This window comes from Eumetopias jubatus, unplaced genomic scaffold (genome assembly GCF_037043125.1).
Source record: "Eumetopias jubatus isolate StellerSeaLion01/CBP00866 unplaced genomic scaffold, mEumJub1_p1.0 scaffold_8, whole genome shotgun sequence".
Classification (NCBI taxonomy): domain Eukaryota; kingdom Metazoa; phylum Chordata; class Mammalia; order Carnivora; family Otariidae; genus Eumetopias; species Eumetopias jubatus.
This window is the reverse complement of record NW_028274814.1, coordinates 29,771,768-29,843,371: the sequence shown is the minus strand read 5'-3', so window position 1 is coordinate 29,843,371 and position 71,604 is coordinate 29,771,768. Positions and strand designations below refer to the sequence as shown.

The following is a 71,604-nucleotide window of genomic DNA, read 5'->3' as shown; positions in this document are numbered from 1 at the left end:
GGATTAAGTACAAAAGCTGCAATTTCTGTGAATCTCTGAGTGGTAGTGTATTAGTCAGAATCAGGCAGGTTAGGCTTCAGTGACAAACAGCCCTTACATATTAGTGTCTTGTAACAACACAAGTTTGTTTCTTATTCAAGCTACATTAATCAAAGTTTGCCTAAGACTCTGCTCTGGGATTTCACACTGCAATCCAGGCGGACAGAGAAACTTCTATCTAGAAACTTTCTGTGGAAAAGCATGTGCTATCTCTTAAAGGTTCATTCAGCACAGAAGTGGCACATGATGCATGTCACTTCTTTCTTTTTTTTTTTTTAAGTAGGTTCCATGCCCAGCATGGAGCCCAGTGTGGGGTTGAACTCACAACCCTGAGATCAACACCTGAGCTGAGATCAAGAGTTGGGCGCTTAACTGACTGAGCCACCCAGGCGCCCCACGTTTTTTTTTTTTTAATTCCAGTATAGTTAACAGACAGTGTTATATTAGTTTCAGGTGTACAATATAGTGATTCAACAATTCTATACATTATCAGTGCTCATCATGATAAGTATATTCTTTTTTTCAATTTTATTATGTTATGTTAATCACCATACATTACATCATTAGTTTTTGATGTAGTGTTCCATGATTCATTGTTTGCGTATAACACCCGGTGCTCCATGCAGAACATGCCCTCCTTAATACCCATCACCGGGCTAACCCATCCCCCACCCCCTCCCCTCTAAAACCCTCAGTTTGTTTCTCAGAGTCCATCGTCTCTCATGGTTCGTCTCCCCCTCCGATTTCCCCCCTTCATTCTTCCCCTCCTGCTATCTTCTTCTTTTTTTTTTCTTAACATCTATTGCATTATTTGTTTAGAGGTACAGATCTGTGATTCAACAGTCTTGCACAATTCACAGCGCTCACCATAGCACATACCCTCCCCAAGGTCTATCACCCAGCCACCCCATCCCTCCCACCCCATCCCCCTGATAAATATATTCTTAATCCCTGTCACCTATGGGATCCATCTATCTCTATCTCTATCTCTTTGTCTGTCTCTATCTTATCTACATCTACGTCTGTCTGTCTCTGTCTCTATATCCCTATCTCTATCTCTGTCCCTATATACCACACCTTCTTTCTTTTTTTTTTTAAGATTTTATTTATTTATTTGACAGAGAGAGACACAGCAAGAGAAGGAACACAAGCAGGGGGAGTGGGAGAGGGAGAAGCAGGCTCCCCACCAAGCAGGGAGCCCGATGCAGGGCTCGATCCCAGGACCCTGGGATCGTGAGCTGAGCCAAAGGTAGATGCTTAACGACTGAGCCACCCAGGTGCCCCTACACCACATCTTCTTTATCCATTCATCTATCAATGGACACTGGGCTGCTTCCGTAATTTGGCTATTGTAAAAAATGCTGCAATAAACATAGGGGTGCATAATCTTTTCTAATTAGTGTTTTCATATTTTGGGGGTAAATTCCCAGTAGTGGAATTACTGGATTGTGGGGTAATTCTATTTTTAATTTTTTGAGGAACCTCCATAGTTTTCCACAGTAGCTGTACCAGTTTGCATTCCCACCAACAGTGCATGAGGGTTCCTTTTTCTCCACATCCTCATCAATACTTGTTGTTTCTTGTAACTTTGATTTTAGTCATTCTGACAGGTGTAAGGTGATACCTCATTGTAGTTATGATTTGCATTTCCCTGATGATAAGTGTGTTGAGCATCTTTTCATGTGTCTGTTGGTTGTCTGTATGTCTTCCTTGGAGAAATGTCTGTTCATGTCTTCTGCCCATTTTTTAAATTGGATTATTTGGTTTTTTGATGTTGAGTTGTAAAAGTTTTGTATATATTTTGGATACTAACCCTTTATTGGTTATGTCATTTGCAAATATCTTCTCCCCTTCAGCAGTTTGTTTTTTAGTTTTATTGATTGTTTCATTTGCTGTGCAGAAGCTTTTTATTTTGGCATAGTCCCAATAGTTTATTTTTGCTTTTGTTTCCCTTGCCTCAGGAGACAGCTAGAAAATGTTGGTATGGCCAACATCAGAGAAATTACTGCCTGTGCTCTTTTCTAGGATTTTGATGGTTTCAGATCTCACATTTAGGTTCTTAATCCATTTTGAGTTTATTTTTGTGTATGATGTAAGAAAGTAGTCCAGTTTCACTCTTCTGCATGTAGCTGTCCAGTTTTCTCAGCACCATTTGTTAAAGAGACTGTCCTTTTCCGTTTGCGTATTTTTGCCTCCCTTGTTAAAGATTAACTGATCAGATAATCATGGGTTTATTTCTGGGCTTTCTATTCTCTTCCATTGACCTAATGTGTCTGTTTTTGTGCCAACATCATACTGTTTTGGATTGCTACAACTTTGTAGTATATCTTGAAATATATTGTGATACCTCCAATTTTGTTTTTCTTTTACAAGAGTGCTTTGATTATTTGGGGTCTTTTGTGGTTCCATACAAATTTTAGGATTGTTTGTTCTAGTTCCATGAAAAAATGCTCTTGGGAGTGCGTGGGTGGCTCAGTCGGTTAAGCATCCAACTCTTGATTTCAGCTCAGGTCATGATCTCGGGTCATGAGATCGAGCCCCGTGTTGGGCTCCATGCTGGGTGCATGGAGCCTTCTTAGGGATTCTCTTCTCTCCCTTTCCTTCTGCTCCTCCCCTGGCGGTCTCTCTCTCTCTCTGTCTCTAAAAAAAGAAAAAAAGAAAGAAAAATGCTCTTGGTATTTTGATAGAGATTGAATTAAATTAGCAGATTGCTTTGGTTAGGATAGACATTTTAACAGTACTTGTTCTTCCAATCCATAAGCATGGAATATCTTTTCATTTGTTTGTGTCATTTTCAATTTCTTTCATCAGTGTTTTATAGTTTTCAGAGTACAGGTCTTTCACCTCCTTGGTTAGGTTTATTCCTAGGTATCTTATTCTTTTTGGTGCATTGTAAATGAGACTGTTTTCTTAATTTCTCTTTCTGCTACTTTGTTATTAGTGTATAGGAATGCAACAGACTTTTTGTATTGATTTTATATCCTGTGCCCTTACTGAATTCATTTATCAGTGCTAGTAGTTTTTTGGTGGAGTCTTTAGGGTTTTCTATATATAATATCATGTCATATGCAAATAATGAAAGTTTTATTTCTTCTTTACCTATTTGGATGCCTTTTATTTCATTTTTTATTTTTTTGGTCTGATTGCTGTGGTTAAGACTTCCAGTATTATGAAAAATAAAAGTGTTAAGAGTGGACATCCTTGTTTTGTTCCTGACCTTAGGGGAAAAGTTTTCAGTTTTTCACCACTGAGTATATGATGTTAGTTGTGGGTTTTTTATATATGGCCTTTATTATGTTGAGGTATGTTCTCTCTAAACTGACTTTTTTGAGTGTTTTTTTCCTGACTGGATGTTTTACCTTGTCAAATGCTTTTTCTGTATCTATGGAGATGATCGTAGGTTTTTTATCCTTTTGTTGTTGTTGTTGATGTGATAAGTCACGTTGATGGCTTTGCAAATGTTGAACCACCCTTGCATCCCAGGAATAAATCCCACTTGATCATGGTGAATTATATATATATATATTTTTTTTTTTTTTGATGAATGACATTTTTAATGTATGGTTGGATTCAGTTTGCTAATATATGTCGAGGACTTTTACATCCCAAAAATATTGACCTGTATTTCTCTTTTTTCTGTAGTGTTTTTATCTGGTTTTGGTATCAGGGTAATGCTGGCCTCATAGAATGAATTTGGAAGCTTTCCTTCCTCTTCTATTTTTGGAATAGCTTGAGAATAGGTATTAACTCTTCTTTAACGTTTGGTAGAATTTACCTGTGAAGCCGTCTGGTCCTGGGCTTTTGTTTATTGGGGATATTTTTTTTAAGATTTTATTTATTTATTTGACAGAGAGAGAGAGACAGCAAGAGAGGGAACACAAGCAGGGGGACTGGGAGAGGGAGAAGCGGGCTTCCCACCAAGCAGGGAGCTGGATGCGGGGCTCGACCCCAGGACCCTGGGATCATGACAGGAGCCTAAGGCAGACACTTAATGACTGAGCCACACAGACACCCCTACTGGGGATTTTTTGATTACTGATTCAATTTCATCACCGATCATTGGTGTGTTCAAATTTTCTATTTCTTCCTGATTCAGTTTAGGGAGGTTATATGTTTTTAGGAATTTATCTATTTTCTTCTAGGTTGTCCAATTTGTTGACATATAACTTTTTATAATATTCTCTTATAATCCTTTGTATTTCTGTGGTGTCAGTTCTTATTTCTCTTCTTTCATTTCTGATTTTGTTTATTTGAGTTCTCGCTCTTCCTCCCTCCCCCCTCTTTTTTTTATGAGTCTGGCTAAAGGTTTACCAATTTTGTTGATATTTTCCAAAACCAGCTCTTCTAACCAATCTGTTCTGTTTTATTTTTAGTTTCTATTTCATTTATATATGCTCTAATCTTTATTATTTCCTTCTTTCTTCTGGTTTTTGTTTTTGTTTGTCCTTTAGGTGTAAGGTTAGTTTGTGTATTTGAGATTTTTCTTGCTTCTCGAGATGGGCCTGTGTTGCTATAAATTTCCCTCTTAGAACAGCTTTTGCTGCATCCCAAAGATTTTGGACCATTGTGCTTTCATTTTCATTTGTCTCTGTGTATTTTTTTATTTCCTTTTTGATTTCTTGGTCGACCCATTCATCGTTTAGTAGCATGTTATTTAACCTCCATGTATTTGTGTTCTTTCCAGATTTGTGTGTGTGTGTGTGCGCGCGCGTGCGCGCACACGCGCACATGTGCATGTGTGGTTGATTTCTAGTTTCTTAGCATTGTGGTCAGAAAAGGTGTATAGTATGACTTTAATCTTTTTTAATTTGTTGAGGCTTGTTTTGTGGCCTAACACATGATCTATCCTGGGCATTTGAAAAGAATGTGTATTCCACTCTTTTAGGATGGAGTGTTCTAAATATACCTGTTAGATCCATCTGGTTCAATGTGTCATTCAAAACCACTGTTTCCTTGTTAATTTTCTGTTTGGATGATCTGTCCATTGATGTAAGTAGAGTGTTAAAGTCCCCTAATATTACTGTATTAGTATCAATTACTTCCTTTATGTTTGTTATTAGCTGTTTTATGTATTCAGGTGCTCCCATGTTGGGTACATAAATATTTATAATTGTTATATCTTCTTATTGGACTGTTCCCTTTATAATTATATAATGTCCCTCTTTGTCTCTTGTTATAGTCTTTGTTTTGAAGTCCATTTTGTCTAATGTAAGTGTTGGTACCCCAGGATTCTTTTCACTTCTGTTTGCATGATAAATGCTTTTCCATCCCTTCACTTTCAATCTGCATGTGTTTTTAGGTCTGAAAAATAGTCTCTTGTAGGCGGCATATAGATGGGTCTTGCTTTTTTATCCACTCCATCACCCTATGTCTTTTGATTGGAGCATATAGTCCGTGTACATTCAAAGTTATATTGTTAGATATGTATTTATTACCATTTTGATATGCTTGTTTTAAGTTTGTTTTTGTAGTTCTTTGCTGTTCCTTTCTTCTCTTGCTCTTTTCTCTCATGGTTTGTTGGATTTCTGATATACTTGGATTCCTTTCTCTTTATTTTTTGCATATCTATTATTGGTTTTTGATTCATGATTACTGTTAGGTTTATATACTACATCTTATGCATATAGCAGTTTATAAACAGTTGGTTGCTTAAGTTTAAACCCATTCTAAAAGCACTAAATTTTTACTTCACCACCCTCCACAGTTTAGATATATGGTGTCATACTTTACATGCTTTTATTTTGTGAATCTTTTGACTGATTTTTGTAGATACACTTAATTTTACTGCTTTTGTGCAACCTACTTTTCTTACTCCTGCTATGGTCTTTCCTTAACACTCAAAGAATCCCCTTTAACATTTCTTGTGAGGTTGGTTTAGTGGTGATGTATTTCTTTAACTTTTGTTTGTCTGGGAAACTCTTTTATCTCCCTTCTATTCTGAATGGCAGTTTTAGTGAATGGAGTATTCTTAGTTTCAGTGGGTTTTTGTTTGTTTGTTTGTTTTCTTTTTTCTTTCAGCACTTTGAATATATCATGCCACTTTCTTCTGGTCTGCAAAGTTTCTGTTGAGAAATCTGATAGCCTTATGGGGTTTTCTTCGTATGTAACTGTTTTCTTTTCTCTTGCTGCTTTTAATATTCTCTATTTATCAACTACTTTTTGTCATTTTTAAATACTATGTGTCCTAGTGTGGACCTCATTGGGTGGATTTTGTTGTGGGCTCTCTGTGCTTCCTGGATTTGGATTTCTGTTTCCTTCCCCAGATTTGGGATTTTTTTTTTTAGCTGTTATTTCTTCAAATAAATTATCTGCCTTCTTTTCTCTCTCTTCTCTTTCTGGGATGCTTATAATGTGAATGTTTTTATACTTGATGGTGTTGCCGAGTTCCCTTAATCTATTTTCATTTATTATTATTTTTTCTTTCTCCTGTTCAGCTTTATGGCTTTCCATTACTTTTTCCTTCAGGTTGTTGATCCTTTCTTCTGCTTCCTCTAGGACTATTTATTCCCTCTAGTGTATTTTTAATTTTAGTTACTGTGTTTTTCATCTCTGATTGGTTCTTTTTTATCTCTTTGTTAAGGGTCTCCCTGAGGTCCTCCACTCTTTTCTCAAGTCTAGTGAGTATCTTTATGACCATTACTTTAAATTCTCTATCAAACATATTACTTATCTGTGTTTCATTTAGCTCTTTTGCTGTGATTTTTTCCTGTTCTTTCATTTAGGACATGTTTTCCTATCTCCTTATTCTGTATAACCCTTTGTGTCTGTTTCTGTTAGAAAGTCAGCTACATCTCCTGCTCTTGAAAGTAGTGGCCTTATGACGAAGAGGTCCTTTAATGTCCTGTAGGGCAATGTCCCTCGTTCCCCAGAACCTGGAACTTCAGGGGTGTCTCCTATGTGTGTTGTATGCGCCCTACTATTGTGGCTGAGCCACATTTGCCTTCAGTCCGGTTGTCTACAATGGCCTTCTTTTCTTTTTGTGGGCAGGGTTTGGTCCCTGTGTTGTTAGCGGGCCAGTCTGGGGCTACCTTGGACTTGAGTTTAGTCAGACCAGTCATTTGCCAGAGCTGCGGTGGCACAGAGCTGCCGGGCATTCCTCCTGTGTTGTCTCCTGAGACACTTTCCTTGGTGGGTGGGGCTTGTAGTCAGACCAGATGTCTTCCCCCAGCCCACTGCTGGGGCTGCAGTTGGATTGATGGGTGTGGGTGTCTTCCCCTCTCCCTGGGGCAGGGATCACTTTGGAGTGGTGCTGTCCTCTGTCAGGGATGCCTGCACACTGCCAGGCTCGTGGTGCCACTTCGGATGGACTCTTTCCAAGGGTGTGTTGGAGGGGGCAGATCCACCAAAAAACGTGGAGGGGGGGCACGTGGCACCAGCAGGGTCCTCACAGGTCTAGTACGCTATGGAAGGGCCCTGCAGCTGTGCAGGAAAATCCTGCCCAGGCTGGGATGGAGGGGGTGGGTCTGCAGAAGAATGTGGGGGTGGGGCATGCTTTTGGCAAGCCAAGTGGACAGTGTTTGCACTGTGCTGTTTCCCCAGGTGTCCCTGGTATCTAGGTTGTGGGGAGGCAGGGGATGGAAATGGCACCCTCCAGCTCTTTTGTTCTTGGAAAAGTCTCCCAAAGATTCCTGCCTTTCTAGCACTTGCTCTGAGATTAGTAAATAAATCTTCTCATATACCCCAGGCATTTTTCAAACTGATGCTTCTATGCTGTCTTAGCCGGGCTGTTGGTTGTGCTATCTCGTTAAGGGCCCCCCCCCAAACCCTGATAAATGCTTGCACTTCTCTCGTGTTCTTAGAAGTTGGATAAACTTGCACCTCACTAATCACAGCTTTTGGGACAACAGGTGTCTTACCTGGCCAGACGACACCCAAAAGCTTACGGTAGTATCTGGGTCTTGAATTTTCTGTGTGTTCGCTGCCCATCCTCTCCCTGACAGATGCTCCGGCAAAGCCCGCGGGGTGTCCTGCAGCAGGGGCAACTCTTACATGTTGACATGTCGTCCGTGTAACGGACCGTCTCACTGATGTGGGAAAAGAGAACAGGGGCGGGCCCCCATACTACCCTGTGCCACGTGGCGGGCTGTGCAGACAGCCTTGGGGGGTGGTGCCGGAGAGGTTTGCTAGTGTCCCTCCCACATGAAGGCAAAGCGATCTTAGCTACTAGAACCCTGTCAGAGCCTTTTCCACGAATCCCCTTGAAGACGAAGCACTTTTGCAGGAACGCTCTTTGCCAAAGCATCAGATAAAACAGTAACTGTCTGCAAATGACAAAAGACTTACAAATGGCCATGGTTATAGATCTGAGGAGAGTTCATTATGATGCAGTTGACCAGGGGGTTTGGTTATTATGACGATACCATTATACTAGGACATTCCAGAGTGTGGGCAATTTCATACACATATACCCCAAAGGAAGTTTAGCATTGCTTCTTATTTGACAATGCTTTCCATGAAATTTAACATTTAACAAAAGTTACAAAATTGTAAACAACTTAGCTTTTTTAACAGGGAAGACTTAGTTTCTTGAGTAATCAAAGAGCTGATAAAGACAAAACACAGAATCTTTGTTTTCCAGGCGGATTACATCAAAGGTAAAGAAAAGCCTTTGTTTACAATTTCTTATTAAGAGCAAACCAATCATCTAAGAAAACTTTCTCCCTTTAACACAAAGAAAAGTAAATTCTAATTTTGTACCAGTGTACTTCTGATAGTAAAACTGTTTTCTTTTTAGCTTACATAAGTCTATTTGAATCACAGTTCGACTACATATAAAATTCCTTTCTCAATATTTCTTTTCCACAGACTTTCTCCAACTTTCTGTATCTATTCAGCATTCATTCCCAATCTGTAGCTGTGACTCAGGTACCCACTTCCATGGCTAAAGCTTTTTACTGTTATTTGTGATCTTTTGGAGGCTGTGGACTGGATTCTGGGGAAGGGAGCTCCTACAGCAAAGCAGTATTTTGAATACCCTCCCCCTCCCCCCCTTTATTTTCTTCAGTCTCTGTGAGCAATGATTTGTTTATCTCTTGGGCTGTTTACATTTCAAAGACACGATAAGATTTACAACATCAAGGGAAAGAGAAAGAATGCAGATTTTCTCCCTAGGAGTTTTGGGATCATTGCAATTTAAAACGTTCTTTCCTATTACTGGTCAGAAGGCAGGGCACATTTTATCCATTTTCTCATCAGTTACCATAATATCCTTCTCTTCATTCTTATCACATTCTCAGGGATGCCATCTCTTAACTCCTACTCAGGCTTTGTCACAAATGCCCAGATCTTAATCCAAAGCATCTGGAGCCCTCCTAGCTTTTTACACAGGGTATGCTAAGACCTCTTTTTTTCTTTTTTTAAAGTAGGCGCCACACCCAGCGTGGAGCCCCATGCGGGGCTTGAACTCACAACCCTGAGATTAAGACCTGAGCTGAGATCAAGAGTCGATCGCTTAACCGACTGAGCCACCCGGGGGCGCCTAAGACCTCTAACTTACCGTCCTGCCCTCCCACCTTGTCTGCCAGCTCCGAAGCCTGAAGACTGGTGGACACCAGCACGTCTTCCCCTGATAGCTGCAGCTTGCTGACTCCAGCTTCAGCTTGGAGGAGGGCGTCGGTGGCCGGCAGAACCGCCCGAGGCAGAGGCCAGCGCACTGCGCGGCCTTGCTTCCCTTCCCTGTGGAGGAGAACCGTGTGCACTTCCTCAAACAAGCCCCGTCGAGCAGCTGGTGTTTTCAGGGCGTCCTGTACTCACGCAACAGGCCACAAGCATCTGACATGTGGGCCACCCCTGCCCACGCAGAGGTCACCGGCTAACCCAGGATTTCCCTGCGATGGCCTCATTCCCAGGGCCCATTTCTCCAGCTCCCTGGCTGGCTCACACGTTGCTGGTTTGCAGCCTCCTCCGGAGCTTCTCCAGGGAAATCTGAAACCAGCGGCTGTTGCAGGAGGGCAGGGAGGGACTGAAGAAAAAGGCAGGGCACTCTGGGGTTGGTAGGTGGCAGTTTTAATACGCAAGGGGGTTTACGTACAAGACTTGGCTGGGGGGGCGGTGGTGCAGCAAGGCGAGTGGACCCCCACACCCACCCACCCACTGCATCCTAAAGGTTTGGAAAGAAGCCTTAACTGGGTCAGTCATGTATACTGTGCAGATGTTCTCAACACCACATCCCTCTCAAGGCTGTGTCCTTGGAGGAGCCTCTGGCAGCGGGAAAGGCATGCAGAAACCACGTTCCAAGGACAGAGGAGGGGGTGAGGAGCCTCCAAGCGCTCGGGTCGGGCTCACAGGTCAACTGGCAATCACGTCTTCTTGATGACCTCGCCCAACCCCCACTCAACTCTTCCGCTCCAATCCCATTCCAGTCCTCGTGCTGCAGCTCAGGTACCGAGTCCCTGTTTTGCTTGGACAGCCTAGCACTTTGTCAGTGGAAGGCCCTCAAAAAAGCCTTTCTGCATCCTTAAAAACTCCCAGATGCCAGTGCTACAAATCTGTTTGTCCACATTTTTCTCTTCTGCTCCCATGACGGAGCTTTGATAACAGTATGACTGATGTGAAAATTTAGGCTCTCCCTTAATAGAATAATACTGGCTGGAAGCAAAGGCACAAAGAAAAGTGTGGCTGCTTCCCCTGCATCCATTCTCCCTTCTCTTGGTAATGACCTACTTTTCGTTTGGGTCTTACTCTTCTGTCCACTCCAAGCAGCCAATGAAGGAAGTTGGTGCTACTCTTGGTTCGAGGGGTGGGGTAGATGGTTCAGGCCTGAGGAAATAAGCATCGCCTTACATCCTGTGGCCACAGTGCAGACCATGAGGCCTCATTTGAACCACTGAGACCAGAGAAACCTGCGGTGGTGCCTCTGCTTGCACACCTCAGAGAGGGTAGATGGGGTGGGAGAGGCTGGAGTTGCATAATTCCCTTTCCCATGTGGGAGGATAGAGCAGGTCAGAGTTGGGGATTTCTGTTTTTTCTGGTTGCTTAGGTAAAACCCAAGGTAGTTAGGAAAACAGTTTCTCCTGAGGACAGGCCTTGGTAAGTCATTTCAAAAATGGTTCCTTTCTGCCTCCCCCTGTGAAAGCATGAGGTGCTTGTATGTTTAATGTTTTGAGGAACCACCAATCTGTTTTCCACAGTGTTTGCATCTGTTACATTTCTGCCAGCAATGTACAAGAATTCCTGTTTCTCCACATCCTTGCCCCCATTTGTTATTCTCCTTTTTGCTGAAGGTCATCTTCCTGGGTATGAAGAGGTATCTCATTGTGTTGTTGTTGTTGTTGTTGTTGTTGTTTTTAAGATTTTATTTATTTATTTGACAGAGAGAGACACAGCGAGAGAGGGAACACAAGCAGGGGGAGTGGGAGAGGGAGAAGCAGGCTTCCCTGCTGAGCAGGAGCCCGATGCGGGGCTCCATCCCAGGACCCCGGGATCATGACCTGAGCCGAAGGCAGACGCTCAACAACTGAGCCACCCAGGCGTCCCTCATTGTGGTTTTGATTTGCATTTCTGGAACCACCAATGATAACGTGTTTGTTAACTATTTGTCAGGACCTCTGTACATTATTAAAAAGTATTGAGGAGGGGCGCCTGGGCGGCTCAGTTTGTTGAGCATCCGGCTCTTGCTTTTCTTTCAGGTCATGGTCTCAGGGTCGTGGGATGGAGCTCTGGCATTGGGCTCCATGCTGGGCATGGAGCCTGCTTAGGATTCTCTTTCCCTCTCCCTCTGCCCCTTCCCACCCCCACCCCCACCCCTGTGCTCTATATCTCTAAGGAAAAAAAGAAAAAGAGTATTGAGAATCCCAAATTCATCTGTGTAGTTATAGCTAGTGATACCACATTTAGACACTAAAACCAAGAAATTTAAAAAATATTTATTAGTTCTCTTATAAACAACAGTAATAAACTCATTACATGTTAACATCAGAGCGATGACATCATCACATATCATGTCGTTCCTGAAAAACTCCACCATACACTTAGAATGAGCATGTAAAGGTAAATAACATCTTAATTATTATTTAAAACATTTGATCTCATAGGTCTTCCCCCCCCTCCAAAATGAGTCATGATAATTCAATTCAATTTTACTCAAGATAAGTAAGACTAAAAACAAAAAATTTTTTTTCTGGTCTGAGATTCCTCTCAACCCAGAAAACATGTACTTGGGGGTGTGGGGGACATGGACACTGGAATCTGGATTGTACTTGGTTAGTCAAAGAAAGGGCAGAAAATGGTTCTTTAATCTGGATATGGACCTATGATGCCTGCCCATTTTTAAAATAATACTCTTCTGGCCTTTCAGAAATGAAAACTGGCTGGTGTTAACCTTGCATTCATCTCCTTAATCACGTGATTTTTGAGAGTGGGTGGGCATGGAGACCTAGAACCCAGTGGTTCTCAAAGTGTGGTCTCCAGACCACCCTCAGCAGCATCACCTGGAACTTGTTACACGGGTAAATCCTTGGCTGGCCGGTACCTGCTGACTCAGAAACCCTGGAGATTCCCCACCCACCCCCCCGCCCCCCGTGGCCTAACCAGGCCTCCAGGTGATTCTGATTTGCTAACCATGTTGCTCACAGTTTGAGGGCTACAAAGGGGTGACCTTTTCCATGTTACCTGCTGTCAGTGTGAGCTCCCTCCCTGTGCCATACTTCCTTCTTCTTTCCTTCCATCCATAAACATTGAATGTATTGATCCCTTATGAGTGCTTTTATAACACTGATTCGGAAATGTAAGCATCCACACGTGATGTGTCTGTGAACATCACATCCGTGCGGACCAAATTCAGAGCCTCATGTATAGCAATCCCGCAGAAACTAACTCGTAAGGGGGCGTGTTAGTAATGTACAGGTAGAGCTTTTTACTAGGTGTACAGTTCATTACCTGGGACTTAGTTTATCCTTCTTTTCCCAGCATACCTCTAGTAAAAATCCTTTTAAACGCTGAAGCTCTGTGATCCCCAGAGGCTTGGCTGCCCTCTGTCGGTGTTACCCAAAGATTACTCTGCTATGGCTTCTGTTTAGAAGTTCAGATTGAAGGTTCAGTGAAAGGGGGCTAGTTTAGAGGACTGAGCTAAAGACAAAAAGATTCATAGTTCTTAGCAGGCGTTCATTAAGGAATGTGGCCAGCAGAATGGGCTAATCAACCGAATCAATCAGAAGCTGGGGAAGGATCTCAGGCAGTCACAGGATGGCGTCCAATTACATAGGGTAAGGAGTGTGTGTGTGTGTCTATTTACATTCCTGCTAGGGTTTTCCTTGTAAACTGGGAAGCTGGGATGCAATTAACACAAAGCCACTGTTCTTTATACCATATATGGTGTGGACAGAGTCCCATGCTATTCAAGCTTGAATGACCATGTCGACGTGAAAGTAAGACCTACAGTTCTGGCGGTTCTTTCCTGTTCTTCCAGTGACCTTGGAACTGCTGCTGAGAAGCAGGTCGAGTTCACTCATTGATACTACCGAGCTGGTTTTGTCATGAGGTTGCAGTTGCCCAGTGTGTCAGCATGTGACTTCAGAGTTTTCCAAAACCGAAGAGATCACGGGAGATGGCTCTTGGGTGAGTGTTCCACTTCTTTGATTTTGCTTGTGCTTTACGACTTCTGTGAGCTGTTCTTGGCTTCTTACCACCCCTGGTTTTCTAGATTGTTCTTCTACGCTTCCTCCTGTAGTGATACAGCTAAGTCAGTCATAGGTGGACTACTGCACAAGAAAAAAAATGTGATCCGCACCATAAACCGATGTGCATAGAGCCTTCAACATAAACCCCCATTGACCTGCTAACTTAAAATTCCACCCCTGGATCCTGTTACCTTCCCACAGGCTGAAGTCTGACCCCAAGGCCTCTCGGTGCCTCCAGAGGCCCAGACTGGCTGCCCCGTGGTTCCTACAGCAGGAAGATTCAATCATTGTGCGGTGAGTAGATTTTCCATTTCCTTGTCAGCTCCAGGGCTGGGTGGTTACAGGTGTGGAGCCTTCGTGGACCTCAGTGAATGGACTGCAGGATGGGTTCTGCTTTGGGGCTGATCCCCCAAGGGGTGTCCTGCTGTTTGCATTTATTTCATCCAGAGGCTAAGGAGTCCCCCGTCATCCTCGAAAATCTGGGGTCATCCCTGCTCCATCCATCTTCCTTAACCCTTACTGCCAATCAGCTGGAAAATCCTGCTAATTTGACCCCCTTTATGTATATCTTGATTCTTTTCCTCCTTTTTAATGTGTGCCCACTGACCTAGCTCATGCTCACCGTGTCTCTCCAAATATTCTGTCATAACTGCCACCATGATTCCTTGGTCCCTTAATCTAGCCTCTGTTGTAGCCAGATTGTCCGAAGGGCCAGTGCTACCATTTGTCCCTAGCTCAAGCTTCTGTGGCTCTCTGTTGCCCTCAGTATAGGGTCCGAGCCCCTCTGTCTGACCTGTGGGTCTGATGGTCACTGTCCATCCCTACAGCACTGCTGTCTCAGCTGCCCGAGCACCTCACAAGCTGATGTTCAGAACTGCCTGACTTCTCCTGGACATTGTCACGTCCCTTCACACCACCTTACCTCTCCCCTTGCTACCCACCCCCCTTCCCCACTTAGCAGCCATGTCCTGTCTTCTTTTATCTGGCCGGAGGCCCCATCAACTCCTGTTGGCGCCCCCACGTAGGATTAAGTGTCCTTTCTTTTTGCTCCTGTAACACCTCAGTCTTCGGCTTTAAAAAATTTGTATTTGAACTCTCTATTTTTAGCCTCTTCTCCTCCATGGGTCTGTAAGCTCCTTAGAGCAGGGACCATTTGCATTCATCTTTGGGTCCCTAGCAAGTGCTTGGCACATAGCAGATATTCTTGTGATAGTGTTTATTTTTTTTTAATTGAGATACGATTGACATGTAACATTGTGTAAGTTTGTGGTATACAACATGTTTATATATTTTTTAATATATTGTATTACTGTATTGCAACATGATTACCACCATAGTTGGTGAACGCCTCCATCGAGTCACATAATTATCATTTCTTTTTTGTGGGGAGAACATTTAAGATCTAGTCTCTTAGCGACTTTGAAGTATATAATACGGTTTTGTTGACTATAATTGCTCTGCTGTGTATTAGATCTCCAGAAATTATTCATTTTCTAATTGCGAGCTTGTGCCCTTTGCCCGACATCTGTATAAGAGATACTCTATAAATTTTTTTTGAATTATGTGGAGGACAGTAGGTGCAGAGAAGGGATAATAATAGTAACTGTGCTAAGTGATTTTCATGAATTGAAAGCTCCTAGTTTCTAGCCAGCACTGTACTTTAAGAACTTTCTGATGACACTAATGTTTTGTATCTGTGTTGTCCAATAAGGTAGCCGTATGTGGCTATTGAACACCTGACATGCGGCTAGTGTAGCTGATGAACTGAATTTTTATTTTATTTCATTTATTTAAGTTTAGACTAAAATATCCACCATGTGGCCAGTGGCTAGCTACCGTGCTGGACAGTATAGTCCTAGACCTTCCCCAGCCCTTACTGAGTCCACAGGAATATCTCATCACTTCCTGCCTTGCTCAGAGCTCCCGTGGGGCAGGGTTGTAAGAATGGTGTGCTGGTAAATGATTAACCAGCTCTCTGAAAAAGTTGGCCTATTTGCATGGTGTAAGTACTCCCACCACGCCCAGTTTCGAGCTACCAACGTGACATAGCTGAATACAGAATTGGGAAGAGGTATGCAGTAGCAGACCATCATATTGCAATTCCTCGATACAGATACAATAGATTTAAATAACCCTGAGAACAACAAAGTAGTAAAATAATTAGAAAGTGGCTACTTTTGAGTATTTATTAACTTTGTTTTTAATATAGCCTATGTAACTATGTTTACATACTAAATATTCGATAATGGCTGTGCTTAAAAACAGTTCACAAAATTCATGAAAATTCACTTGATCTTAGCCAAAAGTCCGAGAAGCGATAAAATTCATGAAAATTCAGCTTTTGGTTGTCAGGAGCCAGGGGAAGCCAACAGCTGTTGTTTATCACTGGCTCCTAGTTAATTGGTCCAAAAAAAAAAAACCCAAAAAACACAAATGTAGGATTTCTGTGTGGCCACAAGAGGGCACCATCAGATGAAATTAGATTCTAGGAAGGCTTTTTCTCCCTAGCTAGACCTGGTGGCAGAAAGCTCAGTTTGAGGAATGAATGTGGGTCCCCTGAAAGACCGTAATTCTGGGAGAGCTTCTGAGAACTCATCTAGTTTCAGGCTGTTCGTTATGTCACAGCGTAAATTCCAAATGTTTACCACTCCCAAATACCCTTGTCCCTTTGTGTCTGAAGGCTTTTAATCTTGAAGCTACCAAGTGAAAATTTCCTTGAAGGCTATTAGGTCTTGTCAGCGCAGGGAGGGGAGGCCCGACCACGTATTGAGTTCCCACAATGTACTGAGTACCTGACCCACTTCATCTCACATAATCCTAAAATAACGCCTCAGGAAGCAGCTCATATCGTAGAGAAGTTGGTAGACTGTCAGGTATTTACATGAGCAATTCCTAATACGATAACCCTAGGGGGCTTATCCTCTGCATCGCAATAACTGGCACATTTTAATCCACATGAGGGAAATCAGGAGTATCTGTGGGCCTGATGACCAATAGAACAATAAAAGACGTCTGACAGTTTTTCTCTGTCTGGGCTAATTATAGGATCTAAGAGCTCTGGGTTTTGGGGGATGAATCTGTGTGTTCTCAGGGTCTTCCTGGGGAGTTTACATCAAGGTGGGTTAGATGGCACATTTTTGGGATGTCCTGGATAGTCAGGACAGCGACATAGGAGGTCTGTAGTCTACTGTCTAAAGGGAGGGAGAAACTGGCCTGTGTGTGTGCGTGAAATGAATTCACTCTCTTGATCTGTTATGCTATCTGTCTAGTGCAGCGGTTCTCAAAGTTTGGTGCCTGGAACAGCAAGCATCAGTTATTACCTGGGAATTTGCTAGAAATGTAGATTTTTTTAGGCCCTACCCCAGACCTGCTGACTCAGCAACTCTGGAGGCAGGGCCGGGCAGACCCTGCTTTAACAAGCCCTCCAGGACCTTCTGATAACAAGCCCACTCAAGTTTGGGAATTACTGGCCTAGCACAGAGTTGTCAAAACTGGATGCATGTGAGGGGCACTTGGGTGGCTCGGTCGTTAGGCATCTGCCTTCGGCTCGGGTCGTGATCCCAGGGTCCTGGGATCGAGCCCCGCATCGGGCTCCCTGCTCTGCGGGAAGCCTGCTTCTCCCTCTCCCGCTCCCCCTGCTTGTGTTCCCTCTCTCGCTGTGTCTCTCTCTCTGTCAAATAAATAAAATCTTTAAAAAAAAAAAAAACTGGATGCATGTGTATTCGGTGCCTCTGAGGAGCTTTAAAGGAAATACCAATGTCTCGGTCACAAAAGTTCATATACTGTATGATTCCATTTATGTGAAATGTCCAGAACGGGCAAATCCAGAGATGGGAAGTGGATTTGTGGATTCCGGGGAATGGGGGCAATGGGGAATTGGGGAGTACAGGGTTTCCTTTCGGGGTGATGGAAATGTTCTGATGTGTGATGAGATGGTGGTATATACACAACATTGCCAAAAACCACTGGATTATGCACTTTAAAATGGTTAGAATGATGAATTTTATCTCAGCTGGAAAGACACATACTGATGTCCTAGGGATTCTGGTTGGAGAGAAAGCATTGGTATTAAAAAAAAAAAAAATCTCTCCTGGTTGTTCTAATCAGCAATTTGAAAATCTGAGTTAATGCAACTAAGGCCACATGGGGGTCACGTCCCAGTCAAGGGCGTTCTGGTCTGAGTGTCTGCAGTAGGTGTAATGGGGAGTGCAGGAGAGGAAAACTCAGGGGGACACTGCCCTTGATTTCCTTCCAGCCACGTGACGGGAGCAGAAAGGTCTTGGGCTCTAGATTCAGGTTGCAGTTTTGGCCTCTGCCATGCACTCCTGTTTGTGTTGCTTGATCAGGGCACCTGTAGCTGTTTCAAATGTTCAGAGAAGTTCAGGAATGTTCATTAGATATGCATCAAGCCTGGCATACAGTAGGCGCTCAACCAATGCTAGTGTCCTTTGCTTTCCCATTTCCCTGCGCTTGGGTTCTTGTTGGGCTCTTTGGGGATGTGTGGGTTGACCAGTTCTCTCTATGACTCCCCAAACCGCTGTGGGTTAGTAGGAGAATGGGGTGGGCGGGGGGTGAGGGGATCTCTGCCCGAGCTCTTCCCACACCAGGCTCCACCAGCTAGCTCCGGCCAGGCCTTTGTGACCCTGACCGCCCGGACTCACCATCTCCGCTGCCAGGTGAGCCCGCTCAGAAGGAGGACACTGATGAACAGGAGAATGCAGCCGGCCACTGTCAACAGAGAAGCAGTTCAGCGAAGGCACCCGCCGGGCTGGGCTGCAGATCAGGCTGAGAAAATCCCCACAGAGCAAGGGTTTCCCGAAGAGGGGGGCACTGGCGTTTCTGCCTTCCCCTCCCGGAACGCAGCTCCCACCCGACATGATTTCCTAGGAGGCTCAGGGACCGGGGCTGGAGCCCTGGGGAGGTGGGAAAGGGCTTGGCGCCTTTCCTCGAGGGGCTTGGCTCTTTCTGAGGGGCATGAAGTAACTGACAAGCGCGCTCTTCACCAAGGTTCAGAGGCCTCAGTTAAGGGGGCCACCAGGGAGGCCTGCGATGGGTGAAGGAAACGTCGAAATACAAGGAGAAAGGATAGACACATAAGCATCTCTTGAAAGTGTTCCTATTTCCCAGATCCTGCCTTCCTCTGGTGCAGGAGCCACCTCCCCGCCTGCCCCGCCAACCACCCGTCTTGCATGGGCTTCACAGTGCATTTTTCCTTTTCTTCCCCAAACTGTGTTGACACATAACTGACATGTAGCATTGCGGACATTTGCGGCATGCAAGGGATTGATTTGATGTGAGTGTACATCACAACACAATTAGCACCACAGCACTAGCTAACACCTCCAACCACCCCTCCTGTCTGCCATTTCCTTTTTGCGGTGAGAACACTTGAGATTTACTCCTTTAGCAAATTTCGAGTATACAATACCGTGTTGTTAACCAAAGTCACCATGCTGCCCGTTAGCTCCCCAGAACTGACTCATCTTCTAACTGGGAGTCTGCGTCCTCCACCAACATCTCCCGGTTTCCCCCCAACCCACAGCCCCCGCAACCACCACTCTGCTCTGTTTCTATGAGCTCGGTTTTTTCTCCCCCTCTCAAAGCCTGTTTTTCTCTCCTACCAGGAAACAACTGTGGGGTTTATGGGGTATTTTGTCATTTAGGATCCATTCAGGAGGAGCTTCTTGGGGCTGCTTTGAGACTTCACAGCCCGTTTACTATGGCTGATTACTGTGAGTTTGTATTGTTAATATCCGGATTAGTCTTTTACTCGTGTAACTATTATCCAGTATAAGGAGGGGGGCATTTTAAGCTAACCGACCAACCGACCGACCCACCAGACCACCAACCAACATATCCCACAGTCTCTGTCTGGGGTGCGTTTTGTCAACAGAAGGCGCGCCCCCTACCCACCTGCTATCTGATACTCGGTTGTGAATATGAACGACTCCATGGTGGTAGCCACTTCTGTGTGCTTGTGGAAATCTGTGCAGAAGAGAGAAGAGAAGATGCTCGGTTTGTGCTGATTATCTCACTAGCTGGAGAGCTTAGGACCTGTCGTGAGCTAGAGCCTCGGAGCCTGACAGAAGGCATGGGACAGACAAGCATTCCTTCTTCCGCCTTGAGATGCCATCCTCAGACTGGCTTCTCCTGTTTCCGACACCTGATTTTGACACGTTTGTTTGTTTTAAAGATTTATTCATTTATTTGAGAGAGACAGAGAGAGAGCAGGGGGGAAGGTGGAGGGAGAGAGAGAGAACCTTAGACTCCACACCCAGTGTGGAGCTGGACACGGGGCTCGTTCTCACGACCTGAGCCAAAACCAAGAGTCAGACGCCCAACTGACTGAGGCACCCCGGTGCCCTGCTTTTGATGTGTTGAGGGTTGGGAGGTTGGAGGGGAAGGTGCCATTGCTGACCCAGCTGCAGGAGGGGCTGCCCCAGGCAAACGGTCTTCCTTCTCTTGCCTGACCTTCAGGGCCAGGTTTTATCTTCCCAGAAATTCTAGTCTTACCTGTAGCACTTGTTGTTACCAAGGGCCAGGAAGTGTCTCTCCCAGGAGGAGCATGGGTGCTTGCTTGAGGCTCTTCTTCGTCCTCTGGAGGAGAGAGGAAGTGATGAGGGTGGGGAATGCGGGTCTCCTCAGCTGACCCCAGACACACTCAGTGGGGTGCCCATCTCCGTTCTCAGCACGCTACCTGGGGACCCCACACAGTGTGGCTCTACAGCAGGCTCTGGGGCAAGTGGGTAAATGGCTCCAGCAAAGCCAGGTCAGAGGGAATTTTGACCCTGATGCTGGCTCTGTGGAATCCCGAGCAACTTCTCATCCCCAAGCTTCCTATTCAGCCCTGGTTTCCATCTGTGGCTTGGAAACAGGTCATAATAATCCAGATACCACCGAAACATTAAATGAAGTAGAAATGCACAGAAGGACAGCTTCTCTCTGTGACAGGTTCCCCGTTCTTTGCAGGGGTTTCCAGTTACCCAGGACACTGCCCTGCCATCCTTTTACAAGGGAAGCAACACGCACGACAAGTGCCCAGGCCAGCCATGTGGCTCCCTGCAGGCATACTGCCAGGGAATGTCATCAGAAGGACACGAGTGCCAACTGACCCGTGGACCCAGGCACTCAGAGGCTCCTCACGCCCTTCCCTGTCCTGAGAATATGACTCCCGCTTTCCTTTCCCGCTCCCAGAGGCTTCTCCAAGGACACAGCCTTGAGCTAGTGACGTGGTGTCCAGAACACCTGCAGCGTATTTGTGACTGAACCCGGTTAAGGCCTCTTTATTAACGTGTAAGATCTGGTGGGGGAGCGCAGGGATCCATTCGTCTTGCTGCCAGCCCCACAGGAGCCCCGTGAGTAAGTTCCCTCTGCTTATTCAAACAGCCACCTGCCAACGGTGGCCTGCCTCCTTCTCTGGTCTCTCCCCGAGCTCCACTTACGGGGGTGGTTTCAGATTTCACCCAGGGAAACTCCCGGGAGAGGCGGTGAGGTAAGAAACCGGTAACACTTAGGTTTAAATGTGAGCGGCTTTTGGTTGTAAAAATAGTAATACGCTTTCAGAATGAAAACAGCAGACCTCCGCATAGGTGGGTTGTACGTTAGTCTGAATGAGTGTGCGAGCGCGCGCACCTGCCTGCTTGAATCAGCCCCTTCCCTGCACATTTGCACTTTTACCAAAGCTCAGGGGGGAGTTACATGAGAAGGAGCATGCTAACAGTGGAGCGCTGGACAAATAATGAGTGTGCATTTTACATCAGTATTTGGGCGGCCGGCTGGACTTGCCCTTTTGAATGAGAGGAGGTCTTGGTAGCTTAGAAGAAGAAGTCGAGTTTCAGGATCGGCTAGGACGGGGCAGCATCGTCTCCGGTGAGATAGCATCTGGGATGCTTGCAACACTCGAGAGATCTCCCCTCCTCTTCCACCTTCTACCATTTATCCTCACTCAGGGTATAGGGAACCTTAGGTGATAGAGACCTCAGTGTATCTGGTCTATTTTCTAGAATGAGAGAAAACAGAGGCCCAAGGAGACGAAGTGCTTTGCCCGCGGTCACATAGCTGGTGGGTCAGGAATTCCACTCCGCTCAGCCCGACGGAAAGAGCAGGGTGATAGAGCCCAACCAGGTGCCTCCATACCTGGAAACCAACCGTTATTCCTTTCACTTATGCACTTGACCTGGGGCTGTGTCCACTGGGTCTTCCCTGAGATGGTTTTGCAGACGCTCTCGGCAGAACCTCGCCGCAGGGCCCTGAATCCCTGCGCGCACTGGTAGCGAACCGTCTGCCCCACCACAAAGTGGTAGATTCTCTTTGAATCTTCATGTTCCCAGGAAGGAGGCTCCCTGCAGTGACCTGAAGAGGGAAAGGAAGTTCTGAAGGCATCCTGAGTGAACCCGAGTTCGACTTGCCTCTTCGTACACACTGGACCTTGGTTCTTCTCATTTTGTTCATTCATTCATTCATTTTTTTTTAAAGATTGTATTTATTTATTTGACAGAGAGAGAGAGAGAGAGAGTACAAGTAGGGGGAGGTGTAGGCAGAGGGAGAGGGAGACGCAGGCTTCTTGCCGAGCAGGGAGCCCGATGTGGGACCCGATCCCAGGACCCTGGGATCATGACCTGAGCCAAAGGCAGTCGCTTAACTGACTGAGCCACCCGGGCGCCCTCATTCATTCTTTCTTTTATTCAACCAATATGTACTGAGAACTTCTGTGTGTCAGGAACTTTGCCAGGCATTTGAGGGAAGGCACACAGACCCCATCACTCCTGTGGGAGTGGACGATGGCTTGAATGAGGAAGACATCTGAAGGCAGAATGTGCTGAGTGTTATTGCTGAGGAGCAGACATTTGCTGTGGGAACCCAGAGGAATGAGCAGTTACTTGTGGTGATGGCCAGGGTTCTCATAAGTGGACAGGAGTGGGAAGGGCAGTCTCAGCTGAGGGATAAAGGTAGGCTCAAGCCCACTGGGGCCAATGAAAGGTGAGGCCCACCCTGGGGCTCCATTGCTGAGTGAGGAGGCACATCCCCGGGTGGTGGCTGCTGGTCATCTTGGGGCTATGGCTGAAGGACTGGAGATAGAGCCGAAGCCAGAAGGAGGGAAGGGCTGAGAGAATCGCGGGGAAATGGAACCTGATCTCTGATCAAGCCATGCCTAAAGCTTGCTCTATGTGAGCCCTGCCAAGGCCTCTGAAAGCTTTCCATGCCCTCAAATCTTCCACTCGCCCAACTAAAACCCAAGCCTGGCTGGTCTTTAACCCCAGTGATCGTGTCCTGCTCTGATTTGCTCTCACGATTCCTACCCCACCCCAAATCTGGGTATACAGGCCCACATGCACCCTCTCTCCCCAGACATGTGCTCTGACCTTCCAGACCTTCCATAATCTCAATACCCAATACGACCTTTAAAAGTCTCTTACATATAACACCCCTGCCCCGGAGAGAAGCTGAGAGCCGTCCCGTCCCGAGTGATCTGCTCTCGTGTAGCACCTTGCAAATCATGGCTGAACTTGCGCTTTAGTCTCAGAATAAAATTTCTTTAACAGCCAATAAAATCCATAATGGTCTGAACCTGTTTAAGTTACATTTGCTTCTCTCAAATGAAAACATCCCATTAAGAGGATCTGTGGCCAGAACCAGTGGTTATCTCTTGAATAAGGACAACAAACATTGACCTCCTGAGAAACCTTGAAATAACCATTCAGGGTACTATGGAGAAAAGAGAGAAAAACAAACAATTAAATGTGTTTTGAAATGCCATTCAGCCCAAAGTTGGAGGTACAACATCAAAACATCATATTGCAACAGTGCGCCTGGATTTGTCTTTCTTTTTTTTTTTAATAATGGAAGCTGCAAAGAAGTTAAAATTAATTTAAAAGAAGTAATCAGTAGAAAGATCCCTAGTAAGACCTGAGGTCTTCCTCCTAAATGTGAGTTTAGCCAAGTCTTTTAACTTCTCCGTCTCTCATTTTCTTCAGTAAATCAAAGTAATAATCCTGCTCCCTGACTCACTAGGTTGTGGGGTTCAAAAGAAATCATATACAAGATGATAAAGTTTTTTTGGAAGGTAATACAATTAGCAGAGGACAATAGGGTCTTGTAGAGGTCAGTGGGTCCCCCAAAAGCTCAGGTTTTCTTAACGGGCTCTATGTCCTCGTGACATGAGGACCCAACTTCACCGTGATTCATTTTGGAGTTGTGCTCGCTCTCCCACATCTCCTTAGCTAGGAGGTTTGTCTGCAACTTCAGTGCTCACCAACATGGCACTGCATGTTTCACAACCCTGTTTATAAGGTAAACATTTTGAGGCAAATTGCTTTGCTGGCAGTTGATTATCTTATATTGAAGGGGAAAACACAGAGCATTTCCTCGAGGGCAGGAATGGCCGTCTACAGGGCTGAACACAGTGAGTCCCAGTATACATGCTTTTGAACTCAGGTCAGTTGCACTGGGTTGAATTGAATTGAGCCCAGTTCTACTTGGCCAGCTCCCAGAGTAAGCTGGAAGAGGAAGAGGAAGCCCAGAGCCCGTGGGGCTTGAAATGCTGAGTGGCGCTAGAGCCTGCAAACACGGCACAATCGTTCTTGTTTACCTGAAATCCTGACAAAGGAGGATCGTGGAACACACTTCCCTCCTCTGGGGGAGCACAGGGTATACCCGCGGGAGAAGGGTTGGCTCCCAGGAGTCAGTGAGACCGCGGTGCAGATCTGCCTCTTACCTAGAAGGTTACCTTGGTCCATGGGCGGCGTTTGGCTCTGCATTTCCTTCTGTTCTTTGGGTTTATGAGTAACTTGTCCTTCTGTGCTCCTGGAGGCTAGAGAATATAGATAGAAAGAAGCAAATAACTTCACAGAGGCTTAAAATGGAAAACACTCTTTGTGTATTCATTTATTCAAAGAGCACCTTTCCACTGCCTGTGACATGCCAGGCAGTATTGGGGTGCAGGGGTTACAAAGAAGAGCCACACACACACACATGCTGCCCTTGGGGTGCTCTCAGCAGGGCCTGGCAGTATTCCCGTGCGTGACGTCAGTGGCCCACAACGTGTTTCTGAAGGAACTGAAAGATTGGTGCATGTGTGTCGCCCCTAAAGGGGCTCCATTTCTGCCACCCACCTGCCAGCCTTGTGCACAAGCGTGGGCGCAGTGGCCGGCAGGAATGGTGTGACTGCCCTTGTTTCCCTAAAGCAGTCCACTTAAAAGGTAAAGGGATTCAGTCTTAAGGCAGGCACAAGAGAAGCCTCCTACCACACTCCTCTCTAATGTGAAGACTTTGGCAAAGGAGTTGAGTATGGGCACTGCCGTGAGGGGCTCGGAATTCTAGCTGAGGGTCCGGGGAGGGTCTGCTGGGAAAAGAGGCAACGGGGTGCTTCAGCAGAGGTCTCCAGCCCTTGCAGTCTGTGCCCGGTGTGGATGGCACAGAACTCACTGCGGCTCACAGACACCATCTCCAGGGCTGAGTAATAAAAGGACAAATGGGGGGGGGGCGGAGCAAGACGGCGGAGGAGTAGGAGACCTGGATTTCGTCTGGTCTCAGGAATTCAGCTGAATAGGGATCAAACCATTCTGAACACCTACGAACTCAACAGGAGATCGAAGATAAGAAGAGTAACAACACTCTGAACAGAAAAGCGACCACTTTCTGGAAGGTAGGACGTGCGGACAAGTGAACTCGAGGTGATATTCAGGATAGACGGCGGGGGAGGGGGCCTCTGTCGGCCGCTTCTGGCAAGTGCTAGAGCCGCGGAGCACAAAATCGGACCTTTTAGAAGCCGGCTCCGCGGAGGGACGTCGCTGCAGTGGCTAAGCAGGGGGTGGAACCCTCGCGGGACAGTGTGGTCTCAGGACCCTCGGGGTCACAGAAAGACCGGGGGTGCCTGAGTGCGCCAGAGCTCCCAGGTATCAGAGCGGGGAAGCCGGCTGCAGAGACGGAGCCGAGGCGCGGGCTCTCAGCTCGGGGTGGCCATAAACTGTGATCCGCGGCCCAGTCGGGCCACTGCTCCTCCAGCAGGGACCCAACAAGCGGCAGATCCGGGGAGACTCCCCTCCCTCCCCCGGGAGGAGCGGCGCGGGAGCGCACCGCAGGGATCTGCTGGGTTTGGAGACTCCACACGGGGCCGGGTGCCAGAGATAGAAACGCTCGGTCACAGGCCGGGTGAGCGCGGAGTGCGGCCGGAGACCGGGGACACGGGAGTGACTGCTTTTCTCTGGGGGCGCACTGAGGAGCGGGGCCCCGAGTTCTCAGCTCCTCCGGGCGGAGATTGGGAGGCCACCATTTTCACCCTGGTCCTCCAAAGCTGTACCGAGAGCTTGCAGGGAACAAAAGCTCCTGAGAGCAAACCCCAGCAGATTGCTTAGCCCGGACCGACAAGGGCGGGGCAATTCCGCCTCCGGCAAAGACATTTGGGAACCACGGCAACAGGCCCCTCCCCCAGAAGATCAGCACGAACAGCCAGCAAGCCAAGACCAAGTTTACCGATCAAGGAGAACGGGAGAACTCCAGCGCTAGGGGAATACTGCACATAGACTTCATGGCTTTTTTATCATAATTCATTAGTTTTTCAAAGTTAATTTTTTTAACTTTTTTTTATTTTTCTTTTTCCCTTTTTCAAACAACATCTTATCAATCCCTTTTTAAAAAAAACATTTTTTATTTTTCATTTCTAGAGTCATATTTTTATCCCTTCATAGTACTTACCCTTATTTTTGGCATATATATATAAGTTGTTCTCTCTTTAATATTTTGAGATACAATTTCTTCTAACAGATCAAAATATATCCTAAATCACTAGTGTATGGCTTTGTTCTAGTCTCCTGCCTGATCACATTCTCTCCCTTTTTTTTTCTTTTTTTTCTTTTTTCTTTTTCTTTTTAAATCTTCCTTCTTTTTAAAACCAACTTCTTATCTTATCAATTCCTTTTATAAAATCTTTTATAATTTTCATCTTTACAGTCATCTGCCATCCCTTCATTGTATCAACCCTTATTTTGTACATATATAAATCTTTCTTCCTTTAAAATTTTAGCAGGCAATTTCTTCTAACAGACCAAAATATGCCCAAAAGCTAGTGTGTGCCACTGATCTATGCACTAGCCTGATCATATTTGATCATATTCTGCTTTTTTTTTTGTTTTGTTCTGTTTTTGTTTGTTTTTATCTTTTTCTTTTTCCTTTTATTTTTTTTCTCTTCTTTCTTTCCCTTTCTTGTCCCCTGGTTTCAGGTCTTTTCTGATTTGCATTGAGTATATTTGCTGGAGACGTTGTTAACCTGTTAGCATTCTGTTCTCTCATTCATCTGTTCTCCTCTGGACAAAATGACAAGATGACAAAAATCACCTCAGCAAAAAGAACAAGAGGTAGTACCGTCTGCCAGGGACCTACTCAATACGGACATTAGTACGATGTCGGACCTAGAGTTCAGAATCATGACTTTAAAGATACTAGCTGGGCTTGAAAAAAGTGTGGAAGTTATTAGAGAAACACTTCCTGGAGAAATAAAAGAACTAAAATCTAACCAAGTCGAAATCAAAAAGGATATTAATGAGGTGCAATCAAAATGGGGGCACTAACTGCTAGGATAAATGAGGCAGAAGAAAGAATCAGCGATATAGAAGACTAAATGATGGAAAATAAAGAGGCTGAGAAATAGAGGGAGAAACAACTACAGGATCACGAGGGCAGAATTCGAGAGATGAGTGATACGATAAGACAAAACAACATTAGAATAATTGGGATCCCAGAAGAAGAAGAAAGAGAGAGAGGGGTAGAAGGTATATTGGAGCAAATAATAGCAAAGAACTTCCCTAATGTGGGGAAGAAAACAGGCATCAAAATCCAGGAGGCACAGAGAACCACTCTCAAAATAAAAATAGGTCAACACCCCGACATCTACTAGTAAAACTTACGAGTCTCAGAGACAAAGAGAAAATCCTGAAAGCAGCTCGGGAGAAGAGATATGTAACCTACAATGGTAGAAACATTAGATTGGCAACAGACCTATCCACAGAGACCTGGCAGGCCAGAAAGGACTGGCATGGTATCTTCAGAGCACTAAATGAGAAAAATATGCAGCCAAGAATACTATATCCAGCTAGGCTATCATTGAAAATAGAAAGAGAGATAAAAAGCTTCCAGGACAAACAAAAACTAAAGGAATTTGCAAACACAAAACCAGCCCTACAAGAAATATTGAAAGAGGTCCTCTAAGCAAAAAGAGAGCCTAAAAGCAGCATAGATCAGAAAGGAGCACAGGCAATATACAGTAACAGTCACCTTACAGGCAGTACAATGGCACTAAATTCATACCTTTCAATAGTTACCCTGAATGTAAATGGGCTGAATGCCCCAATCAAAAGACACAGGCTATCAGATTGGATTAAAAAACAAGACCCATTGTTATGCTGTCTGCAAGAGACTCATTTTAGACCCAAACACACCCCGAGATTGAAAGTGAGGGGGTGGAAAACCATTTACCATGCTAATGGACACCAAAAGAAAGCTGGGGTGGCAATTCTTATATCAGACAAATTAGATTTGAAAACAAAGACTGTAATAAGAGATGAAGAAGGACACTATATCCTACTTAAAGGGTCTATCCAACAAGAAGATCTAACAATTGTAAATATCTATGCCCCGAACATGGGAGCAGCCAATTATATCAGGCAATTAATAACAAAAGCGAAGAAACACATTGACAACAATACAATAATAGTGGGCGATTTTAACCCCCCCTCACTGAAATGGACAGATCATCTAAGCAAAAGATCAAAAAGGAAATAAAGACTTTAAATGAAACACTGGACCAAATGGACTTTACAGACATATTCAGAACATTCCATCCCAAAGCAACAGAATACACATTCTTCTCTAGTGCCCATGGAACATTCTCCAGAATTGATCACATCCTAGGTCACAAATCAGGTCTCAACCGGTACCAAAAGATTGGGATTATCCCCTGCATATTTTCAGACCACAATGCTTTGAAACTAGAACTCAATCACAAGAGGAAAGTTGGAAAGAACTCAAATACATGGAGGCTAAAGAGCATCCTACTAAAGAATGAATGGGTCAACCAGGAAATTAAAGAAGAATTAAAACAATTCATGGAAACCAATGAAAATGAAAACACAACTGTTCAAAATCTTTGGGATACAGCAAAGGCAGTCCTGAGAGGAAAGTATATAGCAATATAAGCCTTTCTCAAGAAACAAGAAAGGTCTCAAATACACAACCTAACCCTACACCTAAAGGAGCTGGAGAAAGAACAGCAAATAAAGCCTAAACCCAGCAGGAGAAGAGAAATAATAAAGATCAGAGCAGAAATCAATGAAATAGAAACCAAAAGAAGAGTAGAACAGATCCACGAAACTAGGAGCTGGTTCTTTGAAAGAATTAACAAGATTGATAAACCCCTGGCCAGACTCATCAAAACGAAAAGAGAAATGACCCAAATCAGCAAAATCATGAATGAAAGAGGAGAGATCACAACCAACACCAAAGAAATACAAACAATTATAAGAACATATTATGAGCAACTCTGTGCCAGCAAATTAGATAACCTGGAAGAAATGGGTGCATTCCTAGCGATGTATCAACTACCAAAATTGAACCAGGAAGAAATAGAAAACCTGAACAGACCTATAACCACTAAGGAAATTGAAGCAGTCATCAAAAATCTCCCAAGAAACAAGAGTCCAGGGCCAGATGGCTTCCCAGGGGAATTCTATCAGACATTTCAAGAAGAATTAATACCTATTCTCCTGAAACTGTTCCAAAACATAGAAATGGAAGGAAAACTTCCAAACTCATTTTATGAGGCCACCATTACCTTGATCCCAAAACCAGACAAAGACCCCATGAAAAAGGAGAATTACAGACCAATATCCTTGATGAACATGGATGCAAAAATTCTCACCAAAATACTAGCCAATAGGATCCAACAGTACATTAAAAGGATTATTCACCATGACCAAGTGGGATTTATCCCTGGGCTGCAAGGCTGGTTCAACATCCGCAAATCAATCAACGTGATACAATACATTAACAAAAGAAAGAACAAGAATCATATGATCGTCTCAATAGATGCAGAAAAAGCATTTGACAAAGTACAGCATCCTTTCTTGATCAAAACTCTTCAGAGTATAGGGATAGAGGGTACATACCTCAATATCATAAAAGCCATCTATGAAAAACCTACAGCGAATATCATTCTCAATGGGGAAAAGCTGAGAGCTTTTCCCCTGAGGTCAGGAACGCGGCAGGGATGTCCACTCTCACCACTGCTATTCAACCTAGTATTAGAAGTCCTAGCCACAGCAATCAGACAACAAAAAGAAATCAAAGGCGTCCAAATTGGCAAAGAGGAAGTCAATCTCTCACTCTTTGCAGATCATATGATACTGTATGTGGAAAACCCAAAGGACTCCACCCCAAAACTGCTAGAACTCATACAGGAATTCAGTCAAGTGGCAGGCTATAAAATCAATGCACAGAAATCAGTGGCATTCCTATACACCAACAAGACAGAAGAGAGACAAATCAAGGAGTCGATCCCATTTACAATTGCACCCAAAACCATAAGATACCTAGGAATAAATTTAACCAAAGAGGCAAAGGATCTGTACTCAGAAAACTATAAAATACTCATGAAAGAAATTGAAGAAGACACAAAGAAATGGAAAAACGTTCCATGCTCATGGATTGGAAGAACAAACATTGTGAAGATGTCAGTGCTACCTAGAGCAATCTACACATTCAATGCAATCCCCATCAAAATACCATCCACCTTTTTCAAAGAAATGGAACAAATAATCCTAAAATTTGTATGGAACCAGAAGAGACCCCGAATAGCCAGAGGAATCTTGACAAAGAAAAGCAAAGCTGGTGGCATCACAATTCCGGACTTCCAGCTCTATTACAAAGCTGTCATCATCAAGACAGGATGGTACTGGCACAAAAACAGACACATAGATCAACGGAACAGAATCGAGAGCCCAGAAATGGACCCTCAACTCTATGGTCAACTCATCTTTTTTTATTTTTTTATTTTTTTAAAGATTTTATTTATTTATTTGAGAGAGAGAGAATGAGAGATAGAGAGCATGAGAGGGAAGTGGGTCAGAGGGAGAAGCAGGCTCCCCGCTGAGCAGGGAGCCCGATGTGGGACTCAATCCCGGGACTCCAGGATCATGACCTGAGCCGAAGGCAGTCGCTTAACCAACTGAGCCACCCAGGCGCCCTGGTCAACTCATCTTTGACAACGCAGGAAAGAATGTCCAATGGAAAAAAGACAGTCTCTTCAACAAATGGTGTTGGGAAAATTGGACAGCCACATGCAGAAGAATGAAACCGGACCGTTTCCTTACACCACACACAAAAATAGACTCCAAATGGTTGAAAGACCTAAACGTGAGACAGGAGTCCATCAAAATCCTAAAGGAGAACACAGGCAGCAACCTCTTCGACCTCAGCCGCAGCAACTTCTTCCTAGAAACATCGCCACAGGCAAGGGAAGCCAGGGCAAAAATGAACTACTGGGATTTCATCAAGATAAAAAGCTTTTGCACAGCAAAAGAAACAGTCCACAAAACCAAAAGACAACTGACAGAATGGGAGAAGATATTTGCAAATGACATATCAGATAAAGGGCTAGTATCCAAAATCTATAAAGAACTTATCAAACTCACCACCCAAAGAACAAATAATCCAATCAAGAAATGGGCGGAAGACATAAACAGACATTTTTCCAAAGAAGACATCCAAATGGCCAACAGACACATGAAAAAGTGCTCAACATCGCTCGGCATCAGGGAAATCCAAATCAAAACCTCCATGAGATACCACCTCACACCCGTCAGAATGGCTAAAATGAACAAGTCAGGAAACGACAGATGTTGGCGGGGATGCGGAGAAAGGGGAACCCTCCTACACTGTTGGTGGGAATGCAGGCTGGTGCAACCACTCTGGAAAACAGTATGGAGGTTCCTCAAACAGTTGAAAATAGAGCTACCATCTGATCCAGCAATTGCACTACTGGGTATTTACCCCAAAGATACAAATGTAGGGATCCGAAGGGGTACGTGCACCCCAATGTTTAGAGCAGCAATGTCCACAATAGCCAAACTGTGGAAAGAGCCAAGATGTCCAACGAGAGATGAATGGATAAAGAAGAGGTGGTATATATACACAATGGAATATTATGCAGCCGTCAAAAGGAATGAGATCTTGCCATGTGCAACGACGTGGATGGAACTGGAGGGTGTTATGCTGAGTGAAATAAGTCAATCAGAGAAAGACATGTATCATAGGACCTCACTGATATGAGGAATTCTTAATCTCAGGAAACAAACTGAGGGTTGCTGGAGTGGTGGGGGTGGGAAGGATGGGGTGGCTGGGTGATAGACACTGGGGAGGGTATGTGCTACGGTGAGCGCTGTGAATTGTACAAGACTGTTGAATCACGGATCTGTACTTCTGAAACAATGCAATATATGTTAAGAAAAAAAAAAAGAAGAAGAAGTTAGCAGGAGGGGAAGAATGAAGGGGAGTAAGTCGGAGAGGGAGACGAACCATGAGAGATGATGGACTCTGAAAAACAAACTGAGGGTTCTAGAGGGGAGGGGGGTGGGGGGATAGGTGAGCCTGGTGATGGGTATTAAAGAGGGCACGTTCTGTGTGGAGCACTGGGTGTTAAGCACAAACAATATATCATGGATCACTACATCAACAACTAATGATGTAATGTATGGTGATTTACATAACAATAAAAAATTATTAAAAAATAAATAAATAAAAGGACAAATGGACGCCCCCATTTTTCACCACGTTCTAGAGTCACAGAGTGGACAAAAGACCTGGTAGAGAAATCGGGCTTGTGAGAGAGCTTTCAGGATTCAAAGAACATGCAATAGCAAAATCAGCTCAACTTAGGTTTAGAAAGTCCCTCGGGGGTCATTCCCTCCACATTCCACTCCAGGAGGGTGACCTGCCTACAGTCTCCGAGCGAGCAGTTCTGCCTTCTCTGCTCGCCCTTGCCAGCAGCCATGAGGTTCAGGACCCTTAGTCCACTGCTGATTCCCATCACATCTGGCAATGAGGGCCACAGGCTCTCAAGCCAGGTTAAAAAAGCCAGAAATAAAGACATTCGAAGGGAACAGCCTCCTCTTCCTCTCTGCTTCCCCAGTGTAGATCTGGGGTCTCGCCCACACACCAGCCTGACCTGCCTTTGGACTTGATATTCTCCTTGCTCCCCCAGTGCAGCCAGGGTCTTGCAGGACTGGAACGAGGGGACAGTGGGGTCTTTGGGGGAATTTATTTCTCACAGTCTGGAATGCCAGTTCCTGACACTGGGCTGGGAAGACCCTGGACTGACAGTCCTTTCTACCTGACCATGTATTTGCCCTCTGAAGAAATGCCCAAAAGACCCCATGGCAGTCACACTGAAAATTTCTGTAATAGGGGCGCCTCAGTGGCTCAGTCGGTGAAGCGTCTGCCTTTGGCTCAGGTCATGATCCCAGGGTCCTGGGATCGAGCCCCACATCGGGCTCCCTGCTCAGCAGGGAGCCTGCTTCTCCCTCTGCCCCTCACCCCGCTCGTGCTCTCTCATGCTTGCTCTCTCTCTCAAATAAATAAATAAAATCTTTTTCAAAAAATTCTGTAATAGATAAGACTCTCTGACTCAGTAGCATGAGCTTCTCTTCCCTTTTTTTTTTTTTAACTCTCATCGGGGAAGGAAATGCCTCGCCCACTGCCTCCACTTTTCTACCCAGAGCTTCTTCCTTAGGATTGCGGAGATGGACACTGAAGAGGAGAGGGCACGGAGGCGTCCTGGGGAGCTGTTGGGAATTCACACTGCCATGTTGCTGGGGGTGGAGCTAGGATAGGTCAATGGCACCAGTCAGCATATGGGTGGCATGAGGTGTGAGCTTCTGTTTCCCTCTTTGCTAGAGTTCTTCTCTTTCCCTTGGTGTCACAAAAGGAAACACTTACATGTACTTATGCATTGGCATTTGTTTTCCCAGGAAGCGTGGCTAGAGTTTCCTGCACAACGCATGAAGTTTCTTAGTCTGCGGAAGCCTCTCTCACATCCGCAGTTTAACATTGTGCCCATCTTGTATTCGAGAGCTTTGTATGTGGCGTGCTTGAGGTTTGGCGGGTTATCATCACAAAGGTCTGCAAAGAAAGAGAGGCGGGTTAGGAGTTCAGGAGGTTCCACTCTCACACTCACATACTTAACCCCGTGACGATTTCGTCACGCATTTCTTCACTTTCTTTAAAGGATTTATGGGTGCCTCCACCTCTTCCCAGAAAGAAATGAAGGCTGTCGCCACCATCCTTTAGAAACCTTTGCCTGGTGATGGGTATTAAAGAGGGCACATTCTGCGTGGAGCACTGGGTGTTATGCACAAACAATGAATCATGGAACCCTACATCAAAAACTAATGATGTAATGTATGGTGATTAACATAACAATAAAAATTATTAAAAAAAAAAGAAACCTTTGTAACAGAGACAGTTCAATCTTTGACTTCAACCAAGTTCCTCTCCAGATTACAATTTATTTCAAACTAAATGAATGGAAATGAATGAGGTTTTATTCTGAATATGCCTCATGCTGAACAAATATAGAAAGAGAGAAGAGGACTAGAAGATATGAGGAAAGGAAGGGAGGAAAGCCATGTAAATTTAATTGAGGGACATGTGTCGGTGAGAAATACTTTTAAGGAAATAAGGATTGTCAGAATTTCTATATTAATGATTCTGTACCACCTCTTTTCTTTTCCTTTCCTTTCCCTTCCTTTCCTTTTTCCTTTCCTTTTCCTTTTGAGAAATATATGTGAAGTGCTCCACCCAAAGCCTGGCGAGTAGAATATGTATATTTTTCACCCACCTACACACCGCTGAGCTTACCGAATTCCTTCTCATACTACAAAAACTTGACCCTTTCTCAGCTCCCTTCAGAAATAGACGCTGGTTTCCCACCAAGGACACCTGAAATAGTGGCCAAATGCCCAAGTATTAAGGAAATAAAGGGCACTGCTCTAATCAGAAAAATGGCTCCATTGCATATCTTGCAAAAAGTCCTGCTTCGAGAGAGTAGGTTTTTAGGGAAAAGCCACAGGCTGGATAAGGAAAGTGTCTAGGAAGGGTCACAGGAAACAGGAAAAGGTGAGGAAGCACTGACAGCCCTCCCTCCACCAGCACAGGCACCAGATCCAGCTGGTTGCTGCACTCATTGCTGGCAGAGGACAGTCCAGCGATTGCTTATTAATCATCACTCCATTGGAATGAGACTTCTCTTTGCCCTTATGCTGTGCCCAGCATCTTGCCGTGCTGAAGACCACCCTTGTCCAAGACTCAGGATACTCCTGGTCTCCTGAATCACGGAAGATGAGGTGAGTGTGGACAGCTCGCCCCACCTCTCACCAAGAAGGGTCTAAATGGAAACAATTTGAATGGCTCGAAGGGCCAGTGATTGTGAAGGGACATGTAACATATACACTGAATAAATACTGGTAATCATAATAATCATCATATTAAAGCAAGAAAGGTAACACGGTGGAAAGGGGAGAAAAATGGACTTCTAGATCCTAGCTCTTGCAGCTTACTAGCTACATAGTGTCATTGCTTTTACTTATCTAAGGCTTGGCCACTTTTTCCATAAACTGGGTATTATAATCATCGTCATCATTTTACTGTTTGTTTTATTTATTTATTTTTTTTTTTAAGATTTTATTTATTTATTTATTTATTTGACAGACAGAGAGAGCACAAGCAGGGGGAGTGGAAGGCAGAGGGAGAGGGAGAAGCAGGCTCCCCACGGAGCAGGGAGCCCGATGGGGGGCTCAATCCCAGGACCCTGGAATCATGACCTGAGCCGAAGGCAGATGCCCAACCGACTGAGCCACCCAGGCGCCTCTTACTGTTTGTTTTAAATATTGCATGAAATAACATACAAAGGTAACTTGCAGAGCGCCCCGTACATAATAGACATAGAATAGATGCCCGTTCTTCGTCCTTCCTTTTTTCCTCTGTCCAGGAAAGGAGAATGGTAATTCAGATAGAGGCGGGGCTGAAGTTTACCTTAACTCTATCTCCTGCAAGAGGTCATCTCTCTCTACAGCCCATATCCTCAATACCATTCACTGATACTTGTTGTACATCCATACCAACCTATGTTTTGAGTGTCAGAAGGTAAATCTATTGCTAAAACAAGATATTCATAATAATCCAAAAAACCAATGAAAGAACAAGGCACGGATGTATCCTCTCATCACCACTTTTCAACACGGTGCTGGAAGTCCTAGCTAATGCAGTTAGAAAAGAAAAGGAAATAAAAGATGTACAGATTGGGGAGGAATAAAACTTTCTTTTGCAGATGACATGATTGTCTACGTAGACATTCTGAAAGAACAGACAAAAACCCTTGTGGTACTAATAAGCAATTTTAGCAGGGTTGCAGGATACAAAGCTAATATACAAAAGTCAATTGCTTTGCTATATACCAGCAAGGACAAATGGAAATTGACCTTAATAACACAATACCATTTCCATTAGCATCACCACAATAAAGTGCTTTCGTATAAATATAACAACATATCTATAAGAACAATATGAGAAAAACTACAATACTCTGACATAAGTAATCAAAGAACTCAATAAATGGAGAGATTTTTCATGTTCATGGATAGGAAGTTTCAATATTGTCAATATGTTAATTCTTCCCAACATGATCTATAGATTTAATGCAATCCCAATAAAACTCCCAGTAACTTATTGTGTGGATATCAATTCTGATTCTAAAATGATTCTAAAGTTCGAATGGAGGGGCGAAAAAATCCAGAATAGCCAACACAGTATTGAAGGAGAAGAACAAAGTTGGAGGACTGACACTACCTGACTTCAAGATTTACTATCAAGCTACAGTCATCAAAACAATGTGGTATTGGTGAAAGGATAAACACATAGACCAATGTAGCAGAATAGAGAGTCCAGAAGTAGACCCACATGAATATAGTCACCTGATGTTGGACAAAGGAGCAAAGACAATACCATGGAGCAAGGGTAGTCTTTTCAATAAATGGTGCCAGAACAACTGGATATGCACACGCAAAGAAACGGATCTAGACACAAACCTTATGTCCTTCACAAAAATTAACTCAAAATCGATCACAGACCTAAATGTAAAACACAACTATAAAACTCTTAGAAGATAATATAAGAGAAGTCTAGATGACCTTGGATTTGGTGATGACTTTTTAGATGCACCATCCAAAGCACAGTCCATGAAAGAAAGAATTGAGAAGCTGGACCTCATTAAAATAAAAAATTTCTGCTCTCAAAAGACACTGTCAAGGTAGTGAAAACAAGCCACAGACTGAGAGAAAATATTTGCAAAAAATGTATCTGCTAAAGGGCTGTTATGTAAAATATACAAAGAAGACTTAAACCTCAACAATAAGAAAATGAACAACCTAGTTTTTAAAACGGGCCAAAGACCTTAACAGCCACCTCACCAAAGAAGATATGTAGATGGCAAATGAGCATATGAAAAGATACTGCACATCGTATGTTATCGGGGAAGTGCAAATAAAACAACAAGGAGATAGCACTACACACCTTTAGAATGGCCAAAATCCAGAACACCAAATGCTGGCAAGGATGTGGAGCAACAGAGACCCGCGTGCCTTGCTGGTGGGAATGCAGGATGGTACAGCCACTTTAGAAGAGGGTTTTTACAATTTCTTACAAAACTAAACACACTCTTACTGTGCAATCTAGCAACCACACTTTTTGGTATTTACCCAAAGAGTTGAAAAGTTATGTGTACATAAAAATCTGCACACAGATGTTTCTAGCAGATTTATTCATAATTGCCAAAACTTGGAAGCTACATTTAGCTGTCCTTCGGTAGGTGAATGGATAAGTAAACTCTGGTCCATCCAGACAATAAAATAGTATTCAGTGCTAAAAAGAAGTGAGCTATCAAGCCAAGAAAAGACATGGAAGAAACTTAAGTGCATATTCCTAAGTGAAAGAAGCCAATTTCAAATGCTACATACTGTGTTCTTCCAACTATATGACACTCTGGAAAGGACAAAACTATGGAGACGGTAAAAAGATCCTGGCTGCCAGGTGTTAGGGAAGAGGGAGAGATGAACAGGCAGCATACAAAGGATTTTTGAGGCAGTGAAAATACTCTGTAGGATACTATAATGATGGAAACGTGTCATTATACATTTGCCCAAACCCGTAGAATATGCAACACCAAGTGTGAAGCCTAATGTAAACTGTGGACTCTGGGTGATAATGACGTCACTGTAGGTTCATCAACTGAAACAAATATACTACCTGGTGGGGGCTGTTGATAATATGATAATGTGGGAGGCTGTGCATGAACGAGGTCAGAAGTATATGGAGAATCTCTGTACCTTTTGTTTGGTTTTGTTGTAAACCTAACATTACTTTAAACCATAAGGTCAATTAAAAACAAAAAACAGCTGATAAGCAATGGCTATTCCCTGAGCTAGATAAAATAATTCAAGGGGGCAAAAATCAATGAGGACTTCTGCCTCTAGCCATGACAGAATTTTGGTACCAAAACTTACCCTGCTGCTGAAAACAACTTTAAAACCAGACAAAATGTGCAAAAAAAAAGTGTTTCCAGGCATTTAGTAACAGACAGTGCAGCACTCTATTATTTGAGAAGAGGGAACCATGAAGTGAACCCCATCATTGCCATGGATTCCTTCACGGCCACTTTCCTGCCAAGTGGCACCAAAGCAGAACCCAAGCAGAGCCATGGTCTCACTGCCTGAGGAGAGAAAAAAATCAGAGTTCTAGGCTGCTGGCATGGCTGGAATTTGGGTACTCCCCAAAACAGACCCACCGTTACAAAGACTAAAACCAAACCTGAAAGACAGGAGGATGCACCAGTAATTGAACTGCCTGTAAGAACAAAATTCAATACCTCTTAAAGGAAGACAACATATTCCAGACCTTCCAAAATGTATAATTCATAATATCCAGCAAGTTCTTAAAAATTCTGGACATGTGAAGAAATAGGAAAATGTGACCCATTTAAAAAAAAAGGAGTCAGTTGAGACAGACCCTAAAAGGACCCAGATTTTGGAATTAGCAGACAATTGACTGCCATTTATTTTTATAAAGAAAGTTTCATGGGAACAAACCCACACTCATTCATTTACATTTTGTCTGTGGCTGCTTTTGTGTGGTAAAGGCAGAGTGGAGTGGTTGCAACAGAGACTCGATGGCCCGTGAGCTGAAAATATTTACTCTCTGGCCCTTTAAGAAAAAAATTGTCAACTACCAGTTTCAAGGAAACACGGCCATAGTGAGTGAATCAATAGATATCTCAGAAGATAAATGAAAGCTATAAGAAAGAACCGAATAAAAATTCTAGAACTGAAAATTATAATATCTGAAATGAGCTTCACCACACCTTGCAGACAGATCAATAAAAGTTATCAAACTGATGAGCACAGAGAAAAAAACTTCAAACAAAAATTTGAATAGACCTTCAGTAACCTGTGGGATAATATCAGATAGCCTATCATATTTAATTGAAGTCCCAAAGCAGTAGGACATTAAGAATGGAGCAGAAAAAATATTTGAAGAAATAATAGCCAAAATGTCTGAAATTTGATGACAAGCGTTGACTTAGAGGTCCAAGATGCTTCAAGAAGTGAATTCCAAGCAGGATAAATATAAAGAAAACCACACCTAGATACATCATAGCCACACTGCTGAAAACTAAAGATAATGGGAACATCTTGAAAGTAGCCAGAGAAAAAGGACACACCACATACAGGGAACAATAGTAAATAATGGCTGACTTTTCAGCAGAAACAGTGGAAGTCAGAAAATAATGGTAGAACATATTCAAAGTTGTAAAAAGGAAAAAAGCCTGCCAACCTGGAATTCTTTCAAAAATCAAGATGAAATTAATATATTTTCAGATAAATGGAAGCTTAGAGAATGTATTACCAGCACACCTGTGTTATAAAAGATAATGCTGAAAGGAAATTCTGCAGGCTATGTGGATAATTATAACAGAAATAGATCTACAGGAAAAGAATGGAGTGCTGGTAGATATTTAGGTAAGTAGAAAGATCATCTTTTAAAATCTTTGAACGAGAACTATTTAAAATAAAAAATAATAGTGCATGGTGAGTTTTATTGCATATGTCAATGTAAAATGTGTAACAACCACAGTGTAACAGTTGGGGTAAGTGGAGTATTTCTATCATAAAGTTCTTAGATGTGGAATGATACGATCCTAAGTCTAAAGAGATCGTGATAAGTTAAGGATGCATACTGGAAAGTTTAGGGAAGTTGCCAAATAACAATACAAAGAATGTGGCTAAAATGGCAATAGAAGACATAAAAGAGAGTATTAAAATACTTTTTTGGGGGCGCCTGGGTGGCTCAGTTGGTTAAGCGACTGCCTTCGGCTCAGGTCATGATCCCGGAGTCCCGGGATCGAGTCCCGCATCGGGCTCCCTGCTCAGTAAGGGAGCCTGCTTCTCCCTCTGACCCTCCCCCCTCTCATGTACTCTCTCTCTCTCATTCTCTCTGTCTCAAATAAATAAATAAATCTTTAAAAAAAAATAAAATAAAATACTTTTTTGGTTAGCCAAAATTAAGAGAGAACAGGAAGAAGAGAGGAATACAAAACCAAATGGGAGACCTGGGAAACAGGGTAGCAGAAGGACAGACTCAAAGCCAACCATGTCAGTAATTGTATGAAACATACACCAAACACATAAATTTAAAGATAGGAACTTTCAGACTGGATAAAACAGCAGGCCCCAACCCTGTACTGTCCCCAAGAGAGCATGCTTCAAATGCAAAGACACTGATAGATTGAAAATAAAATATAGAGAGAGACATATTATGCAGAGGTATGCATAAGAAAGCTGGTGTGGCTACATTAATATCAGAAAGTAGATTTCAAGGGCGCCTGGGTGGCTCAGTCGTTAAGCGACTGCCTTCGGCTCAGGTCATGATCCTGGAGTCCCGGGATCGAGTCCCGCATCGGGCTCCCTGCTCAGCGGGGAGTCCGCTTCTCCCTCTGACCCTCCCCCCTCTCGTGCTCTCTATCTCTCATTCTCTCTCTCAAATAAATAAATAAAATCTATAAAAAAAAGTAGATTTCAAAATAAATGTTATTCACAGATGACTTGATTGCTTACATAAAATTACTAAGAAATCTGAAAAATAACTCCTACAACTTGGTAAATTTAGCAGTCTTAATATACAAAAATCACTTGTATTTATTTCTATTTACTGGAAGCAACCAGTTAGAAAATTAAAAAATTTAAAAACAATTTCATTTATGATAGCATCAAAAAAATAAAATACTCATGAATAAATTTACAAAAAGCTTGCAAGACTCCTGAACTGAAAACTCTGAAACATTGCCAACATAAATTAACTACATAAATGGAGACATGTACAATGTTTATGGATTGGAAGATTCATTCTTTGAAAAAAGACATCAGTTCACCTTAGGCTGATCAACAAATTCAATGCAATTACAATTTTAAAAAATCCAATACACTTTTTGGTAGAAATTTGGCAAGTTGATTCTAAAACCTCTTTGGAAACACAACAGACCTAGAATTTCTAAGGCTATCTTAAAAAGAATGTACAATTTTGGAGAATTCACATCATCTGATACCAAGACTTCCTATAAAGCTGCAGTAACCAAGACAGTTTAAACTGGTAGAAGGATAGACAAATAGAGTAATGGAACAGAATAGAAAGGCCAGAAATAGACTCACACGTGTATGTTCAGTTAACTGTTTTATAAATACGCCATGGCAGTTCAATGAGGGCAGGAAAATCTTCTCAACAAATGCTCTGGAACAAATGGATAAATTTATGGGGAAAAAAAGAATCTTACTTCACATACAGAAATTAATTTTATTATGTATCTGAACATAAAAAAATTCCATACCCTAGATTTATCCATGATAGGTATACACATACAAGTTAAAATTATTAAGCTTCTAAGGGCCAATGAAGGCAAATAGCTTTGCAAACTAGGGATAGGCCGAGATCTCCTAGAGAGGACCCAAAACGTACCAACTGTAAAAGATAAGTAAATCAAAAACTTCTGGTCATCCCAAGACATTAAGAATATGAAAAAATAAGTGATAGACTGGGTGCATATGTTTGCAACACGCACCTCTGACAAAAAGACTTGTGTCCACATTATCTAAAGAACTACAAATCAATCCTAAAAGGCAAACAACCCAATAAACAGATGGGCAAAGACTTGAACAAGTCACTCCTCCAAAGAAGACAGATGATTATCCGTAAGCACTTGAAAGGATGCTCCACATCCGTCGACGTCAAAAAAAGCAAATTGGAAACCATCAGGGGATATTCCATCAGAACAGGTAATATACGTAAGACTAACAACAACAAAAGCAGGAGAGGAGGTGGAAATACCAGAACTCTCTTACACGACCAGTGGGAGTGTAAAATGATACCATTCCTCAGAAAGCTGAGAGTTGTTTTTGTTTTTTTAGGGAAGTTGACTATCTATCTACCCATCCTAGGATCCAGCCATTCCACTCCAAGGTATTTATCTAAGAAGGGTGAAAGCATATGTTCACAAGAAGACATACAAAATATTTATAGTGGCTTTAAATACTCTCAAAAATATTGTGTTGAACAAAAGAAGACATACACAAAATCATACATACTGTTTGATTCCATTTGTTGGAAGTTCGAGAAAAGACAGAACAAGTATACAGAAAGAAATCAGAGGTTGCTTGTGGCTCGTGGGACTGGCTGGAAGAAGGCAGGTGATGGAAATGTTGATTATATGGGTGTACTTGTTTGAAAACTCATCAAGTTGTACACTTGCACTGTAATTTTGCTTCAGGAAAATCAGTAAGAAGTATACTTAGCAACTCTTGTAATTATTCATTAGCACAAATAATCAAGGATTGACCTCAGATGCATTTGGAATCTGATAACTTATTCACAAACCAAGAACATTTCTAAACACCTAAATCTTTTTTAAGGCAAATTGCCTTTGAGGCAACTTTGTGTCCTTAAAAACTGTTGAATTACACGACGATATGCTTTTCTAAATAAGACCATGGAAATTCCCAGAGTCATTACAAATTAGCTTGAATATCTCAGGATAGTCATCATGTGGGGACGAGGGGAATTCCAGAAGTTCTTTCTCCCACAGATTGCATTTTCATAAAAGCATCTTTCCTGGAATTTAGAAACACTGAAACTTCTCTGGTCTATACAAGAACAGGTAGGGTGCCTGGGTGGCTCAGTTGGTTAAGCGACTGCCTTCGGCTCAGGTCATGATCCCGGAGTCCCGGGATCGGGTCCCGCATCGGGCTCCCTGCTCGGCGGGGAGTCTGCTTCTCCCTCTGACCCTCTTCCCTCCCGTGTTCTCTATCTCTCATTCTCTCTCTCTCAGATAAATAAATAAAATCTTAAAAAAACAAACAAACAGGTAAAGAGCTTGGCTATAATCCTTTCCCTGGAATGCCTTGCCAAGGGTGTTCCAGATAGCATCTGCAGAAATGGGAGGTACAAGAGTATGGGAAAGGTAGCCCTGAAACGTGCCTTTTTCTTAATCTAACAGGAGTGAGTCTGGATATTTTTAGCCCTCCTAGGTATCATAAAAAACAAAACAAAACAACAGCAACACAACCAAAAACAAAAACAAAACAACAAAACCCCAGCTGTCCAACACCTGGGGGCAAAAAAAGAGAAGAATCAAAACCACTGTCTATTCTGAAGTCTTGCACAGGAGTAACGAAGAATTCCACATACGTGACTCAGCAAAATGTCTTTAAATACTTTTCCCCTGTATTATCACTTACAAAACTTCTTCCCACACAGCATGGCAGCCACATCCATTCACTGGGTTTACTCACTAAAAATTCTGAATATTCTTCCTTGAAATTCAGCCAACAGGGGCTTTTCTCTTTCCAGATCCATTTCTTGCTTCTATCAGCGGCTCTGACTTTTTAAAAGAAATTGTTCTACGCTCTCAGTTCTACTCATTCTCCTGGCTCACACCACAAGTGGGCCCGGAAGCTCAGGAAACAAACACAAGTTTTCTTTTCTTTTCTTTTTTCTTTTCTTGTTTTCCCTTTTTTTTTCTTTTCTTTTCTCTCTCCTCTCCTTTTCTTTCTTTTTTTTTTTTTCCCCAGCATTTTCTTTAGAAGGTGGGTAGGGAAAGTTTCCTCTCTGTAATTTTTCAGTATTGGTCTAATTCTGGATTTAGATATCATTTTCTCTTCTGAGAGTAAAGTGTCTATTTTCTGTGGAGTGGAGGAAAATTTCAGATTCCTAACTTGGCGTTGGATGGTATCAGCAAATGCTCAGAGCTTGAAAAAGGGGGCTCCGAGGTCGGGAGTCCTACCGTAGGCTCAGAGGTATGATATTCCTGTGGCCTTGCCTTTTAGCTCTTGTACCTTTTATGTGGGCAGAGGGGAAAAGAGACAGACCACGCCTGTTAATTAATCCTGAAAATCCCAAGGGCTTTGTCGTGTACTAAGCGGGAGTTAAATTAAGCTTTTCTGACCTTGAAAGTGTTTCACATCTTGTTTTGGAGTTTTGCTCTGAATGGTAATTTGAAAGACACAGGCAGGATCCCACGTGTTTCACCCCTTTCTCACACTTCACCTTCGTCACTGTTCCTGCCGCGCAGTCATGGGGCATCTTCCCTTGGGATATGTGCAGGGTTGTTGCCTCCGGGAATTTCCTACTCAACTCAAGTGCGACCCCCCTTGGGTGCTTTTGGCTTCTTCAGCTGACCTTAGTGACGGTAACTAGAGCCACCTTCCTGTGGAGCGTATCGCCAAACAGGTCTGGGGAGAAGGGTGGGTGAGGATGAGGAACCCTAGGACACTCTTCTCTTTTCACTGTTGTTTTGTTTGGGTTTTGTTTTCCCTCCAATCGATGGCTGGAGGCTCAACGTCCCCATCTCACCATGCCCCTGCTAGGCGGGGAAAGGTGAGGTATCTGTAGTTCTCGCGTCGTGGAGGGCAGGAATGACAACCAAGGACGCACAGCAACAGATGTAGAAGTTCAAACCAGCTTTTCTGTCTCTCAGGCATCTGTTCTCTCCCATCAGCTACGCACCACTGTTCCCGGGAGGACACCTACGCAGCCTCTACTGCTTGGGTTTCAAATAAAAGCTGATCAACTTGGTGAAATGAGGTACTTTCTTCCTGTCAGCGGCCCCGTCACACAGTGAGAAGGACAGGAGCGAGAGATGCAGACCAGGGGTTCCTAACTGGATTTGGAATCCTGCACCCTCTTTATTTCCCCTCTCCACATGCCCTCAGCTCTACTCCCCCAACATAAAGCTACTCCTTTATCTTTTACCCTTTTGTTTTTGAAAGGGGAATAGTACTAAAATGAGTTTTCCGCTGATATTTTTGTGTCGCTCGAGTGAACCAGAAATACGAACCCTTTAGGTCATTTGATCTGAGAGAACGACGTCTGACGTGGAGTCTCTGCAAACAGTGGGACTGTGCCTGTGTTGTCCCTGGGCGTGGTTCTCAAATGTTACCGCCCACACAAGTCGCCTGGGGGTCTTATTAAAATGTACATTTGGATTCGATAGGGCAAGCTTGAAGGCTAACGTGGTTTCTGACCAGCTCCCAGATGCTGTGGGTTCCGCACAGTACGAGTGGCTGCCACCTCTCCCCTCTCCATCTGCCCCTTTCCAAAGGACCCACCCGTCCCCTGGTGGACAGGGAGCAGGACTCAGGTGCTGGTGATCCCGTTTACAATGCACTTTGCTTCCACGTGCCTTACTCAGTATCTAAGAGGATGCAGTGAAAACTTACTTGGCTGGAGGAAAGGTGGGTGGGTGGGTGAAAAACGGTTGTGGGCTAGGTGATTTGTTTTTCTTCTCTGATGTTGTTCAAAATGAAAGCGAACTCTTCTGGCCCTTGTGGCCAATGTGAGCAACATGAAAGACAAGGAAAATAAAGGGGATTCAAAAGGATGTGGACAGAGTCTGAGATAAGATTCTTTTCTCAGTGGGCGAATCAAGGTCAAATGATGTTAACCCACACCCCAGCCAGCACTGAAGAGATGGCTTCAACTTTGTGCCTTCGTTTTCTCCACCAGAACAATTAACGAAGCACAGAAACTTCTAGCTGATGATTTACTAAGCTTACATAAAGGACATAGGAGTACATCAAGAGCTTGGTGCACCTGATAAAGAAATAATCTGGTTCTTGACCTAAAGGGCCATTCATTTCCTATGTCCGATCTAAGAAAAATCCCCAAAATTGTACCTAATGTCAAAGATAGTCTCCAACTTCCTTGGCAAACCCATCCAGCAGTTTGGGCTCTATAGAAAGCAAGGGTTTTGGTACAAAATAAAATACCACAGGACATGTTGAATATTCCTCTTAATAGGATCCTAGGATCTGAGAGCTGAGAGAGACCCTAAGGATTATTTAGGTCCATCCACACATTTTGTAGGTAAGGAAACTGAGGCTGTGTGTCATTCCTCAAGTTTTGGCAAGCCTGACAATAGAGCAGGACCCCTGCTTCCTAGGTCGGTGCTTTCCCATCACGTAGTATCATAATCTTCAGGAACGACGGTGCTTTCCACCCAGTGGTGGAAGGTTCTCTCTTGCTGAGAGGTAGAGCTACGTTTAAACTATCTGGGTCACTGGGAAGTGTTTGCGAAATGTTGTGGTTTAATTCAGATCATTATCTTTGAAGAAGTCAGAGAGCTCAGATCCTGCATTTTGGGCTATATATATGTGTGTGTGTGTATATATACATATATATAAGTAACTATGCTGTCTGAGCCCTGCCTGCGTGCTGCTTCTTTGTCTAGTAGTTACAAAGATATAGAATACCACAAAGATGTAGTATAAGCTACTATTAGAGCATATTTATATTTGACACTTTTCCCTTCTGTTTTATTTGATAATGACATTCTGTTTATGATTAATAATGTGAATTAATATTGATCCAATGATTATTTTCTAAGTATTTATGACCCTGGAGAATAAATTAAAAAATTAATCTGTGGTCCCTGCCTCCACGGTCTTTGTAATTTAGTAAAGAAGATAGGACAGGTATATGATTTTAATGTAAACTAGAAAGTGATAACTGTGTTTGGATCCATTCTTTAGGAAGAACAGGTGTACCAATGGTGGGGCGCCGGCATGGCTCAGTGGGTTAAGCGTCCGACTCTTGATTTCAGCTTAGGTCGTGATCTCAGGGTTGTGAGATTGATTCCGCACATCAGACTCTGCCCTGGGTTTGGAGCCTGCTTAAGATTCTCCCTCTCTCCCTCTGTACCCCCCACCTTCAAAAACAAGTGTAGCTTTTTTTTAGACCTCATGGGTCTATAACAACATGAGGTTAGCTGGGCACAGCAGTGGCGCAGACAGAGGTGGGAGGCGGGGTGCCTAATTAGGCTAGGGCTTCTCAAACTTCTGTGTGCATCTGAGTCCCCAGGGGAAATTTATTACAATGCAAATATCGATCCAGCAGGTCTGGGACAGGGCCTGAGAATCTGCATTTCCCCTAGGGCTTTCTGACGCTGTTCCGATCACACTTTGAGGAGTAAGGAATTAGGGGATCACTACAATAGGCTGGGTCAGAGCCAGGAGGAATCTGGGAATGGGAAGGAGCAGAGGGGACAGGTAGACTGGAGAGATGGAAAGATCAGTAGCACTGGACAACCGCTTGCAGAGGCTGAGCATGGAAGGGAAAGAATCGATGACAGGGATCTCTTCCACCGGTTCGTGCGTCTGCCAGAAGAGCGGGGAACCCACCATGTCCCAGGCTGGTGCTCAGGAGGCACCCATCAAGAAGAAGCGCCCCCCAGTGAAGGAGGAAGATCTGAAGGGGGCCCGTGGAAACCTAGCCAAGAACCAGGAGATCAAGTCCAAGACCTATCAGGTCATGCGGGAGTGTGAACGAGCCGGCTCCACCGCCCCGTCTGTGTTCAGCGGCAACCGGACCGGCACTGAGACCGTCTTCGAGAAGCCCAAAGCCGGACCTGCCAAGAGCATCTTTGGCTGAGACGTGCACCCCATTCCCCTTGCCGCTGCCAACTCCCAGATGCAGGAGCCTTCCCCCAAAACTTTTTTATGCCAGAATGCACCCTCTCACCTGCTGCCCGTGGGACAGCCACCCGCCCCTCACAGCCCTGGCCCCTCGGCCCAGGGACTCTGCACCAGCACCCGGGGAACACCAATAAAGAGCATGCCCATGTGGCCCCAGCAAAAAAAAAAAAAAAAAAAAAGAATCGATGACAGGGAGGAATCCAGCCGGGGCAAGGAGAGTGGCTGGTGCAGTCAATAGAAATGAGTGTCAGTAGGGTAAGAAATGTGACCATCTTATAGAAGAGAAATTTTTGTCCTCATTTTAAAATGTCAGGTATTGAGCACGATGACTTTGAGTTGAGAGCTCGCTGTCCTATTTGGGTCCAGCCCTTAAGTGTCGTGGGAAAGCAAGTCAGCTCTGGGTGTCAGAGACCTGAGTCTTCTTCCTGTTCCACCGACGGCTCACTGTGTCCCCTTGTCACCTCAGATGCTCTGTCCGGAAGAGGGAGTGGGAAGAATTCCTCCCAGATCCCTGGTCAAATTTCACAGTGCTTTAAGCTCGTCTGCCTCCAGTGGGAGGCTAGAAGGAGGACATTGGAACCAGAGGCTATCTGTGATAGTTGGGTGAAGTTTATGAGAATTTGGGGATCCTTGGGTTGGGCTTTACTAGCTGGAAAATTATAATGTTATCTTTTGGCACACAGATTTTTTTTTTAAGTTTACCCAAGATTTTCATAACATCCCTTTGAAAGGAATGGCATCTCACGCATAGATAGGGAAACACAGGTTAAGAGTGATTAGCATGTGCAGAGTGAAATAGAAATCAGAATATTCGGTGCTACTTCTGCATTCCTACTGCTGCCCAGCCTTAGCGACACTGAGGGTTTGTCCACGTGAAGTACTTGCTTGATCGCCCCTTCTCACTTACTCTTTATTTGTCCCCTCATTTCTGAACTTCCTCAACTTTCTTTCTGTATCTCACCATTTCCCCATCATAGATACCCTTTAAGGCATCATAGGCTCTTCCTTCTGTCTTTCCACGTAAAACACGTTCCTGGTCTCGCTAAGGCCAACAGGGTGTGCCTCGGATCACTTCCTCTCTGCAGCCTCGGGGGCGGTGCCCCGTCAGCGGCCCCTTCTCTGGCATCCCCGGGCTCACCACCACCTCCTCAGCCTGGAAGCATCCCAGGTACTTACAGCCGCCCCAGCAATCAACCTTCATTTCCTTCCCTCGGAATTCAGTATCTCATGGGAGTCCTGCGCCTCATGGTTCCTACATCCTCCCTTCCCGCTCACTCCGTAACTGTTCGGTGTGCCTTCGGCTTGCACCGGAATGATGTTTTTTCAGAGCGCGCCAAGAACGCTGTGAGTCGACAAGTCCGGTGATGCTTGTTCTCCTCAAAGTTCGGTTCCTTTAACTCTGGTTCCTTTAGCTCTTCCTCCTTGAAACTTCGTTCACGGTATCGTGAAACATCATGACCCCCTCGTTCTGTGTCTCCTTGGCTTTCTTTCCCTGAATGCTCACTTTACTCTTGTTTGACGCATCCTCCGACCCGAGTTTTTCCTGTTATGGCTATCTCGGTGTGTACATTTGTCACCACTAATAACCAAGACGGATACTTTATTATTAACTAAAGTTTATACGTTACTCAGATATCCTCCGTTTTCCCCTACTGTTCTTATCCTATTCCAGGGTCCGATCCAGGATTCCAAACTTAACTGAGTTGTCATGTCCCTTCAAGGGACATGAGGCTATGGCTATGAGGATTCTCATGAGCCATGATTCATATGAGCCAATCCTCATATGGCTATGAGGATTACATGACAGTTTCCCAGTTTCCTTGTTTTTGATGATTTTGACAGCTTTGAGGAATACTGGTTGGGTATGTTGGAGGATGCCCCACTATTGGAATTTGTCTGATGTTCTTTGCATGTTCGGGCTGGGATTAGGAAGACGATAGCTTTCATAAGAGTCTTAAAGGAACCCGTGACCCAGAAAGTGTTCAGAAGGGTTCAATGGAGGAGTTTCCCAATGATTTGACCTTGGCTCTTGCCATTCTATTCTCAGGAGGCTCATCGCTTCAAGTCTTCCCTCTGTGCTGAGGGCTTCCACATGATAAAAGAAGACTTAACGCTTACTGAATTTCTTACCAAGGTCAAAAAGCTGTTCTAATCTCTTTACATATATTGACTAATTCAATTCTACAGTGAAATAAATATTATAATTATTCCTGCCATTTTACAAATGAGACACAGAGAGGTTTGATAAACTGCCTGCAGTCATCCAGTGAGGTCATACAGCTAGAGGACCCAGGAGCTGGGAGTCTCAGCTAGGCTTCAGAGCCTGTGTTCCTAACAATGATGCTGCGCTCTGCCTCTTCCAGACTCCTCTCTCCAGCCCTGAGCTCTGGTGGAGACATAACACATAGCTCTGTCACCTTTCCACCTCCAGTGCTTCACGTCTATTCAAAACTTTGTTTCTCGGTAAAGATACTATTTCTTCTTCTGCTTAACATTGCCATTGAGGTTTTAGCCAATGCAATCAGATAAAAGAATGTAGAGGCATAAAAATTGGAACTAAAGGAAATACAAACTATCTGTACTTGTAGATTACATGATAGTGTATCTGGTAAACCCAAAAGAGTTCGTGATGAAAGTAATAAAACGATGAAATCATTTTAAAAGTTAGCAATCCACAGAGATACCAAAAGAGTGTGGGGTGGGGCTGGGGAGGGGAGAAAGCTCTCTTTTACAGGAAAATGCCAGCTAAGAAACGCAGGAAGATGGAACTCACGGGAATTATGTTGAGTGAAAAAAAATCCAAATTGAAAAGTTACATTTTGTATAATTCCATCCCATAGCATTCTTAAAATGACAAAAATACAGAGATGGAAACGGTATGGTGCCAGGGATTAGGAAGGAAGGAAGCAGATGGTTGTGGCTACAAAGGGTAGCTAAGGAGAGATGCTTGTGATAGGAACTGTTGTGTATCTTAACTGCCGTGATGGTCACATCTGATAAAGTTGCACTGAACTAAATACACACGGACCCTATTCATATCAAATTGGTGAGATCTGAATAAGATTGATGGATTGTATCAATGTCAATTTCCTGGTTGTGATATTGTGCTATGGTTATGGGGGAAAGTGCACAAAGGCCATATTGGATCTCTATTATTGTTCACAACTGCATGTGAAGCTACAACTGTCTCAGAATTAAAAGTTAAAAGCAAACGCACCGTCCTCTGTTCCTCTTCTTGTCCTTATTTCTCTTCTTGATCCTTATATTCCCATCATCTGTTGTCACCTAAGCTTGACACTTCAGCATCCTCTTTAAATTCTACCCCCTCTTTGCCCTCCTATCGAATCACTTCCCAAGAGTTACGATTTCTGCCTCTGCCATCCCTCCTGTACATGCCTCCTCTCATGCCCATGACCTTCACACTCTGCTCACCTGCCATAGCAGCAGCATCTTACTATTCCTCTCTACCTCCCATCTCTCCACCCCTCCAACATGTCTTTAAAATGTTGCCAAGTCAAGCATCCTAAATTACAGAACCAGTTGCACTAGGAGCATAGTAAATGGCCTGGAGGTGAGCTCTAGGATGTTCTCCGCCCCTGTGATTAACCTGTGGTTGTGACAATAAGCCTTTAACCCTGTGCGCCGCACCTCCCGCCCCCCCCCCATTCCCAGCCCTGTGACTTCGAACGTTGTTCCTGCCACATTCCAAACCTCCAGAGGATCCAGAAAGTGGGTTTGTTGAACACGGACTGAGTTTTTGTTGGGAGGTACTGACGGTAGTTCATTGCTCTAGTTTGGAAATGGAGTCTGCTGATCGGTCAGCAGGTGGCAGATCCCTCAGGGTCGTTAACTAACCGTGACCGTGGGAGCTTCTTAGTCACTCCAAATCATTGCTTTTCGCGGTGCTCATTGGTCTTCTGGGCCTCTGAGCATGGTGGCCCCTACTGGGGAATTGTTCCCTGTCTGGGAGCCCGGTAAGGAGGGAGGCTGCTATTCACTATACCATGTTTGAAGGGCAAATCGGGTTCACCTGGCAGGTTCAGCAGATGAGGTACCCCTGGCAGAGGGACTCTTGTGTTCAGGGGGCTACGAGTCGAATGTTTTGCTGGCATGTGAATTGCAAGGGTGTGAATAACAGAAATGTGTCGGTGGAAATAATGTGAGTGAAGGATCTTGAACTCTGTAAAATGCCCACAGATCCTCACTGTTACTCTTACTACCCCTCGAGCAGTGTTGTTTTCAGGACCAAATGATAAAATGTGTAAGGTTACTTTGTGAACTGGAAAAAAAATACGTAAAATGTTAATTACTTAAACCTTGATTGTGTCAGAATGAGGAAATGGAGTTTCTTTGAATTCATCTTCTAAGAACTGTTTATGATAATTCTCTGTGACTTTCCTTCTTCTCACCTATGTTCACATGCATAGCTTATAATGGATTTCAAATCTGTTAAAACACGGTGCATTTCCTGTTCACCACCAACCGATCACCACGGTTTGGTTTAAATACTTCCAGTCATTTCGGGTTGTTGTTGGCTGCCCACATCAACTTTACTTATTTAAATTATTTCATCACTGTGGGCGGCAGGAGGCACTGAATAAATGCATGGGTGTATTGGTATTGGAAATATTGTCTATTCATTCATTCATTCATTCATTCATTCAAACATCCGTCTTCCCTGGGCAGGCATAAATGCAGCGGGGAACGTGGCAGGAACAATGTTCAGCGTCACAGGGCTGGGAACTTGGGGGGCACAGGGTTAAAAGAAGTGAGTGCCATCAAAGAAAATGTGTGTGGTCCCTGGGGGAACAAAGGGGGAGGCTGTGTGCTCTGAGGGAGAACATCTCAGGGCAGGTGGGCGCATCCTACAGTCAGGAGCACCGACCATCTGTGACTCATTGTGTTAGCAGACCCACTGTTTCTGAGGTCTGGCTGGACCTGGCGAGCCACATGGTCAGTTCCCACAACCCAAGAATGAGTGACTTACAGGGTGAGACCCTTTGGGGGACAGCTTGTGCCTTCCTGAACACTTGTTACCAAGGGGGGGAAAATAAGCGGGGGTGGGGTGGGAATCCAATTACTTTCTGTTTACCTTGGAGGAAGGAGGCAGGGAACCAGAAATAGTCTTCCCAGCAGCTGTCTCTGCATCAACAGGGACATGTTTGGGGATCTCAAATGCCTCTGCAAATGAAATGGGCAGGAGGTGGTCCTCTTTGGCCCCAGGAGCCTTCTCAGTTGGCAACAAGCTTCTGTACATGAAAGAGTTAACCACACGCTTACCACAGAATGTCAACCTGATGAAAATTAAAGCCTTATCAGATAAGAAAAACAATATACTCTTGTTCTTTGAAATCTAAAAGCAGTTTTTCTTCAAACCTTTGAAACCTATTTCTTGGGATGGAATGATATTTTTAGTAGAAATATGGTACGTCGGTGAATCCCACCCACAGTCTGCCGCAGGGACTCTTCTGCGAAATAGAATTGAGATTTTCAGCTGGAAAGCAACAGTTTCCACTGAGATTTCAAAGAAGACCAGGCAGGTTAAGTATGATGCTGGTAGAAACTGAAGACCAGAAGGGAAACACAGAAAGAGGAAATAAGGAAAAAGTCTCGGGACACGAGGGAGTCGAGGGATGCTTCTCTGCAGAACCACAGCCCAGCCTGGGTGTCAGGCGAGGGCCAGCCGGGCTGACGCAGGTCCTAATTGTGTCAGACACAGCGAATCCATATGCTCAGAAGCCCGGATGGCCCTGGATCCAAGGCAGCCAGCAGCCACCTCTGTGTCCCGGGATGTGTCCCTCTTGCCCCTCCTCACTCGGAGGGCACTCTGCCTTCCTGCTCTCCAGAATCACTCCAGTTTTAAACAAGACATTGTGTATACTGTTTGGACTGGGTATTTGCACACCTCCCCAAATTCATATGTTGAGAAACCCTACTGCCCAATGTGAGGGTGCGAGGAGGTGACGAGGTCATGAGGGTGAGGCCCTCTTGGATGGCATGAGGGCCCTCACGAGGGCACTCTGGGAACAGCTGGCTTCCTCTCTGCTTTCGGCCATGTGAGGACACAGTGAGAAGGTCATCGTCTGCTGCCCCGGGCCGAGTCCTCACCTGAATCCCACCATGCTGGCCCCTGATCTGTGGACCAATAGATGCCGGTCTATGGTATTCGTTATAGTGGCCGGAATGGACTGACATACGCACGATGCATTTCACAGAGTGTGACGATCCACACATGGAAATGCAGGTCACAAACTAACTGAAGGGGGAAGTGCTTCTCTGGGTCCCGGGGTTCTTGGTGCTTTGGCAACAGCCAGATCTGCTTGTCTGCTGTGCCTTGCTCACGTCCGGGTTAGTATCAACAAACAGCAGCCGAGAAGTGTTCCCCAAATCTACGTGTTGACAGGTGCTACCCCACAGACAGAAGAAGGACGGGACATTTCGGCGTGGGTGGGATGACGGGGTGGACCACACAGCACAGGGAGGAGCTTAAGACTGTCCATGAAGTTATACCAAAAGCCCTCACCTGTGCTTGAGAAACTGGCCTGGGAAAAGCAAACTCCCCTTAGCGGCTTTAGCTGAGTTCAGTCTGTGGGCTCAGCCAGCGCTGAAAGCAACACAGCCTTCCACGTTCCCCAGAGCTGCAGCCACCCAGGACGGGGTGTGATATTCCCATTTCATTTTATTAAGGATTTTATTCTTTAAGGGAGTCTCGACACCAACGTGGGCCTCGAACGTACAACCCCAAGATCGAGTGTCGCTCACTCCATTGACTGAGTCAGCCAGGCGCCCCTGTTGTTCCCGTTCTATACCCATAGCAACTGAGGCCCACGGAGGCTTAAAGAACCCACCTGCCATCAACTCTTACCTAAACTGTCGAAAGCACGAATCGTGTCTTTCCCTTGCCTGACACCACCCTGTAGTCTCCTGTTCCTTGCAGGATACGGTCCAAAGCCCTGTACTTGGCAAAGCTCATGCCCAGCCTCAGAAATCGCCCCCTCGGCTGCCCTCCCGAGCTCTCCAGTCTGCTGGAAGTGTGTGCAGCTCTCAAAGCTCACTGGGTCTTTTGTCTTTGGCCTTTTGCTCGTGCTGTGCTTACAGCTCAGTTCCCGTCTTCCTGACCCCTGCCTCCCCTGCACGCCTCCCTCAACGTTTTTCTCCAGGAAGCCTTCTGGACCCTACTGTCTGGTGTTGTGACTGCACTGCTCTGCACTCCCAGAGCACCCTGCTGTTTCTTCGCCCGGTGCCTACCACCCTGTGTCAGTCAGATGCCCACCCCCTTGCTCGTGCCTGCAGAGAATGGCACCCGCCAGTTGTTCTGAAGGGAAATAGAGTCACACAAGTCCAAGCGAGTCTTTGAATTCAAGCCTGTAGACTCCCGAAGTCATCAGTCCTTTCTGCTCTCCCAGGATGCCTTGCAATTTGGAAGAATGCCAAGCAGGCAGAGGAGCCGTGGAAGATTATTCCAGTAAGACGGGAGGTGCCCCTAGGGGCCGAGCTTTGGAACCACAGGTGAGGATGTTGTGTTTGCAGGTCAGAACTGCTGGCTGGGATGCATGAAGCTGGGGGCTCCTGTGAGCAGAGGACATGCAGATGGTCCCAGGTAGACAGAATCTTGGACACCAGGCAGAGGAACCAGACCGGGTCCCAGAGGCAGCGGGGAAGGATTTGAGCTCTTGGGTCAGGGCCAAGGCATCATGAAAGTCACTTTCAGGGGACTTAATCTGGGGATGGATGAAAGAAGACTTAAAGTGAGAGCCTTGAAGCCTTGCCTAAGAAGCCCCTGGGACTCAATGACGCCTGTCCACAGCCTGCTTCCTTTATACGGGGATGGGGCAGATAGCCCAGCTCGGTCACTTTCTCGGCCACGTGAGTTACTGCCTCAGCACTTTGGATGCCTCATCTGTGGAATGGGAACGATAGTGGCACCCATCTGGCGGGGCTGCTGTGAGGAGGCCTGGGATGGTGGGTGTGGAGTCTGCAGCCCCGTGGGGCTCGGTGGCACGCACCCGCCGCGAGCTCAGGCCGGAGGCCCTGGGAGTCGGAAAGTGAAACTGACAGGCTGCCGGGTGAAAGGCGGTGACAGTCAGTGAAAGCCCCAAAGTGAACTCTACGGCACAAGGATGGAAGCGAGCTGACATGCTTACCCTTTGCGGTCTCTGTGCTCCCCCGGGCATTAGCGGGGTGTCTGAGGGAACTGCCTTTCATTTTACAAAGGTTTTTTTTTTTTGGTAGTTGTTTGTTTTGCTTTCCACTTAAAATGAGGAGTTTTCTCTTTACAAAGGTCCTTTTATTCTAAATCAGGCTCTGAACAGAGGTGTCACTACCACAGGGGCCGGAAGCAAGATACCACACGGCTGCTCAGCTGGGTTCAGGGCTCTGGCTGGCCTCACCGGCGGGGAAACCACGGTGGCCAGGACAGCTGTCAGGTGCGTCGTCTCCTGCCAAGTCAGCGCCCCCAAAACTCCCGGGAAACTCACCAAGCTCCCAGACAGGAAGAAGCTGACGTCAATTTAAGTTTCAGGGCTTCAAGCAAAACTCTTAGAAACGATTTCTACGCCCTTTACTTGGTATCGTCATAAACCGATCTTTCTCTGAGGAGAGGGGCCAGTTCGCTCCACGGGGGCTCATTTCATTTTGAAATGAAAAACCACAACAACAACAACAACAACAACAACAACAACAAAAAACACGGTTGCTTTGCTTTTAAGTAGTGATCAGGTGCCGTTCATCTCTGTCCTGGAGTGGCACCTGCTTTCCGGACATCTAGGGCTGGGGACTTGCTCACACACAGCTGGGCGTGCGGGGGGTTGGCCAGCGCGGGTCTCTACGTGCTGCTTCGCAAATACTTGGGGGCTGTGGGAGCAATCAGTTTGTTCTTAAAGGAATGTCAGTACCCGCACCTGAAATGTTTCCGTTTTCTCCGTTAAGGAGTTTCTTGAGCAAAAGAGCGTCTGCAAATCCTCTGTCTGTATGATTCGAATATTATTGTAATTCGACATCCGTGGTGTTTGGTTGTAATAATTTTAGTAATTAATAATGACAACACAATGCTCTCAGCGCTCCTTCCTGTTAGTGTAAACGGGAGGCAGTTCATGACCAGGTTCGCAATAAGAAGGAATGTCTGTGTCCCATCCGCTCTTCTTTCACACTTAGATCTTAGACCTTACCATGTGTTGTAATTGTCTCTGCAAGCTATTTCTCTCCTGCTGGGCGAGGAGTTCCTGGAGGCCCAGGAACGGGGCTGCCACATTCATCTCTAACCCTGTGTCTGACCCACAGTTGTTGCTCCATAACGACTCGCTGAATGATTAATACACGAAGGAATGAACACGTAACTAAAAGCCGTGCCATGGACAATCTGTCCCCAGCCACCCTACCCCTTCCTTCTTCCACCCATCTATCTATCCACTGTACCTTGGCGGCAATGTTTGCTAAACTCTGAAAAACTCCACAGCCGAGAAAACTCCCACTATCACGCCTCGGGGGCATACACCCTACCCTCACCTTGTTTTCTTATTGCTGAGAAGACCAAAAGCAGTGAGGCTTCTAAAGAAGGTATCTATTTCAGGCCCAAACAGAAAAGAGTGGGGGATGCTGTGGGCAGAGATTCCTGAACATGGTGGGGTTGACTCATGCCTGAAGGTGCTCAGAATTTCCTCTTGTTTTGTGGGCGGCTGGGGCAGACTCGGCTCCACTGAAGCGCTTTCTTTGAAGCAGAGTCAAAAGCGAGAAAGGCACTCGAAGCTGCTCTTAAGGGCGGGGGGCGGGGGGGGGGGTGGTGGAAAGAACACGGGAGGGCAAGAGCAGGATTCGGGGAACTTAAGACTCCAAGGAAGCAATGAGACTGGAGAGGTCAGTTCGCGCCCTTGAGCGGATGCAGGGGCAGCTTCGCGGCAGCGGGGTTTAGATTTTGGGGAGCGCAGACCCGGGGATTTATACAACCGCAGGAGCGGCAGGACATACCCCATAGACACATATTTCAACTTCCTTATTAATATGGCACATGAATTTATGACCTTAGCAGCAGTTTAGAAGAATAGTAAAAAATTCAATCTCAAATCCTAGCTGTTCCTTCGCTGTATCACGCTGGGCAACCTACTTAACCTCTGTGAGCCTCAACGTACCAGGTGTAAAATCGGGAGGATAAAGGAGGCCTACCTGATTTTGAGCACTAACTGAAGTGACTCTCTGCCTTCCCATAATACCTGAAGGAGAGCATGCGGGCCATGAATATGAGCGCTTGTCATTATGATTCCTGTGGAAAAAGTTTCTTGGAACAAGGCTGAAAGCAAATCAGCCTGCAAGGAGGCAGCGAGCATTGGTGTGAGGGTTCATGGGCTGGCTTGCCTTCAGTGGCCCTCTGTTCCCAGTTCCCAGCTTACGGTTTCGCTCACCTGTTTCTCTCCTGCCATAGGCGGCCGGGCTTACTGGAGACGGGGCGATTCTCCCCGCTCCTCAGGGGAAAGGAACCAATTGCCTCTTTAGAGCTTCCTTTTTATTCTTTAGAAACCTACTGCTCTTTCTTCTGCTTTTGGGGAAATGCACTCAACCGCTCCTAGTCTCCCGGCACCAGCTTACTTTCTCACTGCATATGGCAAGAGACAGGTGGGGAACTTGGAGAGAAAACAAGCCCGAAAAGCACGTCTGACTAATCTGCCTCCTGCCTCCCACCCTGGCGAAGGCCTGCCTAGAGGCACAGAGCTCTGATCGGCACCTAACTCCTTCCCTTTATCTGCCCAGTGAGGTCGCCACCCACACTTTGGTGCCTTAGAGTTTCCTACTGTCTGAAATGGTCCTGTTTGCAGGATATCCGGCACGGAGTTGAGTTGCTGATCACAAGCCCCAGGGATTGGGTGCATGGGGGCATAGGGATGGGTTGTCAGGAGGGAAGCTCCTAGAATCTAGCCTCATGGTATGTGGTTAGCTGCAGCCAGGCCAGGGGCAAAATCTGGATGGGGGGAGGGGAAATTAGACCCCTGACTTCCTGACTGTTATCAGGGGTGTCATATGGTACTGGTGATGCCGATCCAATGATTCATCGTGCGAAGGAAACCCACCAGACACCACCGACATGTGTAGACACCTGGAGGATGACAGTGAGGGGAGGACTCAGGTGCTTTTTGTCTGAGCAGAAGTATGTTTTCCTCAGAGAACAACCAGTCACTTGAGTCTCATTTTGCTCAGCACACACACAAAAGCTTTGGTTTATACATGAAATATGGGCTCTCTATTTCATTGCCCTCATAAACTCCTCAGTTTTCAGTCTGTTACTCACAAGGCATGATCCACGTATACAACTTTAGCAAAATCATTAGAAAATACTCTCCTCCACCCCATGTCCTGAGAGTCGTTATGTTCTCGGACCATGTTCGCTGAGAAGCCTTTCCAGGCTCTCCAGGAAGTGTATTACCCACCCTATTTGGATCGCTAGGTCATGCATGGACTTTGCCAGGTACTACTTTGCAATATTTGATCTTGTGTCTTTCCCAAATTGGTTTTCTCATTTGAGTTACAAGTTCTGTGTGGGTAGACACAATGTGCATTTCCTCTCTCACATGATAGCTTTGCTACTCAAAATGGGGTCCATGAACCAACAACATGGGCCTCATACGGGAGCCTGTTCGAAACCAGAATCTCAGTCCCCGCCCCAGAGATCCTGAATCAGAATCTGCTACATAACAGTATTCCCTGGTGATTTGTAAATACATTAAATTTTGGGAAGTACTGCGTTAAGGCACCTATTCTCAGTGAATAGAAAGGAGATAATGGAATCAGACCAACCATGGGAATCATCATTCTGTGGATTTCAATCCTAACTGTGTCCTAAAATCTCTTAAGGAACTTAGAAAAAAATTATTGTTATGTCCAGTTCTCATCCCCAGAGAGTCTACCCTAACTGGTCTTAATTGGTCTTGGGTGGGGCTTGGACATCATTTGTTAAAGCATCCCAGATACACACTGGGAACCACTGCTGTAAATACATTTCCCAGTGAGACTTGTGTTCTCTTATTGATGGATGCAAATCCGACAGGAACCATAAAATAAGTCAAATAGCCAAAAACTATCTGAGTAATCTTAGAGGGGAAAATACCTAAAATACCTAGAGATGACTGTATTATTGTTTGCCCCTAAGTGGGTGACTTATTTGAAAGCCTGGTGGGGGTTCAGTGATGGGCACTGACTCATTGGCAGACACTGTTGGCTCTCCTTCAGCTGTCTTCTAACAGGAACTGCTCAGCAGATGTTCCATCCCCATGAGCAGCTTGAGGGCAAGGACCACCCTCTCTTTCACGTGGGTGACGCTAACGTGCAAATGGATGGGTGGATGTGTATCACCGAGAGTCCATGCAAAGACATGCAGGAATATGAGACTGGAATTTAAGAGGCCTGGGTTCCAGTCCTGATTCCCCCCTTTCCTTGCTCGCCTAGTGTTTTTGGTTTGTCATTTTCTTGCTGTCCTCCCTAGGTACAACCATGCCTCTTAAGTTGCCTTTGCCAAGCCAACTACAGATCTCTTCCCAGGGAGGGTAACTTCCTGTGTCTCATTCTCTCTGTTCATGACTATGAGTGTTAAAATGGCAAAGAACAGCTCAGAGGTCTTACCGGCTGACCCTGGTTTACAGGGAGGCCACAACCCAGAGAATTATACTCCAAATTTTGTGTCTATGTACGTTTTTCTGAGGAGACAGTTAGATCTCGTCAGATTTTCTCAAGGACTCACCACTCAAAAAAGATTAAGAACCAAAAAGCTAGATGGATTCTTGCTATCACATTGTTCTCCCTGTTGAGATGTTCAGGCTCTGTGTTTAGGAGTGACAAATGCGTTGATCTTTATGCCATGAGGTTCTCTGGGCTTTTTTTTTTCTCCCCCTTGATGCTACCTGGGGCATTGGCTGACTCCACCAAAGAAGAACTTCCTGAAGAAATTATTAGGAAGACCGGAGAAGAGGAAGGTACTTAAGGGTCTTTGAGCTTTCCTCACCTGATACCTGCCTAGACAAAGAGCTGAACAAGAGCCGAGGATCTCAGGAAGTTTAGAGACCACCCCAAGAGCTTTTGAGGGCCCCCGCAGTGGGCCACAGACTGATGCCAGTGTGGCACGCATTGTCAGCCTGGAGAGAAGCAGTCACAGATTCTAAGTCCAAAGGGATCAGAGGCTCTCACTTCAGCCTCCTGCCTGGTTTGGGAAATCTCTCCACCCATGTTTGACAACCCCTCATTGAGGCTTCGCTCAACCACTTCCAGAGAAAGGGAGCCCTTGACTTTGTGGAGAGGAAAGGGACGGAGGAACTTTTTACTCCGAATGTCTGGCTAACTGGAAGTTTGCCGAACCCAAACCTATGGTTCAAGTTTTACCTTTTCAGAGGCTTCCCCTTGCCCAGTCTCAGTCACCTTCCTTTTCTGTTTCTCGCCATCGTCCAGAGTTTGGGGCAGGGGGGCAGACAGTGGACTGTGCTTTCTCTCCTAGAGCCAAAAATCTGCACTCGTGTGTAGATCTTGGATTTGAAAAATGTGAAAATCACATATCCTTAATTTCATTTTCTAGGAGGGGAAGTAAAACATATTGGAAGGAGGCAGAGGAGAACCAACGTGGATGGTTGGAAAGAGGCCAGAAGGCCGCCCTGTCCCTCTTCCCATCCAGCATGGGCACCCCTCAATGGCACCCCCCCCAGAAGTGGCCAGACAGCCTCTATTTGAACATTTTCAGGGATGGAGGGCTTATAACTTTTGAAGCAACCAATTGAATGAAGACCTTTCCTTTTCTCACAGGAAATGGCCAGCAATAAAGAGAAGAGGAACAGGTTCGCACTCGTGTAGGACCTCTTCTGTGAGGAACAAGGAAATTGTTTGAAGGCGAAGATTCCCCGAGGAAGCAAACAAGCAACAGAACGCCTCACCAGCCCTCAGTGGTGTTTTGGCCTTGATGCTTACAACTGCAGCATGTACGGAAGCAGTGGGTCATGTCTGAGTGCAGGGGAGTACCTTTCAAGAGTTGGAAATAACCTGCAATGAGATGTTGGGCTTCAGTACTCCGCCACTTAAATGTCTCTTTAACCCAGACCCTGTGTATATGTCTTCAGTCTGGAAACTTTTTCATCTGAAAATACCCCAGCTTGAAAATGCCTTTTAAGCAGAGCTTGTTTTCTTTCCTTTTCAGAATTCTTGACAAAACAACAGGAGTCTCAAAATCATCTCTATCAACCTTCTCATTTACCGAGATGAGAAACCGAGGCCCAGGGAGGGAGAGCAATTTGTCAAAAGTCATGCTCTTCACATGTCTTATCTTCCATCCTCCAACAATGTTTGTTAGGAGGTGCCTTGGCCCACTTTCAAAGTTCAATTTTCTCCTAATTCTTCTCTTCACTGACCTCAGGTGACAGACCCTACTTTCTAAGGGAACTCTTAATTTTTGAAGTTTCTACCGGCCTCTGGGCAATGACGGGAGCAAGGAAATTCACTTGAATGGCCACCATGCTGCGGGATAGCCTGACTCAAGGGTGACTCTAGCTATTACAGGAATGACTTCCACAAGACATAGCAAAGAAGTATCCAGAATGCTCAAGACTTACCCAAAGAAATCTAAGAATACTTCTCTTTGAGATGAGTGGGGTCAAGTGGTAGAGTTGTAGGGGTCAACAATAGTTCTTGACTGTCACCTCTAACTGACCATGAGTGAAATCACTTTTTTGTGCGCCTTGGTTTGCTCAAATCTAAAATGGAGCATATGTATGGGTGACATACAGCACTGCCTATTTAAAACATGCTGTTTTAAAGAGAGTAGCAACTGATCTATGAGGTATTCCCTAAGCTTACCAAAGCCCTGTCTCTCCAAGGTATATCTTGAGGATGATCACAATTAACCATGGGAACAACACTTTGGGATCTAAAGAAATGGAATGATTAAATGTGGAGAGTTAAACATTTTGGGTTTTAATGACAAACCTGAAAATGGGAAATTCCAGTGTGGGCAGTAGTCTTTACAAGAAGGGATAATTAGACAAAAATATCATCTTAATGGGTTTCCACACTTTGGGTTTTTCTTTCTTTCTTTCTTTCTTTTTTTTTTGAATCTAGGGGATGAAGATTTGATCACAGAATTCCTAGAATGAAAGAAAGATGATCAAAGCATAGATAAACTTTCAGAATTTCCACAATTCTGAGAAAGGTGCCTTCACTAACGTGCCATGTTGGTAACATCAGGAGAATTCTCTTTTTAACCACATCCCAGGACCCAGTAATATAGAGACGAAAAACACCCAAGTTGACTAATACATCCTCTGCAACCCATCACAATTTTAACTGGTGGCTTTGGAAATTTTCAGAATGAAAATCTGCCCTATGAATCAGCTAGAAATTGCATCTGTTGACAGTCTGTTTGATTTCGTTAGAGACCTCTCCCCCCTGAGGAATAAAAAGTCTTGTTTATTTTAAGACTGGGTTCCTTCTCTTGGAGGAAAAGGTCTGAGATGAGATCCTTTCTTATCCTGGGGTGGTTCCTAAACTATATGCTAATGCCAGAAACTCAACCCACTTCACTCTCTTTGGCCACCAGGTCCTCATTTGCCTCTTGACTGGACTATTTTAGGGGCCTCGCAACTTATCTCTGTGCACCCGATCTCCCTCCACTCTATGCCAGAGTCACCTCCATAGAGGTGTCTGCAGTGAATGGAAAGAGCATAAGTCAGGGAGCCCTGGGTTTGAGCGTCAACTCTGTTCTTGTCTGTGTGACTTCTGAGTTTTGGGTCCTTCATCCAGTGAGTTTGTGACATCCACACTGTGAAGTGGTTATGAAGATGAAAATAAGACTTACATGTCTGGCACATAGAAGGTACTCTTTAATGGTCATGGCCATTTTTATTTTCTAGTAGTCATTCATTGACTACCAAATGAAGTTAAAGTTTATAACTTGCTATCTAAGGCCTTGGATCATTCATTTGACCCCATCCTGTCTTTTCAGACTTGATCCCCAGTGTCCCCACATGCCCATCCAGTGTTGGGGGCCACAGCAGACCACTTGCTCTTCCCTCATCCACTGCTGTGTCTTTGCTCATAGGGGCCTTTCTATCTGGAATGTCCACTTGGGGGAAGTTTACTAGACTCTCAGTGCTCTTTTTGCGTGCTGCTCTCATGAAGCTTCATGATTCGCATCAAATTCTAACCTGTAGTACTGCTATGATACCCATGCCTTTCCCTCCCTTACTAAGTTATAAGTCTCTCAAGGATTGAGCCTATGTCTTGTTCATTTTCGTATTTCCTGCAGTGTCGAGATGGGGACTAAGAGGTATTGAATAGATTTCTGGAGACCTGAGTGAATGGAAGAGTCCTCATAATACTCCCACTTGCCACACTGCCACCAAGACCATCCATATCTTCAGGTAAGTCACCAGTAGCTAGCAATAACACAAGTTTACTTGAAATGTGTTTCCCAGAGATATTGTAAAGGCTTTTCTGTTTTAACTTGGACTGTCCTCCCACTTTGCAAAGACTACGCTGAAACAGAAATCTTCTTATAAGCCTTCCAGAGATCATGCCTTCTTCATGATCTTCTTCACTTCTTCCATAGTGAAGCAATTCCTACCCCTGGGTCAGTTCACAGCTCGACATAACCTAGTTACTTCACCAAGTAAGCAAAAAGGCGCCTTATATGCAACAACATGTTTCACTTAACACATCTTTCTGTGGCCAGTTAGCATTATTATTCATCTAGAAATTAAGGCTATGAAATTGTAGACTTTGATATCTTATCTGTCTTCCTGGTAAGCAAGGGAAGAAGTTATTAGAAAATTCACAGTCAATTAGGAAAGGTGGTTTGAGGTAGAAGTTAGTGGTTTCTTATTTGTTAAAAAAAAAATCTTTGACAAAACCCATTTGAAAGGATGAATGAAATCCAAAATTTGCATGTGTGTGTGTGTGTGTGTGTGTGTGTGTGTGTGTATACACAGATACATACACATGTGTATACATGCATATATACACATGAAAATATAAGAAAAAGTAGAGTTCTGAAAGTGAGTACTCGTACGCTTTCTAAAATTTCTATAACATTGCACATGTAAGGAAAATCCTAGGCATTATTTCCTGAGGCAGTAAAAAACAGCATATACATCCTTGAAGCCAAACTTAAATTATCCCGATGTTTCCTGTATTGGTTACTAACATCTCAGGACATTACCCTGGTCTTAGAGAGATTCCCAGTAGATTTTTAGTGTTATCTTACAGCTGGTTGGTGCAGTGAAAAATTGAATCCATTGGAATATAAGAGAACATTTCTTGAGGAACCTGCTCATTAGTATCCTGTTAACATCCAAATATCATGCCACTCTATTCATTCTATGTATCTCCCCAGAGATAACAAAGACTGAGTGGCAGGAGATCCCACCATTTCAAGCTCTGTTTATAGATATCAGGGATGACTGAAGCATAACATGGGGCCCTGGCGGGTCATGGACAAGGGGTAGACCCCGAGATTCAACCCCTTTGTCTGCATTTTCTACTTAGGTGCCCTCTCCCCGATTCTGTGGCTGGGAAGAGGTAATATCCATTAGCCTTCCCAAGATTCTGAGGACACCCGTGACCTCTTACCTGTCATGTAGCCAGATACTGTGATGAATGTAGAGATTCCCCACATCAGCAAGCTTGGCTCCATCTTCCTGGCACGTGGGATCAGCTGCCTTCTTTAGGGCAGCGAAGAGAAGGTGTTTCTTTGCAGAAGGCCGAGTTTCCTATCAGCCTCTTATTGACATCATGCTGGGAGGATGGGAGATGAAAGGGTATCAGTCTGTTCGGGGTGTCATCCTTGCTGTGGTCCCTCTCGTCTCTATAACAGTCTGGAGTTGCTCTCTTTAAGTATTAGGCTGCTTTGTTCAGTCAGGAAATTGTGCCTAGCCCTCTCTACTCTCAAATATAGGAAGTGGTTTTAACCAGGTTTTTTTTTTTCAAGTTTAATTGCTGGGAGGTGTGGGCTGGGGTTGGTGAGAAGGATTGGACTTCATTTATGAATCCTTTCTTTAACTTCACCCAGAGAAGGGAAGGGAGATTCCCCTGCTGCTGAAAGAGGGTGAGCAAGCATTTCTTGGCAGTGGTCTCATTTAGTGTTTCATAAATTGACATCACTGTGAAATCGAGGTCCTCCCCCAGACTTGCGGCTCCCTGAGGAGTCAGCAGGTGCCACACGAGATGGGGGGGGGAGACCATAGCGGGGTCTTCAGTATTGAGGTAATTGAAAAGGAAGCAGAAGACCGACCCATACTCAGAATTCATGAATTGTCTCCCAAGATCTATACTTGGTAGTGGCTATAATCATTTCACCATGATGTCCAGGTTCTTGAATGTGAATTGTCATTTTACAAGATATTTTGCCTCCAGATTTGTCTTTCTCTTAAAGGGTCATACTAAAAGTGGGCTTTGGGGGCATGTGGGTGGCTCAGTTGGTTAAGTGTCTGCCTTCGGCTCAGGTCATGGTCCCAGGGTCCTGTGATGGAGCCCCGCATCGGGCTCCCTGCTCATCAGGGAGTCTGCTTTTCCCTCTCCCCCTGCCCCTGTTCCGGCTCTCTCTCTTTCTCTCTCTCACTCTCTCTCATGCATGTGCTCTCTCTCTCTCTAATAAATAAATAAAATCTTTTTTAAAAGGTGGGCTTTGGTTTTAAACTTTGGACTTTTTTTTTTTTTTTGCAAAATTAAATCTTTTCTTCCTTGTTTAATTATCAGAGTTATCTTCTGCTTTTCATGAAATGGTTGACTATGTTTTGCTATCTGGAAATTCATGTCCATTAGCAATCATCTAGTTATAGTAAAATAAAATTTTTTAAAATATTCAAAAGCAAGCAAAAGGAAGACCGTCTGGGCAAACCAAAGCAATTCACGGTTCCAATATGTATTATCTCCACCTCTGACATTCTCTCAGAAAAGCAACTACCTCTGAAGAGAGCCTTGGAATTCTGCAAATGAACTAAGAGTGGTTTCCAAGCTGAGTACCAGACTTTGAAGAGAAAAATAGTCAACCGATCTCTTCCTGGGAGTGAGATACTTATCAAAGTGTGACAAGATTATTTTTTTTAAGATTCCAGAGAAGGTTTAACCTCACTGCTAGAAACATTTTCAACCGCATGCATCAGTGCAGCAATTTCTGTTATCCCCAGTCCGTCCCAGTGATTAAAAGCTCCAGCTTAGGGGAGTTTTGCTAGATGGAGTTATCATTGTATACTTTTGAAACAAACTTACAGAAAAAATTGTAAGTACAATACAAATACCTCCTCCCAATAAACTGTGTAAGAGTAGTTGCCAGTGCCATGTTCCTTTGCCCCTGAATACTTCAGTGGGTATTTCCTACCAACAAGGAAATTCTCCAACAGCACTACAACCATCAGTTAGGAAACAATGTATCAACATTGTATCAACCATGTACCAACATGCATTACTGCCATTCAATCCTTAGACCCAAGTTTCTCCAGCTGTCTCAGTAAGGTCCCTCACAGCAAAAGGATCTAATTCAGAACCATTTGTTGCATGTAGTTGGCATGTGTCTTTAGCAGGTCCTTTGTCTTTTCTTGGTTTTCAAGGCCTGACATATTTGAGGATTACAGATGAGTCATTTTGTAGATTATCCCTCAATTTGGATTTATATATTGTTTCCTCATGATTAGATTTAGGTTTTGCATCTTTGGCAGGAATAACACAGAAGCGGTGCTGTGTTCTTACCATCACACCCTTTTATCCCGTTACTGATGATGTTTACTTTGGTCACTTGATTAAATAAAGGGGTATCTTCCAGGTGCCCCCACTTCAGAGACACTGTTTTCCTCTTTGTAATAAATATTTTGTGATATGATGTAAATATCCATTATTTATTCATTTATTTGTATCTATGTGGACTCATGATTTTTTATTTTATTCAGTGGGTTATAATCTATTACTATTACTTATTTCAAGGCTTAAATTGTCTCCGTTTGTCAGTTGGGAGCCCATTCAAGCTAGCTTCTGTGTCCTTTGGATGTGCCCCATCATTCCTCTCGAGTACTTCTTGCTTTGGGGGCATACAAAGATTTTCTGGGCTGATCTTTGACTTTCTCTGTCCCAGCCCTGGAATCAGCCATTTATCCAAAGAGCTCTGGTTCCTTTAGAGGAAAATAATCTTTAGAAGCCAAGATGTGCTCATTGCCATTGGGGAAGAACTAATCCCAGGCTCTTCCAGGGGACAAAGCTAGGGAATATATGCATGTACAATATATACATATACACACCCGTGCACACACACACACACACACACACATTCACCCACTCACCTTTACATCTATATGTATTTCTATACCCATCAATACATACTGAAAATCATGAGTTCACACTGATAAATCCCAACATCCCAATTCCAGTCTAATACCACAGAGCTGAATTCTAGTTTTTTCCTTTCCTATATTTGTAACTCCCTTCCCTGACAGTGGAAAATTTGGTTTCCATTATCTCTAGTCTCTTTAATTTTTTATAAATCCCCCTTTATGTTATCAGCCTCTGATCCCTGCCACCATCCCTTGCCCCACATGGATTCCCTTCTTTCCCTGCTCAGATGCTGAATTCCTATTCTGAGCCAGCCCCCAAACTCTGAGGGAATGACCTCCTCCTGAAAAGGCTCTGACACTCCTTACCAGGCTAGCCCCCCACACCTCCACGGATGTCCTTTTGACCCTGCTTGGGCGCTGCACCACTCTGCTGGGCCCTCCCTTTTGGGGATGATCTTCTGTGCTTGCTTGAGTTCTGCCACCAGCCCCGTGTGTGAACCTCCTTCCCATCCCGCTCGGGCTCAGATAGCCCTTGCCAGTCTGCCTGTGCTAGTGGATCCCTCTCATCCCGATCAGGCTCTAACTTCCTCCACTGGGCCGCTCCCTGTGGGGACCCCCTGTTCCACTCTGCTTGGACCCTGACTCCTCATTCCAGACAGTCTCCCCACGGAGGCTCCTTCCTCACTACCTTTGGGCTGTGACCCCACCACCATTCTGGGCTACTGTGCCACCTTCCACCAGAAACCACATTTGTCTCCCTTGCTTTGCTCTCCCTGAAAGCTTTAGGACTGAAATGTTCAAAAAAGGAAGAAGAGACAGGTTAGTGGCTACCAGCAAGAGTAAAGTGGTAAAAGGAAAATCAGGCCACAACATGAAATCCGGATAAGCTCAGAGAACGAGCATATATGTAAGGAAGAAGCAAATAAAACCACGATTACCTCCAAGATTTTTAATGTGCTTCATGTTTTTCTTAAGCTCTAGAAGGTCTAAGGGATTAATATCTCTTGATGGAAAGTAACAATTACCTAAAGTTCACGAATACCTTCAATTTTATATCAGTTTCTTTTTCTTTTATGAAGTTAAAGGAAAATTAAATTTAATGATATTTATTTACAAATTGTTTGAGGATCAAAGAAATACTAACCAGGACTCATAATGTACACTTGGGTTGAAGTAGACAGCAAAAGTTAATCTCACAAATTAATTAATTTCTTTATAAAATAATCAAAATTTGAAGCATGATTTTTTTTTGCTTTACAACAAAACCTCCCTCAGCTCCTCCTCAAAATAATTAGAAGAGCTAAATCTATTTTATTTTATTAGTAACGAAGTGATAAAATATTAATAAAATAGGTTAAAGACCTTTTTTTCATTTTTATTATTTAAAAAAGTATGATTTTTAAAAAGATATATTATTTATTATTTTGAGAGAGAGCGAGCACGTGTGTGCACGAGTTGGGGGAGGGGAAGAGGGATAGAGAGCGAGACTCTCAAGCAGACTCCCCGCTGAGCCAGGAGGCTGATGTAGGGCTCCATCGCAGAACCCATGAGATCGTGACCCAAATCAAAATCAAAATCAGCCGCTGAACCGACTGAGCCCCCAGGCGCCCTGATATACAAACTGTTAAAATGAAAATAGTGATTCAGAGGGCCTTTAAACCATATAGCTGTAATTTTTATGAGGTGTGTTGGCTTAGTTAGATCCTCATAACAGAGGCCACATTTGACAGTGCTTACACACTGTCTTACACTGGTATCTTGGGGAAAAGAGAGGAGCATAGAAATTGCACACTGCTCCAAAAAAAAAAAATATCAGCTGATTTGCCTCCATTTTCAAGAAATTTCAGGTTGCATTTTTTCATTTTCACTTGGAAATGTTAGGGCTTGTTGCTTGTTCATGTCAGTCCCAGTGGGAGAACCATGTAAAATTCTTTTAGTCACAGAGGTGAGTTAGCAGGACTTTGTGATATAAATGTTCGATATTCACCAAACTGAACAATGTCATAAACACATGATGAAATTAAAACTCAGCTACGTGACAGACCAGAGACCGGTAAATTGACAACCACAACATGACAGTGTGATGGAGACCGCCAGCACTTTCCCAAAATCATTCTTCCTTTCCTCTTGGGCAAATGAATAGAATACATTCCCTAGCCTCCGGTAGCTAGGTATGGTTCTGGCATGAACTTCTTGCCAAGAAACGTTAGTGGAAGTGATGTTGTAAGACTTCCACCTCATTTGTTTTACTGGAAACCCTGGTATTTCTTCTTACCTGCAGGCTGGAATGATGTGACCAGAGTAATTTTGGAAGCCGGGTGTTGAAAAGCCCAGCACTGTGCTCCAACTGGGTTTCTGAATGCCTGGACGCAGCTGCATAGGACCAGGAATATGTACCTCAAATTGCTATCTGTAAGTAAAATTTTTTGTACATTATTCCACATTATTGTGGGGTCTTTTGTTACAGCAGCTTAACTTACCTTGACTAATATAATTGGTCTCAATGGACAGATCAAACATCACATGTTCCCGTATTAGTGACTTCCCAGGGGATAGCAGGCTTGCTTAAGAATGGCTCAACAATTTTCCAATCACATAAGAACAACCATAACTCACCATAAATGGGGGAAAAAAACACAGCATTTTATTAGCTTCTAAGCAAAAATGTTTTTTACCTTATCTTTCCCAAATACGCGGGCTCTGCCATTTTGCTTTAAACAATAAATCTAAATGATTCCATTGTCTGACATGTTGTAATCTGAAGTTTCTTCCTAATATTAAAGTTTCACATGAACGTATCTTGACATTTGAAACGAGATGTTGTTGAAGGTCAAGGAGCTAAGGAACCCCTAGGACCACTAGTAGAGCCACACAAAAAAATGCCTTTAAGTAATTGATTGTCTTTATAAAATATTTAAATTCATATTAACAAAACGTTTCAAAATAATACCATATCACAAAGCCCCCACAATTTTTCTGACAAAATAAGAGGACCAACTCTTGGTACTAAGATGGATTAATATAAAACAAATAACTTAGTTGACTTTTACCATTTGCACTGAGTGAACTTTCAGTCCTTGTTTCCTGCCCTTGAGCTTTCTAGTTGATGTCACACCACACTGTGCAGACACAGAAGATCTAGGCAGAGGAGAAGGTAGCAGAACCATTTTGTCATGAATTATATATCATCTCACACCAGTGCTCTACATACCAAAACCGCTGCGCTTAATGAATGTACAATTGAGATGGAAAGACACATGAGTATCACTTCTTCCAAGAGGCCTTTTCTAATCCTATCTACTCACTGTCACCGTACCTGTCATGCTGTACCATAATCCACTGTTTATATGCTGTTATACTGCTATTTGTGAAGGCAATTATGCATAAAAACATAACCAGCATATGATAAAGCAACCACAGACAAATTTTTTTGTGAGCACATGTCAAAGTTTTGTTTCAAGCCTGCTGCAAGGAGGTAATTTCCAGTGAGTCCAGTTCAAAGATATTTTTTCTAGTAGAGGGTTTTGTTTTGTTTTTGGAAGAAAAAGTAGCTAGATGACATTG

General features: G+C 44.3%; 2 protein-coding genes across 3 annotated transcripts; one reads left to right on the top strand and one right to left on the bottom strand.

Annotated features, from left to right (window-relative positions):
• Window positions 1-11,887: 11,887 nt before the first annotated feature.
• On the bottom strand, window positions 11,888-65,622 carry IL2RA (interleukin 2 receptor subunit alpha). 2 transcript variants are annotated; one of them, XM_028114675.2, is made up of 8 exons: window positions 65,351-65,622; window positions 33,639-33,821; window positions 24,370-24,465; window positions 21,792-22,007; window positions 20,169-20,252; window positions 19,569-19,640; window positions 18,317-18,383; window positions 11,888-13,699 (listed from the first exon to the last, which is right to left on the bottom strand). In XM_028114675.2, exons 1-8 carry the CDS (start codon window positions 65,412-65,414, stop codon window positions 13,675-13,677), a joined length of 807 nt encoding a protein of 268 aa, XP_027970476.1. In that variant the 5' UTR covers window positions 65,415-65,622; the 3' UTR covers window positions 11,888-13,674. The 2 variants fall into 2 exon arrangements, with proteins under 2 accessions (XP_027970476.1, XP_027970477.1); XM_028114676.2 differs by having other exon boundaries at window positions 24,382-24,465.
• On the top strand, window positions 47,475-47,723 carry LOC114217729 (musculoskeletal embryonic nuclear protein 1). Its single transcript, XM_028114677.1, has one exon. The coding sequence runs from the start codon at window positions 47,475-47,477 to the stop codon at window positions 47,721-47,723; it is 249 nt and encodes an 82-aa protein (XP_027970478.1).
• Window positions 65,623-71,604: the final 5,982 nt, after the last annotated feature.

What these genes read in the sequence shown, in the direction of transcription:
- LOC114217729 (XM_028114677.1), top strand. Translation starts at nt 47,475, where the DNA reads ATGTCCCAGGCTGGTGCTCAGGAGGCACCCATCAAGAAGAAGCGCCCC.
- IL2RA (XM_028114675.2), bottom strand. Translation starts at nt 65,414, where the DNA reads ATGGAGCCAAGCTTGCTGATGTGGGGAATCTCTACATTCATCACAGTA. An exon ending in GAATAACGGTTGGTTTCCAG is followed by an intron (nt 20,253 to 21,791) that starts GTATGGAGGCAC and finishes TCTCTCCTCCAG; the next exon opens with AGGACGAAGAAGAGCCTCAA. An exon ending in CTCACCTGGCAGCGGAGATG is followed by an intron (nt 13,700 to 18,316) that starts GTGAGTCCGGGC and finishes GTATCACTACAG; the next exon opens with GAGGAAGCGTAGAAGAACAA.